The following is a 72,089-nucleotide window of genomic DNA, read 5'->3' as shown; positions in this document are numbered from 1 at the left end:
ATACGCCCTTTTTGGCCAACCAAGCAACCTGGAAAGGCAAATCAGCGCTACAAAGAAGTCTCGCTTCCCATCGGTCAAAAGGGCCATGCTGAATAAAGTGTCAAATCCAGAAATGCAGGACAGGCCACGGAGAAACGGGAGCCTTGCTACGCTGATGGGCGGGATGTAAATTGCCAACAGCCACTCTGGAGAAGTGTACGGTGTGTCCTGAAACATTTACAAAACTCAGCTTAGAGAGCATAGGGCACTTCCACTCATGGGCGTATACATTGGGAAAACTAAAAATCAGCAAGACACAAGCACCCCAAAGTTTAGGGCTGCTCTGTTGACAAGAACCTCCACTTCGTTACACCTTAAATATCCCAGGAAAGAGAAACATGGATAAAGAAGTTGTGGTCCTTATGTACAATGGAATATCACTCAGCCATGAAATCAACATCATAAGGCTAGTAGCAGCATGATGAGTGGATTTAGTTACGACGATTCTAAGTCAAATAAGTCACACAGAAAAAGACACTTATCATAAGATATCACCTATAGAGGGAATGTAAAAACCGCTGCCCTTGAACTGAATTACAAAACAGAACAGAGTCACACGGTTAGAAAACACACTATGGCTGCCTAACGGGAAAGGTGAGGTGGGGTGATGCATAAAACAAGGGTTTCAAATTAGCTCAGATACCGTTCCATAAACCCAATACGTAATAGACAAGACCTATTCCTTGCTCAGGGAACTGGACTCAACACCCCCTATTCACCGCCCAAGAGTATATCTGACTAGTAAGAATCTTAAAACCTATGTATTGATATCTCTCTGTAAGTGAGTCAAGTGGGTGTAAAGCTGCATAAACACAGCAGTGAAAAGCAGCTAAACCCCATTATAAAACTCAATTAATTTTAAAAACCCGTGAAACAAAGACAGTGAAAGGGAGAGAAATTCTTACAAAATTCGTTCAGGCGCTGTGATGCCACCTGGATTGACCATATCTAGACCCGCAGCTGATTGAGACATAAGGGTGGACACTCTTGGGGCTGAGGGGTTTGGTGAGGTTCGGTGAGCAAACGCAGACGCTTTAAAGTAATACTGCGTGGTACCCATCCCATGGGTCCCAAATCTCCAGGTTCAAGGGCATCTTCCTACATCGAAAACATGCATGAGAAACCCAGAAGATGGTCCACCGAGTGATCGGGAAAGGTTTCTAAAACGCACCTCATTTCTCGTCTCCTTGTGCTCGGGTTCGCCATTCCAGCCGCTTTACTAGCAATCTCCCTCCTTGGAGAATCAGCACCTTTAACCTCCTGTTCCATACAGGTGGCAATTTGAACTGAGGGTGAACGGGAAGACGGGGAACCAATGAGAGACTAGCTCTAGGTGTTGGGACAGGCACAGGCCACTCTATTTTCCCATCAGGAAGAAGAATTAACCACAGGCTCAGTCTGCCGCCCGGAAGCAGAATAGGGCCTAAAGCAATCCTGCGCTTTTGCGGCCAGCTCCCAAGAGAGCGAGTTGAAAAATGGAGCTCAGGGGCACTGCAATTCACAAACCTGCAGACTTATAAATGATAACTCTCGTCTACAAATATATTGAGGGAAGGCAACAAAGAGGATTTGAAAGCAAGGCAGAATTGCAGGAAACAGATTTCAGGAGGCAGATTCGAATCGCCTTTAAAGCACAGGAAAAGCGGCAAAACCTCGACAATGATGCCCTTGGCCAAAAAGGGCGTATGCGTTTTTTCCTGAATATATTCAGGAAAAAACGCATACGCCCTTTTTGGCCAACCAAGCAACCTGGAAAGGCAAATCAGCGCTACAAAGAAGTCTCGCTTCCCATCGGTCAAAAGGGCCATGCTGAATAAAGTGTCAAAACCAGAAATGCAGGACAGGCCACGGAGAAACGGGAGCCTTGCTACGCTGATGGGCGGGATGTAAATTGCCAACAGCCACTCTGGAGAAGTGTACGGTGTGTCCTGAAACATTTACAAAACTCAGCTTAGAGAGCATAGGGCACTTCCACTCATGGGCGTATAAATTGGGAAAACTAAAAATCAGCAAGACACAAGCACCCCAAAGTTTAGGGCTGCTCTGTTGACAAGAACCTCCACTTCGTTACACCTTAAATATCCCAGGAAAGAGAAACATGGATAAAGAAGTTGTGGTCCTTATTTACAATGGAATATCACTCAGCCATGAAATCAACGTCATAAGGCTAGTAGCAGCATGATGAGTGGATTTAGGTACGACGATTCTAAGTCAAATAAGTCACACAGAAAAAGACACTTATCATAAGATATCACCTATAGAGGGAATGTAAAAACCGCTGCCCTTGAACTGAATTACAAAACAGAACAGAGTCACACGGTTAGAAAACACACTATGGCTGCCTAACGGGAAAGGTGAGGTGAGGTGATGCATAAAACAAGGGTTTCAAATTAGCTCAGATACCGTTCCATAAACCCAATACGTAATAGACAAGACCTACTCCTTGCTCAGGGAACTGGACTCAACACCCCCTATTCACCGCCCAAGAGTATATCTGACTAGTAAGAATCTTAAAACCTATGTATTGATATCTCTCTGTAAGTGAGTCAAGTGGGTGTAAAGCTGCATAAACACAGCAGTGAAAAGCAGCTAAACCCCATTATAAAACTCAATTAATTTTAAAAACCCGTGAAACAAAGACAGTGAAAGGGAGAGAAATTCTTACAAAATTCGTTCAGGCGCTGTGATGCCACCTGGATTGACCATATCTAGACCCGCAGCTGATTGAGACATAAGGGTGGACACTCTTGGGGCTGAGGGGTTTGGTGAGGTTCGGTGAGCAAACGCAGACGCTTTAAAGTAATACTGCGTGGTACCCATCCCATGGGTCCCAAATCTCCAGGTTCAAGGGCATCTTCCTACATCGAAAACATGCATGAGAAACCCAGAAGATGGTCCACCGAGTGATCGGGAAAGGTTTCTAAAACGCACCTCATTTCTCGTCTCCTTGTGCTCGGGTTCGCCATTCCAGCCGCTTTACTAGCAATCTCCCTCCTTGGAGAATCAGCACCTTTAACCTCCTGTTCCATACAGGTGGCAATTTGAACTGAGGGTGAACGGGAAGACGGGGAACCAATGAGAGACTAGCTCTAGGTGTTGGGACAGGCACAGGCCACTCTATTTTCCCATCAGGAAGAAGAATTAACCACAGGCTCAGTCTGCCGCCCGGAAGCAGAATAGGGCCTAAAGCAATCCTGCGCTTTTGCGGCCAGCTCCCAAGAGAGCGAGTTGAAAAATGGAGCTCAGGGGCACTGCAATTCACAAACCTGCAGACTTATAAATGATAACTCTCGTCTACAAATATATTGAGGGAAGGCAACAAAGAGGATTTGAAAGCAAGGCAGAATTGCATGAAACAGATTTCAGGAGGCAGATTCGAATCGCCTTTAAAGCACAGGAAAAGCGGCAAAACCTCGACAATGATGCCCTTGGCCAAAAAGGGCGTATGCGTTTTTTCCTGAATATATTCAGGAAAAAACGCATACGCCCTTTTTGGCCAACCAAGCAACCTGGAAAGGCAAATCAGCGCTACAAAGAAGTCTCGCTTCCCATCGGTCAAAAGGGCCATGCTGAATAAAGTGTCAAAACCAGAAATGCAGGACAGGCCACGGAGAAACGGGAGCCTTGCTACGCTGATGGGCGGGATGTAAATTGCCAACAGCCACTCTGGAGAAGTGTACGGTGTGTCCTGAAACATTTACAAAACTCAGCTTAGAGAGCATAGGGCACTTCCACTCATGGGCGTATAAATTGGGAAAACTAAAAATCAGCTAGACAAAAGCACCCCAAAGTTTAGGGCTGCTCTGTTGACAAGAACCTCCACTTCGTTACACCTTAAATATCCCAGGAAAGAGAAAAATGGATAAAGAAGTTGTGGTCCTTATGTACAATGGAATATCACTCAGCCATGAAATCAACGTCATAAGGCTAGTAGCAGCATGATGAGTGGATTTAGGTACGACGATTCTAAGTGAAATAAATCACACAGAAAAAGACACTTATCATAAGATATCACTTATAGAGGGAATGTAAAAACCGCTACTCTTGAACTGAATTACAAAACAGAACAGAGTCACACGGTTAGAAAACACACTATGGCTGCCTAACGGGAAAGGTGAGGTGGGGTGATGCATAAAACAAGGGTTTCAAATTAGCTCAGATACCGTTCCATAAACCCAATATGTAATAGACAAGACCTACTCCTTGCTCAGGGAACTGGACTCAACACCCCCTATTCACCGCCCAAGAATATATCTGACTAGTAAGAATCTTAAAACCTATGTATTGATATCTCTCAGTAAGTGAGTCAAGTGGGTGTAAAGCTGCATAAACACAGCAGTGAAAAGCAGCTAAACCCCATTATAAAACCCAATTAATTTTAAAAACCCGTGAAACAAAGACAGTGAAAGGGAGAGAAATTCTTACAAAATTCGTTCAGGGGCTGTGATGCCACCTGGATTGACCATATCTAGACCCGCAGCTGATTGAGACATAAGGGTGGACACTCTTGGGGCTGAGAGGTTTGGTGAGGTTGGGTGAGCAAACGCAGACGCTTTAAAGTAATACTGCCTGGTACCCATCCCATGGGTCCCAAATCTCCAGGTTCAAGGGCATCTTCCTACATCGAAAACATGCATGAGAAACCCAGAAGACGGTCCACCGAGTGAACGGGAAAGGTTTCTAAAACGCACCTCATTTCTCATCTCCTTGTGCTCGGGTTCGCCATTCCAGCCGCTTTACTAGCAATCTCCCTCCTTGGAGAATCAGCACCTTTAACCTCCTGTTCCATACAGGTTGCAATTTGTCCTGAGGGTGAACGGGAAGAGGGGGAACCAATGAGAGACTAGCTCTAGGTGTTGGGACAGGCACAGGTCACTCTATTTTCCCATCAGGAAGAAGAATTAACCACAGGCTCAGTCTGCCGCCCGGAAGCAGAATAGGGCCTAAAGCAATCCTGCGCTTTTGCGGCCAGCTCCCAAGAGAGCGAGTTGAAAAATGGAGCTCAGGGGCACTGCAATTCACAAACCTGCAGACTTATAAATGATAACTCTCGTCTACAAATATATTGAGGGAAGGCAACAAAGAGGATTTGAAAGCAAGGCAGAATTGCAGGAAACAGATTTCAGGAGGCAGATTCGAATCGCCTTTAAAGCACAGGAAAAGCGGCAAAACCTCGACAATGATGCCCTTGGCCAAAAAGGGCGTATGCGTTTTTTCCTGAATATATTCAGGAAAAAACGCATACGCCCTTTTTGGCCAACCAAGCAACCTGGAAAGGCAAATCAGCGCTACAAAGAAGTCTCGCTTCCCATCGGTCAAAAGGGCCATGCTGAATAATGTGTCAAAACCAGAAATACAGGACAGGCCACGGAGAAACGGGAGCCTTGCTACGCTGATGGGCGGGATGTAAATTGCCAACAGCCACTCTGGAGAAGTGTACGGTGTGTCCTGAAACATTTACAAAACTCAGCTTAGAGAGCATAGGGCACTTCCACTCATGGGCGTATAAATTGGGAAAACTAAAAATCAGCAAGACACAAGCACCCCAAAGTTTAGGGCTGCTCTGTTGACAAGAACCTCCACTTCGTTACACCTTAAATATCCCAGGAAAGAGAAAAATGGATAAAGAAGTTGTGGTCCTTATGTACAATGGAATATCACTCAGCCATGAAATCAACGTCATAAGGCTAGTAGCAGCATGATGAGTGGATTTAGGTACGACGATTCTAAGTCAAATAAGTCACACAGAAAAAGACACTTATCATGAGATATCACCTATAGAGGGAATGTAAAAACCGCTGCCCTTGAACTGAATTACAAAACAGAACAGAGTCATACGGTTAGAATACACACTATGGGTGCCTAACGGCAAAGGTGAGGTGGGGTGATGCATAAAACAAGGGTTTCAAATTAGCTCAGATACCGTTCCATAAACCCAATACGTAATAGACAAGACCTACTCCTTGCTCAGGGAACTGGACTCAACACCCCCTATTCACCGCCCAAGAGTATATCTGACTAGTAAGAATCTTAAAACCTATGTATTGATATCTCTCTGTAAGTGAGTCAAGTGGGTGTAAAGCTGCATAAACACAGCAGTGAAAAGCAGCTAAACCCCATTATAAAACTCAATTAATTTTAAAAACCCGTGAAACAAAGACAGTGAAAGGGAGAGAAATTCTTACAAAATTCGTTCAGGCGCTGTGATGCCACCTGGATTGACCATATCTAGACCCGCAGCTGATTGAGACATAAGGGTGGACACTCTTGGGGCTGAGGGGTTTGGTGAGGTTCGGTGAGCAAACGCAGACGCTTTAAAGTAATACTGCGTGGTACCCATCCCATGGGTCCCAAATCTCCAGGTTCAAGGGCATCTTCCTACATCGAAAACATGCATGAGAAACCCAGAAGACGGTCCACCGAGTGATCGGGAAAGGTTTCTAAAACGCACCTCATTTCACGTCTCCTTGTGCTCGGGTTCGCCATTCCAGCCGCTTTACTAGCAATCTCCCTCCTTGGAGAATCAGCACCTTTAACCTCCTTTTCCATACAGGTGGCAATTTGAACTGAGGGTGAACGGGAAGACGGGGAACCAATGAGAGACTAGCTCTAGGTGTTGGGACAGGCACAGGCCACTCTATTTTCCCATCAGGAAGAAGAATTAACCACAGGCTCAGTCTGCCGCCCGGAAGCAGAATAGGGCCTAAAGCAATCCTGCGCTTTTGCGGCCAGCTCCCAAGAGAGCGAGTTGAAAAATGGAGCTCAGGGGCACTGCAATTCACAAACCTGCAGACTTATAAATGATAACTCTCGTCTACAAATATATTGAGGGAAGGCAACAAAGAGGATTTGAAAGCAAGGCAGAATTGCAGGAAACAGATTTCAGGAGGCAGATTCGAATCGCCTTTAAAGCACAGGAAAAGCGGCAAAACCTCGACAATGATGCCCTTGGCCAAAAAGGGCGTATGCGTTTTTTCCTGAATATATTCAGGAAAAAACGCATACGCCCTTTTTGGCCAACCAAGCAACCTGGAAAGGCAAATCAGCGCTACAAAGAAGTCTCGCTTCCCATCGGTCAAAAGGGCCATGCTGAATAAAGTGTCAAAACCAGAAATGCAGGACAGGCCACGGAGAAACGGGAGCCTTGCTACGCTGATGGGCGGGATGTAAATTGCCAACAGCCACTCTGGAGAAGTGTACGGTGTGTCCTGAAACATTTACAAAACTCAGCTTAGAGAGCATAGGGCACTTCCACTCATGGGCGTATAAATTGGGAAAACTAAAATCAGCTAGACAAAAGCACCCCAAAGTTTAGGGCTGCTCTGTTGACAAGAACCTCCACTTCGTTACACCTTAAATATCCCAGGAAAGAGAAAAATGGATAAAGAAGTTGTGGTCCTTATGTACAATGGAATATCACTCAGCCATGAAATCAACGTCATAAGGCTAGTAGCAGCATGATGAGTGGATTTAGGTACGACGATTCTAAGTGAAATAAATCACACAGAAAAAGACACTTATCATAAGATATCACTTATAGAGGGAATGTAAAAACCGCTACTCTTGAACTGAATTACAAAACAGAACAGAGTCACACGGTTAGAAAACACACTATGGCTGCCTAACGGGAAAGGTGAGGTGGGGTGATGCATAAAACAAGGGTTTCAAATTAGCTCAGATACCGTTCCATAAACCCAATACGTAATAGACAAGACCTACTCCTTGCTCAGGGAACTGGACTCAACACCCCCTATTCACCGCCCAAGAATATATCTGACTAGTAAGAATCTTAAAACCTATGTATTGATATCTCTCAGTAAGTGAGTCAAGTGGGTGTAAAGCTGCATAAACACAGCAGTGAAAAGCAGCTAAACCCCATTATAAAACTCAATTAATTTTAAAAACCCGTGAAACAAAGACAGTGAAAGGGAGAGAAATTCTTACAAAATTCGTTCAGGGGCTGTGATGCCACCTGGATTGACCATATCTAGACCCGCAGCTGATTGAGACATAAGGGTGGACACTCTTGGGGCTGAGAGGTTTGGTGAGGTTGGGTGAGCAAACGCAGACGCTTTAAAGTAATACTGCGTGGTACCCATCCCATGGGTCCCAAATCTCCAGGTTCAAGGGCATCTTCCTACATCGAAAACATGCATGAGAAACCCAGAAGACGGTCCACCGAAGTGAACGGGAAAGGTTTCTAAAACGCACCTCATTTCTCATCTCCTTGTGCTCGGGTTCGCCATTCCAGCCGCTTTACTAGCAATCTCCCTCCTTGGAGAATCAGCACCTTTAACCTCCTGTTCCATACAGGTTGCAATTTGTCCTGAGGGTGAACGGGAAGAGGGGGAACCAATGAGAGACTAGCTCTAGGTGTTGGGACAGGCACAGGTCACTCTATTTTCCCATCAGGAAGAAGAATTAACCACAGGCTCAGTCTGCCGCCCGGAAGCAGAATAGGGCCTAAAGCAATCCTGCGCTTTTGCGGCCAGCTCCCAAGAGAGCGAGTTGAAAAATGGAGCTCAGGGGCACTGCAATTCACAAACCTGCAGACTTATAAATGATAACTCTCGTCTACAAATATATTGAGGGAAGGCAACAAAGAGGATTTGAAAGCAAGGCAGAATTGCAGGAAACAGATTTCAGGAGGCAGATTCGAATCGCCTTTAAAGCACAGGAAAAGCGGCAAAACCTCGACAATGATGCCCTTGGCCAAAAAGGGCGTATGCGTTTTTTCCTGAATATATTCAGGAAAAAACGCATACGCCCTTTTTGGCCAACCAAGCAACCTGGAAAGGCAAATCAGCGCTACAAAGAAGTCTCGCTTCCCATCGGTCAAAAGGGCCATGCTGAATAAAGTGTCAAAACCAGAAATGCAGGACAGGCCACGGAGAAATGGGAGCCTTGCTACGCTGATGGGCGGAATGTAAATTGCCAACAGCCACTCTGGAGAAGTGTACGGTGTGTCCTGAAACATTTACAAAACTCAGCTTAGAGAGCATAGGGCACTTCCACTCATGGGCGTATAAATTGGGAAAACTAAAAATCAGCAAGACACAAGCACCCCAAAGTTTAGGGCTGCTCTGTTGACAAGAACCTCCACTTCGTTACACCTTAAATATCCCAGGAAAGAGAAAAATGGATAAAGAAGTTGTGGTCCTTATGTACAATGGAATATCACTCAGCCATGAAATCAACGTCATAAGGCTAGTAGCAGCATGATGAGTGGATTTAGGTACGACGATTCTAAGTCAAATAAGTCACACAGAAAAAGACACTTATCATGAGATATCACCTATAGAGGGAATGTAAAAACCGCTGCCCTTGAACTGAATTACAAAACAGAACAGAGTCATACGGTTAGAAAACACACTATGGCTGCCTAACGGCAAAGGTGAGGTGGGGTGATGCATAAAACAAGGGTTTCAAATTAGCTCAGATACCGTTCCATAAACCCAATACGTAATAGAGAAGACCTACTCCTTGCTCAGGGAACTGGACTCAACACCCCCTATTCACCGCCCAAGAGTATATCTGACTAGTAAGAATCTTAAAACCTATGTATTGATATCTCTCTGTAAGTGAGTCAAGTGGGTGTAAAGCTGCATAAACACAGCAGTGAAAAGCAGCTAAACCCCATTATAAAACTCAATTAATTTTAAAAACCCGTGAAACAAAGACAGTGAAAGGGAGAGAAATTCTTACAAAATTCGTTCAGGCGCTGTGATGCCACCTGGATTGACCATATCTAGACCCGCAGCTGATTGAGACATAAGGGTGGACACTCTTGGGGCTGAGGGGTTTGGTGAGGTTCGGTGAGCAAACGCAGACGCTTTAAAGTAATACTGCGTGGTACCCATCCCATGGGTCCCAAATCTCCAGGTTCAAGGGCATCTTCCTACATCGAAAACATGCATGAGAAACCCAGAAGATGGTCCACCGAGTGATCGGGAAAGGTTTCTAAAACGCACCTCATTTCTCGTCTCCTTGTGCTCGGGTTCGCCATTCCAGCCGCTTTACTAGCAATCTCCCTCCTTGGAGAATCAGCACCTTTAACCTCCTGTTCCATACAGGTGGCAATTTGAACTGAGCCTGAACGGGAAGACGGGGAACAAATGAGAGACTAGCTCTAGGTGTTGGGACAGGCACAGGTCACTCTATTTTCCCATCAGGAAGAAGAATTAACCACAGGCTCAGTCTGCCGCCCGGAAGCAGAATAGGGCCTAAAGCAATCCTGCGCTTTTGCGGCCAGCTCCCAAGAGAGCGAGTTGAAAAATGGAGCTCAGGGGCACTGCAATTCACAAACCTGCAGACTTATAAATGATAACTCTCGTCTACAAATATATTGAGGGAAGGCAACAAAGAGTATTTGAAAGCAAGGCAGAATTGCAGGAAACAGATTTCAGGAGGCAGATTCGAATCGCCTTTAAAGCACAGGAAAAGCGGCAAAACCTCGACAATGATGCCCTTGGCCAAAAAGGGCGTATGCGTTTTTTCCTGAATATATTCAGGAAAAAACGCATACGCCCTGTTTGGCCAACCAAGCAACCTGGAAAGGCAAATCAGCGCTACAAAGAAGTCTCGCTTCCCATCGGTCAAAAGGGCCATGCTGAATAAAGTGTCAAAACCAGAAATGCAGGACAGGCCACGGAGAAACGGGAGCCTTGCTACGCTGATGGGCGGGATGTAAATTGCCAACAGCCACTCTGGAGAAGTGTACGGTGTGTCCTGAAACATTTACAAAACTCAGCTTAGAGAGCATAGGGCACTTCCACTCATGGGCGTATAAATTGGGAAAACTAAAAATCAGCAAGACACAAGCACCCCAAAGTTTAGGGCTGCTCTGTTGACAAGAACCTCCACTTCGTTACACCTTAAATATCCCAGGAAAGAGAAAAATGGATAAAGAAGTTGTGGTCCTTATGTACAATGGAATATCACTCAGCCATGAAATCAACGTCATAAGGCTAGTAGCAGCATGATGAGTGGATTTAGGTACGACGAATCTAAGTCAAATAAGTCACACAGAAAAAGACACTTATCATAAGATATCACCTATAGAGGGAATGTAAAAACCGCTGCCCTTGAACTGAATTACAAAACAGAACAGAGTCACTCGGTTAGAAAACACACTATGGCTGCCTAACGGGAAAGGTGAGGTGGGGTGATGCATAAAACAAGGGTTTCAAATTAGCTCAGATACCGTTCCATGAACCCAATACGTAATAGACAAGACCTACTCCTTGCTCAGGGAACTGGACTCAACACCCCCTATTCACCGCCCAAGAGTATATCTGACTAGTAAGAATCTTAAAACCTATGTATTGATATCTCTCTGTAAGTGAGTCAAGTGGGTGTAAAGCTGCATAAACACAGCAGTGAAAAGCAGCTAAACCCCATTATAAAACTCAATTAATTTTAAAAACCCGTGAAACAAAGACAGTGAAAGGGAGAGAAATTCTTACAAAATTCGTTCAGGGGCTGTGATGCCACCTGGATTGACCATATCTAGACACGCAGCTGATTGAGACATAAGGGTGGACACTCTTGGGGCTGAGAGGTTTGGTGAGGTTGGGTGAGCAAACGCAGACGCTTTAAAGTAATACTGCGTGGTACCCATCCCATGGGTCCCAAATCTCCAGGTTCAAGGGCATCTTCCTACATCGAAAACATGCATGAGAAACCCAGAAGACGGTCCACCGAGTGAACGGGAAAGGTTTCTAAAACGCACCTCATTTCTCATCTCCTTGTGCTCGGGTTCGCCATTCCAGCCGCTTTACTAGCAATCTCCCTCCTTGGAGAATCAGCACCTTTAACCTCCTGTTCCATACAGGTTGCAATTTGTCCTGAGGGTGAACGGGAAGAGGGGGAACCAATGAGAGACTAGCTCTAGGTGTTGGGACAGGCACAGGTCACTCTTTTCCCATCAGGAAGAAGAATTAACCACAGGCTCAGTCTGCCGCCCGGAAGCAGAATAGGGCCTAAAGCAATCCTGCGCTTTTGCGGCCAGCTCCCAAGAGAGCGAGTTGAAAAATGGAGCTCAGGGGCACTGCAATTCACAAACCTGCAGACTTATAAATGATAACTCTCGTCTACAAATATATTGAGGGAAGGCAACAAAGAGGATTTGAAAGCAAGGCAGAATTGCAGGAAACAGATTTCAGGAGGCAGATTCGAATCGCCTTTAAAGCACAGGAAAAGCGGCAAAACCTCGACAATGATGCCCTTGGCCAAAAAGGGCATATGCGTTTTTTCCTGAATATATTCAGGAAAAAACGCATACGCCCTTTTTGGCCAACCAAGCAACCTGGAAAGGCAAATCAGCGCTACAAAGAAGTCTCGCTTCCCATCGGTCAAAAGGGCCATGCTGAATAAAGTGTCAAAACCAGAAATGCAGGACAGGCCACGGAGAAACGGGAGCCTTGCTACGCTGATGGGCGGGATGTAAATTGCCAACAGCCACTCTGGAGAAGTGTACGGTGTGTCCTGAAACATTTACAAAACTCAGCTTAGAGAGCATAGGGCACTTCCACTCATGGGCGTATAAATTGGGAAAACTAAAAATCAGCAAGACACAAGCACCCCAAAGTTTAGGGCTGCTCTGTTGACAAGAACCTCCACTTCGTTACACCTTAAATATCCCAGGAAAGAGAAAAATGGATAAAGAAGTTGTGGTCCTTATGTACAATGGAATATCACTCAGCCATGAAATCAACGTCATAAGGCTAGTAGCAGCATGATGAGTGGATTTAGGTACGACGATTCTAAGTCAAATAAGTCACAGAGAAAAAGACACTTATCATGAGATATCACCTATAGAGGGAATGTAAAAACCGCTGCCCTTGAACTGAATTACAAAACAGAACAGAGTCATACGGTTAGAAAACACACTATGGCTGCCTAACGGCAAAGGTGAGGTGGGGTGATGCATAAAACAAGGGTTTCAAATTAGCTCAGATACCGTTCCATAAACCCAATACGTAATAGACAAGACCTACTCCTTGCTCAGGGAACTGGACTCAACACCCCCTATTCACCGCCCAAGAGTATATCTGACTAGTAAGAATCTTAAAACCTATGTATTGATATCTCTCTGTAAGTGAGTCAAGTGGGTGTAAAGCTGCATAAACACAGCAGTGAAAAGCAGCTAAACCCCATTATAAAACTCAATTAATTTTAAAAACCCGTGAAACAAAGACAGTGAAAGGGAGAGAAATTCTTACAAAATTCGTTCAGGCGCTGTGATGCCACCTGGATTGACCATATCTAGACCCGCAGCTGATTGAGACATAAGGGTGGACACTCTTGGGGCTGAGGGGTTTGGTGAGGTTCGGTGAGCAAACGCAGACGCTTTAAAGTAATACTGCGTGGTACCCATCCCATGGGTCCCAAATCTCCAGGTTCAAGGGCATCTTCCTACATCGAAAACATGCATGAGAAACCCAGAAGATGGTCCACCGAGTGATCGGGAAAGGTTTCTAAAACGCACCTCATTTCTCGTCTCCTTGTGCTCGGGTTCGCCATTCCAGCCGCTTTACTAGCAATCTCCCTCCTTGGAGAATCAGCACCTTTAACCTCCTGTTCCATACAGGTGGCAATTTGAACTGAGGGTGAACGGGAAGACGGGGAACCAATGAGAGACTAGCTCTAGGTGTTGGGACAGGCACAGGTCACTCTATTTTCCCATCAGGAAGAAGAATTAACCACAGGCTCAGTCTGCCGCCCGGAAGCAGAATAGGGCCTAAAGCAATCCTGCGCTTTTGCGGCCAGCTCCCAAGAGAGCGAGTTGAAAAATGGAGCTCAGGGGCACTGCAATTCACAAACCTGCAGACTTATAAATGATAACTCTCGTCTACAAATATATTGAGGGAAGGCAACAAAGAGTATTTGAAAGCAAGGCAGAATTGCAGGAAACAGATTTCAGGAGGCAGATTCGAATCGCCTTTAAAGCACAGGAAAAGCGGCAAAACCTCGACAATGATGCCCTTGGCCAAAAAGGGCGTATGCGTTTTTTCCTGAATATATTCAGGAAAAAACGCATACGCCCTGTTTGGCCAACCAAGCAACCTGGAAAGGCAAATCAGCGCTACAAAGAAGTCTCGCTTCCCATCGGTCAAAAGGGCCATGCTGAATAAAGTGTCAAAACCAGAAATGCAGGACAGGCCACGGAGAAACGGGAGCCTGCTACGCTGATGGGCGGGATGTAAATTGCCAACAGCCACTCTGGAGAAGTGTACGGTGTGTCCTGAAACATTTACAAAACTCAGCTTAGAGAGCATAGGGCACTTCCACTCATGGGCGTATAAATTGGGAAAACTAAAAATCAGCAAGACACAAGCACCCCAAAGTTTAGGGCTGCTCTGTTGACAAGAACCTCCACTTCGTTACACCTTAAATATCCCAGGAAAGAGAAAAATGGATAAAGAAGTTGTGGTCCTTATGTACAATGGAATATCACTCAGCCATGAAATCAACGTCATAAGGCTAGTAGCAGCATGATGAGTGGATTTAGGTACGACGATTCTAAGTGAAATAAATCACACAGAAAAAGACACTTATCATAAGATATCACTTATAGAGGGAATGTAAAAACCGCTACTCTTGAACTGAATTACAAAACAGAACAGAGCCACACGGTTAGAAAACACACTATGGCTGCCTAACGGGAAAGGTGAGGTGGGGTGATGCATAAAACAAGGGTTTCAAATTAGCTCAGATACCGTTCCATAAACCCAATACGTAATAGACAAGACCTACTCCTTGCTCAGGGAACTGGACTCAACACCCCCTATTCACCGCCCAAGAATATATCTGACTAGTAAGAATCTTAAAACCTATGTATTGATATCTCTCAGTAAGTGAGTCAAGTGGGTGTAAAGCTGCATAAACACAGCAGTGAAAAGCAGCTAAACCCCATTATAAAACTCAATTAATTTTAAAAACCCGTGAAACAAAGACAGTGAAAGGGAGAGAAATTCTTACAAAATTCGTTCAGGGGCTGTGATGCCACCTGGATTGACCATATCTAGACCCGCAGCTGATTGAGACATAAGGGTGGACACTCTTGGGGCTGAGAGGTTTGGTGAGGTTGGGTGAGCAAACGCAGACGCTTTAAAGTAATACTGCGTGGTACCCATCCCATGGGTCCCAAATCTCCAGGTTCAAGGGCATCTTCCTACATCGAAAACATGCATGAGAAACCCAGAAGACGGTCCACCGAGTGAACGGGAAAGGTTTCTAAAACGCACCTCATTTCTCATCTCCTTGTGCTCGGGTTCGCCATTCCAGCCGCTTTACTAGCAATCTCCCTCCTTGGAGAATCAGCACCTTTAACCTCCTGTTCCATACAGGTTGCAATTTGTCCTGAGGGTGAACGGGAAGAGGGGGAACCAATGAGAGACTAGCTCTAGGTGTTGGGACAGGCACAGGTCACTCTATTTTCCCATCAGGAAGAAGAATTAACCACAGGCTCAGTCTGCCGCCCGGAAGCAGAATAGGGCCTAAAGCAATCCTGCGCTTTTGCGGCCAGCTCCCAAGAGAGCGAGTTGAAAAATGGAGCTCAGGGGCACTGCAATTCACAAACCTGCAGACTTATAAATGATAACTCTCGTCTACAAATATATTGAGGGAAGGCAACAAAGAGGATTTGAAAGCAAGGCAGAATTGCAGGAAACAGATTTCAGGAGGCAGATTCGAATCGCCTTTAAAGCACAGGAAAAGCGGCAAAACCTCGACAATGATGCCCTTGGCCAAAAAGGGCGTATGCGTTTTTTCCTGAATATATTCAGGAAAAAACGCATACGCCCTTTTTGGCCAACCAAGCAACCTGGAAAGGCAAATCAGCGCTACAAAGAAGTCTCGCTTCCCATCGGTCAAAAGGGCCATGCTGAATAAAGTGTCAAAACCAGAAATGCAGGACAGGCCACGGAGAAATGGGAGCCTTGCTACGCTGATGGGCGGAATGTAAATTGCCAACAGCCACTCTGGAGAAGTGTACGGTGTGTCCTGAAACATTTACAAAACTCAGCTTAGAGAGCATAGGGCACTTCCACTCATGGGCGTATAAATTGGGAAAACTAAAAATCAGCAAGACACAAGCACCCCAAAGTTTAGGGCTGCTCTGTTGACAAGAACCTCCACTTCGTTACACCTTAAATATCCCAGGAAAGAGAAAAATGGATAAAGAAGTTGTGGTCCTTATGTACAATGGAATATCACTCAGCCATGAAATCAACGTCATAAGGCTAGTAGCAGCATGATGAGTGGATTTAGGTACGACGATTCTAAGTCAAATAAGTCACACAGAAAAAGACACTTATCATGAGATATCACCTATAGAGGGAATGTAAAAACCGCTGCCCTTGAACTGAATTACAAAACAGAACAGAGTCATACGGTTAGAAAACACACTATGGCTGCCTAACGGCAAAGGTGAGGTGGGGTGATGCATAAAACAAGGGTTTCAAATTAGCTCAGATACCGTTCCATAAACCCAATACGTAATAGAGAAGACCTACTCCTTGCTCAGGGAACTGGACTCAACACCCCCTATTCACCGCCCAAGAGTATATCTGACTAGTAAGAATCTTAAAACCTATGTATTGATATCTCTCTGTAAGTGAGTCAAGTGGGTGTAAAGCTGCATAAACACAGCAGTGAAAAGCAGCTAAACCCCATTATAAAACTCAATTAATTTTAAAAACCCGTGAAACAAAGACAGTGAAAGGGAGAGAAATTCTTACAAAATTCGTTCAGGCGCTGTGATGCCACCTGGATTGACCATATCTAGACCCGCAGCTGATTGAGACATAAGGGTGGACACTCTTGGGGCTGAGGGGTTTGGTGAGGTTCGGTGAGCAAACGCAGACGCTTTAAAGTAATACTGCGTGGTACCCATCCCATGGGTCCCAAATCTCCAGGTTCAAGGGCATCTTCCTACATCGAAAACATGCATGAGAAACCCAGAAGATGGTCCACCGAGTGATCGGGAAAGGTTTCTAAAACGCACCTCATTTCTCGTCTCCTTGTGCTCGGGTTCGCCATTCCAGCCGCTTTACTAGCAATCTCCCTCCTTGGAGAATCAGCACCTTTAACCTCCTGTTCCATACAGGTGGCAATTTGAACTGAGCCTGAACGGGAAGACGGGGAACCAATGAGAGACTAGCTCTAGGTGTTGGGACAGGCACAGGTCACTCTATTTTCCCATCAGGAAGAAGAATTAACCACAGGCTCAGTCTGCCGCCCGGAAGCAGAATAGGGCCTAAAGCAATCCTGCGCTTTTGCGGCCAGCTCCCAAGAGAGCGAGTTGAAAAATGGAGCTCAGGGGCACTGCAATTCACAAACCTGCAGACTTATAAATGATAACTCTCGTCTACAAATATATTGAGGGAAGGCAACAAAGAGGATTTGAAAGCAAGGCAGAATTGCAGGAAACAGATTTCAGGAGGCAGATTCGAATCGCCTTTAAAGCACAGGAAAAGCGGCAAAACCTCGACAATGATGCCCTTGGCCAAAAAGGGCGTATGCGTTTTTTCCTGAATATATTCAGGAAAAAACGCATACGCCCTGTTTGGCCAACCAAGCAACCTGGAAAGGCAAATCAGCGCTACAAAGAAGTCTCGCTTCCCATCGGTCAAAAGGGCCATGCTGAGTAAAGTGTCAAAACCAGAAATGCAGGACAGGCCACGGAGAAACGGGAGCCTTGCTACGCTGATGGGCGGGATGTAAATTGCCAACAGCCACTCTGGAGAAGTGTACGGTGTGTCCTGAAACATTTACAAAACTCAGCTTAGAGAGCATAGGGCACTTCCACTCATGGGCGTATAAATTGGGAAAACTAAAAATCAGCAAGACACAAGCACCCCAAAGTTTAGGGCTGCTCTGTTGACAAGAACCTCCACTTCGTTACACCTTAAATATCCCAGGAAAGAGAAAAATGGATAAAGAAGTTGTGGTCCTTATGTACAATGGAATATCACTCAGCCATGAAATCAACGTCATAAGGCTAGTAGCAGCATGATGAGTGGATTTAGGTACGACGATTCTAAGTCAAATAAGTCACAGAGAAAAAGACACTTATCATGAGATATCACCTATAGAGGGAATGTAAAAACCGCTGCCCTTGAACTGAATTACAAAACAGAACAGAGTCATACGGTTAGAAAACACACTATGGCTGCCTAACGGCAAAGGTGAGGTGGGGTGATGCATAAAACAAGGGTTTCAAATTAGCTCAGATACCGTTCCATAAACCCAATACGTAATAGACAAGACCTACTCCTTGCTCAGGGAACTGGACTCAACACCCCCTATTCACCGCCCAAGAGTATATCTGACTAGTAAGAATCTTAAAACCTATGTATTGATATCTCTCTGTAAGTGAGTCAAGTGGGTGTAAAGCTGCATAAACACAGCAGTGAAAAGCAGCTAAACCCCATTATAAAACTCAATTAATTTTAAAAACCCGTGAAACAAAGACAGTGAAAGGGAGAGAAATTCTTACAAAATTCGTTCAGGCGCTGTGATGCCACCTGGATTGACCATATCTAGACCCGCAGCTGATTGAGACATAAGGGTGGACACTCTTGGGGCTGAGGGGTTTGGTGAGGTTCGGTGAGCAAACGCAGACGCTTTAAAGTAATACTGCGTGGTACCCATCCCATGGGTCCCAAATCTCCAGGTTCAAGGGCATCTTCCTACATCGAAAACATGCATGAGAAACCCAGAAGATGGTCCACCGAGTGATCGGGAAAGGTTTCTAAAACGCACCTCATTTCTCGTCTCCTTGTGCTCGGGTTCGCCATTCCAGCCGCTTTACTAGCAATCTCCCTCCTTGGAGAATCAGCACCTTTAACCTCCTGTTCCATACAGGTGGCAATTTGAACTGAGGGTGAACGGGAAGACGGGGAACCAATGAGAGACTAGCTCTAGGTGTTGGGACAGGCACAGGTCACTCTATTTTCCCATCAGGAAGAAGAATTAACCACAGGCTCAGTCTGCCGCCCGGAAGCAGAATAGGGCCTAAAGCAATCCTGCGCTTTTGCGGCCAGCTCCCAAGAGAGCGAGTTGAAAAATGGAGCTCAGGGGCACTGCAATTCACAAACCTGCAGACTTATAAATGATAACTCTCGTCTACAAATATATTGAGGGAAGGCAACAAAGAGTATTTGAAAGCAAGGCAGAATTGCAGGAAACAGATTTCAGGAGGCAGATTCGAATCGCCTTTAAAGCACAGGAAAAGCGGCAAAACCTCGACAATGATGCCCTTGGCCAAAAAGGGCGTATGCGTTTTTTCCTGAATATATTCAGGAAAAAACGCATACGCCCTGTTTGGCCAACCAAGCAACCTGGAAAGGCAAATCAGCGCTACAAAGAAGTCTCGCTTCCCATCGGTCAAAAGGGCCATGCTGAATAAAGTGTCAAAACCAGAAATGCAGGACAGGCCACGGAGAAACGGGAGCCTGCTACGCTGATGGGCGGGATGTAAATTGCCAACAGCCACTCTGGAGAAGTGTACGGTGTGTCCTGAAACATTTACAAAACTCAGCTTAGAGAGCATAGGGCACTTCCACTCATGGGCGTATAAATTGGGAAAACTAAAAATCAGCAAGACACAAGCACCCCAAAGTTTAGGGCTGCTCTGTTGACAAGAACCTCCACTTCGTTACACCTTAAATATCCCAGGAAAGAGAAAAATGGATAAAGAAGTTGTGGTCCTTATGTACAATGGAATATCACTCAGCCATGAAATCAACGTCATAAGGCTAGTAGCAGCATGATGAGTGGATTTAGGTACGACGATTCTAAGTCAAATAAGTCACACAGAAAAAGACACTTATCATAAGATATCACCTATAGAGGGAATGTAAAAACCGCTGCCCCTGAACTGAATTACAAAACAGAACAGAGTCACTCGGTTAGAAAACACACTGGCTGCCTAACGGGAAAGGTGAGGTGGGGTGATGCATAAAACAAGGGTTTCAAATTAGCTCAGATACCGTTCCATAAACCCAATACGTAATAGACAAGACCTACTCCTTGCTCAGGGAACTGGACTCAACACCCCCTATTCACCGCCCAAGAGTATATCTGACTAGTAAGAATCTTAAAACCTATGTATTGATATCTCTCTGTAAGTGAGTCAAGTGGGTGTAAAGCTGCATAAACACAGCAGTGAAAAGCAGCTAAACCCCATTATAAAACTCAATTAATTTTAAAAACCCGTGAAACAAAGACAGTGAAAGGGAGAGAAATTCTTACAAAATTCGTTCAGGCGCTGTGATGCCACCTGGATTGACCATATCTAGACCCGCAGCTGATTGAGACATAAGGGTGGACACTCTTGGGGCTGAGGGGTTTGGTGAGGTTCGGTGAGCAAACGCAGACGCTTTAAAGTAATACTGCGTGGTACCCATCCCATGGGTCCCAAATCTCCAGGTTCAAGGGCATCTTCCTACATCGAAAACATGCATGAGAAACCCAGAAGACGGTCCACCGAGTGAACGGGAAAGGTTTCTAAAACGCACCTCATTTCTCATCTCCTTGTGCTCGGGTTCGCCATTCCAGCCGCTTTACTAGCAATCTCCCTCCTTGGAGAATCAGCACCTTTAACCTCCTGTTCCATACAGGTTGCAATTTGTCCTGAGGGTGAACGGGAAGAGGGGGAACCAATGAGAGACTAGCTCTAGGTGTTGGGACAGGCACAGGTCACTCTTTTCCCATCAGGAAGAAGAATTAACCACAGGCTCAGTCTGCCGCCCGGAAGCAGAATAGGGCCTAAAGCAATCCTGCGCTTTTGCGGCCAGCTCCCAAGAGAGCGAGTTGAAAAATGGAGCTCAGGGGCACTGCAATTCACAAACCTGCAGACTTATAAATGATAACTCTCGTCTACAAATATATTGAGGGAAGGCAACAAAGAGGATTTGAAAGCAAGGCAGAATTGCAGGAAACAGATTTCAGGAGGCAGATTCGAATCGCCTTTAAAGCACAGGAAAAGCGGCAAAACCTCGACAATGATGCCCTTGGCCAAAAAGGGCATATGCGTTTTTTCCTGAATATATTCAGGAAAAAACGCATACGCCCTTTTTGGCCAACCAAGCAACCTGGAAAGGCAAATCAGCGCTACAAAGAAGTCTCGCTTCCCATCGGTCAAAAGGGCCATGCTGAATAAAGTGTCAAAACCAGAAATGCAGGACAGGCCACGGAGAAACGGGAGCCTTGCTACGCTGATGGGCGGGATGTAAATTGCCAACAGCCACTCTGGAGAAGTGTACGGTGTGTCCTGAAACATTTACAAAACTCAGCTTAGAGAGCATAGGGCACTTCCACTCATGGGCGTATAAATTGGGAAAACCAAAAATCAGCAAGACACAAGCACCCCAAAGTTTAGGGCTGCTCTGTTGACAAGAACCTCCACTTCGTTACACCTTAAATATCCCAGGAAAGAGAAAAATGGATAAAGAAGTTGTGGTCCTTATGTACAATGGAATATCACTCAGCCATGAAATCAACGTCATAAGGCTAGTAGCAGCATGATGAGTGGATTTAGGTACGACGATTCTAAGTCAAATAAGTCACAGAGAAAAAGACACTTATCATGAGATATCACCTATAGAGGGAATGTAAAAACCGCTGCCCTTGAACTGAATTACAAAACAGAACAGAGTCATACGGTTAGAAAACACACTATGGCTGCCTAACGGCAAAGGTGAGGTGGGGTGATGCATAAAACAAGGGTTTCAAATTAGCTCAGATACCGTTCCATAAACCCAATACGTAATAGACAAGACCTACTCCTTGCTCAGGGAACTGGACTCAACACCCCCTATTCACCGCCCAAGAGTATATCTGACTAGTAAGAATCTTAAAACCTATGTATTGATATCTCTCTGTAAGTGAGTCAAGTGGGTGTAAAGCTGCATAAACACAGCAGTGAAAAGCAGCTAAACCCCATTATAAAACTCAATTAATTTTAAAAACCCGTGAAACAAAGACAGTGAAAGGGAGAGAAATTCTTACAAAATTCGTTCAGGCGCTGTGATGCCACCTGGATTGACCATATCTAGACCCGCAGCTGATTGAGACATAAGGGTGGACACTCTTGGGGCTGAGGGGTTTGGTGAGGTTCGGTGAGCAAACGCAGACGCTTTAAAGTAATACTGCGTGGTACCCATCCCATGGGTCCCAAATCTCCAGGTTCAAGGGCATCTTCCTACATCGAAAACATGCATGAGAAACCCAGAAGATGGTCCACCGAGTGATCGGGAAAGGTTTCTAAAACGCACCTCATTTCTCGTCTCCTTGTGCTCGGGTTCGCCATTCCAGCCGCTTTACTAGCAATCTCCCTCCTTGGAGAATCAGCACCTTTAACCTCCTGTTCCATACAGGTGGCAATTTGAACTGAGGGTGAACGGGAAGACGGGGAACCAATGAGAGACTAGCTCTAGGTGTTGGGACAGGCACAGGTCACTCTATTTTCCCATCAGGAAGAAGAATTAACCACAGGCTCAGTCTGCCGCCCGGAAGCAGAATAGGGCCTAAAGCAATCCTGCGCTTTTGCGGCCAGCTCCCAAGAGAGCGAGTTGAAAAATGGAGCTCAGGGGCACTGCAATTCACAAACCTGCAGACTTATAAATGATAACTCTCGGCTACAAATATATTGAGGGAAGGCAACAAAGAGGATTTGAAAGCAAGGCAGAATTGCAGGAAACAGATTTCAGGAGGCAGATTCGAATCGCCTTTAAAGCACAGGAAAAGCGGCAAAACCTCGACAATGATGCCCTTGGCCAAAAAGGGCGTATGCGTTTTTTCCTGAATATATTCAGGAAAAAACGCATACGCCCTTTTTGGCCAACCAAGCAACCTGGAAAGGCAAATCAGCGCTACAAAGAAGTCTCGCTTCCCATCGGTCAAAAGGGCCATGCTGAATAAAGTGTCAAAACCAGAAATGCAGGACAGGCCACGGAGAAATGGGAGCCTTGCTACGCTGATGGGCGGAATGTAAATTGCCAACAGCCACTCTGGAGAAGTGTACGGTGTGTCCTGAAACATTTACAAAACTCAGCTTAGAGAGCATAGGGCACTTCCACTCATGGGCGTATAAATTGGGAAAACTAAAAATCAGCAAGACACAAGCACCCCAAAGTTTAGGGCTGCTCTGTTGACAAGAACCTCCACTTCGTTACACCTTAAATATCCCAGGAAAGAGAAAAATGGATAAAGAAGTTGTGGTCCTTATGTACAATGGAATATCACTCAGCCATGAAATCAACGTCATAAGGCTAGTAGCAGCATGATGAGTGGATTTAGGTACGACGATTCTAAGTCAAATAAGTCACACAGAAAAAGACACTTATCATGAGATATCACCTATAGAGGGAATGTAAAAACCGCTGCCCTTGAACTGAATTACAAAACAGAACAGAGTCATACGGTTAGAAAACACACTATGGCTGCCTAACGGCAAAGGTGAGGTGGGGTGATGCATAAAACAAGGGTTTCAAATTAGCTCAGATACCGTTCCATAAACCCAATACGTAATAGAGAAGACCTACTCCTTGCTCAGGGAACTGGACTCAACACCCCCTATTCACCGCCCAAGAGTATATCTGACTAGTAAGAATCTTAAAACCTATGTATTGATATCTCTCTGTAAGTGAGTCAAGTGGGTGTAAAGCTGCATAAACACAGCAGTGAAAAGCAGCTAAACCCCATTATAAAACTCAATTAATTTTAAAAACCCGTGAAACAAAGACAGTGAAAGGGAGAGAAATTCTTACAAAATTCTTTCAGGCGCTGTGATGCCACCTGGATTGACCATATCTAGACCCGCAGCTGATTGAGACATAAGGGTGGACACTCTTGGGGCTGAGGGGTTTGGTGAGGTTCGGTGAGCAAACGCAGACGCTTTAAAGTAATACTGCGTGGTACCCATCCCATGGGTCCCAAATCTCCAGGTTCAAGGGCATCTTCCTACATCGAAAACATGCATGAGAAACCCAGAAGATGGTCCACCGAGTGATCGGGAAAGGTTTCTAAAACGCACCTCATTTCTCGTCTCCTTGTGCTCGGGTTCGCCATTCCAGCCGCTTTACTAGCAATCTCCCTCCTTGGAGAATCAGCACCTTTAACCTCCTGTTCCATACAGGTGGCAATTTGTCCTGAGGGTGAACGGGAAGACGGGGAACCAATGAGAGACTAGCTCTAGGTGTTGGGACAGGCACAGGTCACTCTATTTTCCCATCAGGAAGAAGAATTAACCACAGGCTCAGTCTGCCGCCCGGAAGCAGAATAGGGCCTAAAGCAATCCTGCGCTTTTGCGGCCAGCTCCCAAGAGAGCGAGTTGAAAAATGGAGCTCAGGGGCACTGCAATTCACAAACCTGCAGACTTATAAATGATAACTCTCGTCTACAAATATATTGAGGGAAGGCAACAAAGAGGATTTGAAAGCAAGGCAGAATTGCAGGAAACAGATTTCAGGAGGCAGATTCGAATCGCCTTTAAAGCACAGGAAAAGCGGCAAAACCTCGACAATGATGCCCTTGGCCAAAAAGGGCGTATGCGTTTTTTCCTGAATATATTCAGGAAAAAACGCATACGCCCTGTTTGGCCAACCAAGCAACCTGGAAAGGCAAATCAGCGCTACAAAGAAGTCTCGCTTCCCATCGGTCAAAAGGGCCATGCTGAGTAAAGTGTCAAAACCAGAAATGCAGGACAGGCCACGGAGAAACGGGAGCCTTGCTACGCTGATGGGCGGGATGTAAATTGCCAACAGCCACTCTGGAGAAGTGTACGGTGTGTCCTGAAACATTTACAAAACTCAGCTTAGAGAGCATAGGGCACTTCCACTCATGGGCGTATAAATTGGGAAAACTAAAAATCAGCAAGACACAAGCACCCCAAAGTTTAGGGCTGCTCTGTTGACAAGAACCTCCACTTCGTTACACCTTAAATATCCCAGGAAAGAGAAAAATGGATAAAGAAGTTGTGGTCCTTATGTACAATGGAATATCACTCAGCCATGAAATCAACGTCATAAGGCTAGTAGCAGCATGATGAGTGGATTTAGGTACGACGATTCTAAGTCAAATAAGTCACACAGAAAAAGACACTTATCATAAGATATCACCTATAGAGGGAATGTAAAAACCGCTGCCCTTGAACTGAATTACAAAACAGAACAGAGTCACTCGGTTAGAAAACACACTATGGCTGCCTAACGGGAAAGGTGAGGTGGGGTGATGCATAAAACAAGGGTTTCAAATTAGCTCAGATACCGTTCCATGAACCCAATACGTAATAGACAAGACCTACTCCTTGCTCAGGGAACTGGACTCAACACCCCCTATTCACCGCCCAAGAGTATATCTGACTAGTAAGAATCTTAAAACCTATGTATTGATATCTCTCTGTAAGTGAGTCAAGTGGGTGTAAAGCTGCATAAACACAGCAGTGAAAAGCAGCTAAACCCCATTATAAAACTCAATTAATTTTAAAAACCCGTGAAACAAAGACAGTGAAAGGGAGAGAAATTCTTACAAAATTCGTTCAGGGGCTGTGATGCCACCTGGATTGACCATATCTAGACACGCAGCTGATTGAGACATAAGGGTGGACACTCTTGGGGCTGAGAGGTTTGGTGAGGTTGGGTGAGCAAACACAGACGCTTTAAAGTAATACTGCGTGGTACCCATCCCATGGGTCCCAAATCTCCAGGTTCAAGGGCATCTTCCTACATCGAAAACATGCATGAGAAACCCAGAAGACGGTCCACCGAGTGAACGGGAAAGGTTTCTAAAACGCACCTCATTTCTCATCTCCTTGTGCTCGGGTTCGCCATTCCAGCCGCTTTACTAGCAATCTCCCTCCTTGGAGAATCAGCACCTTTAACCTCCTGTTCCATACAGGTTGCAATTTGTCCTGAGGGTGAACGGGAAGAGGGGGAACCAATGAGAGACTAGCTCTAGGTGTTGGGACAGGCACAGGTCACTCTTTTCCCATCAGGAAGAAGAATTAACCACAGGCTCAGTCTGCCGCCCGGAAGCAGAATAGGGCCTAAAGCAATCCTGCGCTTTTGCGGCCAGCTCCCAAGAGAGCGAGTTGAAAAATGGAGCTCAGGGGCACTGCAATTCACAAACCTGCAGACTTATAAATGATAACTCTCGTCTACAAATATATTGAGGGAAGGCAACAAAGAGGATTTGAAAGCAAGGCAGAATTGCAGGAAACAGATTTCAGGAGGCAGATTCGAATCGCCTTTAAAGCACAGGAAAAGCGGCAAAACCTCGACAATGATGCCCTTGGCCAAAAAGGGCGTATGCGTTTTTTCCTGAATATATTCAGGAAAAAACGCATACGCCCTTTTTGGCCAACCAAGCAACCTGGAAAGGCAAATCAGCGCTACAAAGAAGTCTCGCTTCCCATCGGTCAAAAGGGCCATGCTGAATAAAGTGTCAAAACCAGAAATGCAGGACAGGCCACGGAGAAACGGGAGCCTTGCTACGCTGATGGGCGGGATGTAAATTGCCAACAGCCACTCTGGAGAAGTGTACGGTGTGTCCTGAAACATTTACAAAACTCAGCTTAGAGAGCATAGGGCACTTCCACTCATGGGCGTATAAATTGGGAAAACTAAAAATCAGCAAGACACAAGCACCCCAAAGTTTAGGGCTGCTCTGTTGACAAGAACCTCCACTTCGTTACACCTTAAATATCCCAGGAAAGAGAAAAATGGATAAAGAAGTTGTGGTCCTTATGTACAATGGAATATCACTCAGCCATGAAATCAACGTCATAAGGCTAGTAGCAGCATGATGAGTGGATTTAGGTACGACGATTCTAAGTCAAATAAGTCACACAGAAAAAGACACTTATCATGAGATATCACCTATAGAGGGAATGTAAAAACCGCTGCCCTTGAACTGAATTACAAAACAGAAAAGAGTCATACGGTTAGAAAACACACTATGGCTGCCTAACGGCAAAGGTGAGGTGGGGTGATGCATAAAACAAGGGTTTCAAATTAGCTCAGATACCGTTCCATAAACCCAATACGTAATAGACAAGACCTACTCCTTGCTCAGGGAACTGGACTCAACACCCCCTATTCACCGCCCAAGAGTATATCTGACTAGTAAGAATCTTAAAACCTATGTATTGATATCTCTCTGTAAGTGAGTCAAGTGGGTGTAAAGCTGCATAAACACAGCAGTGAAAAGCAGCTAAACCCCATTATAAAACTCAATTAATTTTAAAAACCCGTGAAACAAAGACAGTGAAAGGGAGAGAAATTCTTACAAAATTCGTTCAGGCGCTGTGATGCCACCTGGATTGACCATATCTAGACCCGCAGCTGATTGAGACATAAGGGTGGACACTCTTGGGGCTGAGGGGTTTGGTGAGGTTCGGTGAGCAAACGCAGACGCTTTAAAGTAATACTGCGTGGTACCCATCCCATGGGTCCCAAATCTCCAGGTTCAAGGGCATCTTCCTACATCGAAAACATGCATGAGAAACCCAGAAGATGGTCCACCGAGTGATCGGGAAAGGTTTCTAAAACGCACCTCATTTCTCGTCTCCTTGTGCTAGGGTTCGCCATTCCAGCCGCTTTACTAGCAATCTCCCTCCTTGGAGAATCAGCACCTTTAACCTCCTGTTCCATACAGGTGGCAATTTGAACTGAGGGTGAACGGGAAGACGGGGAACCAATGAGAGACTAGCTCTAGGTGTTGGGACAGGCACAGGTCACTCTATTTTCCCATCAGGAAGAAGAATTAACCACAGGCTCAGTCTGCCGCCCGGAAGCAGAATAGGGCCTAAAGCAATCCTGCGCTTTTGCGGCCAGCTCCCAAGAGCGAGTTGAAAAATGGAGCTCAGGGGCACTGCAATTCACAAACCTGCAGACTTATAAATGATAACTCTCGTCTACAAATATATTGAGGGAAGGCAACAAAGAGGATTTGAAAGCAAGGCAGAATTGCAGGAAACAGATTTCAGGAGGCAGATTCGAATCGCCTTTAAAGCACAGGAAAAGCGGCAAAACCTCGACAATGATGCCCTTGGCCAAAAAGGGCGTATGCGTTTTTTCCTGAATATATTCAGGAAAAAACGCATACGCCCTGTTTGGCCAACCAAGCAACCTGGAAAGGCAAATCAGCGCTACAAAGAAGTCTCGCTTCCCATCGGTCAAAAGGGCCATGCTGAATAAAGTGTCAAAACCAGAAATGCAGGACAGGCCACGGAGAAACGGGAGCCTGCTACGCTGATGGGCGGGATGTAAATTGCCAACAGCCACTCTGGAGAAGTGTACGGTGTGTCCTGAAACATTTACAAAACTCAGCTTAGAGAGCATAGGGCACTTCCACTCATGGGCGTATAAATTGGGAAAACTAAAAATCAGCAAGACACAAGCACCCCAAAGTTTAGGGCTGCTCTGTTGACAAGAACCTCCACTTCGTTACACCTTAAATATCCCAGGAAAGAGAAAAATGGATAAAGAAGTTGTGGTCCTTATGTACAATGGAATATCACTCAGCCATGAAATCAACGTCATAAGGCTAGTAGCAGCATGATGAGTGGATTTAGGTACGACGATTCTAAGTCAAATAAGTCACACAGAAAAAGACACTTATCATAAGATATCACCTATAGAGGGAATGTAAAAACCGCTGCCCCTGAACTGAATTACAAAACAGAACAGAGTCACTCGGTTAGAAAACAAACTATGGCTGCCTAACGGGAAAGGTGAGGTGGGGTGATGCATAAAACAAGGGTTTCAAATTAGCTCAGATACCGTTCCATGAACCCAATACGTAATAGACAAGACCTACTCCTTGCTCAGGGAACTGGACTCAACACCCCCTATTCACCGCCCAAGAGTATATCTGACTAGTAAGAATCTTAAAACCTATGTATTGATATCACTCTGTAAGTGAGTCAAGTGGGTGTAAAGCTGCATAAACACAGCAGTGAAAAGCAGCTAAACCCCATTATAAAACTCAATTAATTTTAAAAACCCGTGAAACAAAGACAGTGAAAGGGAGAGAAATTCTTACAAAATTCGTTCAGGGGCTGTGATGCCACCTGGATTGACCGTATCTAGACCCGCAGCTGATTGAGACATAAGGGTGGACACTCTTGGGGCTGAGAGGTTTGGTGAGGTTGGGTGAGCAAACGCAGACGCTTTAAAGTAATAATGCCTGGTACCCATCCCATGGGTCCCAAATCTCAAGGTTCAAGGGCATCTTCCTACATCGAAAACATGCATGAGAAACCCAGAAGACAGTCCACCGAGTGAACGGGAAAGGTTTCTAAAACGCACCTCATTTCTCATCTCCTTGTGCTCGGGTTCGCAATTCCAGCCGCTTTACTAGCAATCTCCCTCCTTGGAGAATCAGCACCTTTAACCTCCTGTTCCATACAGGTTGCAATTTGTCCTGAGGGTGAACGGGAAGAGGGGGAACCAATGAGAGACTAGCTCTAGGTGTTGGGACAGGCACAGGTCACTCTATTTTCCCATCAGGAAGAAGAATTAACCACAGGCTCAGTCTGCCGCCCGGAAGCAGAATAGGGCCTAAAGCAATCCTGCGCTTTTGCGGCCAGCTCCCAAGAGAGCGAGTTGAAAAATGGAGCTCAGGGGCACTGCAATTCACAAACCTGCAGACTTATAAATGATAACTCTCGTCTACAAATATATTGAGGGAAGGCAACAAAGAGGATTTGAAAGCAAGGCAGAATTGCAGGAAACAGATTTCAGGAGGCAGATTCGAATCGCCTTTAAAGCACAGGAAAAGCGGCAAAACCTCGACAATGATGCCCTTGGCCAAAAAGGGCGTATGCGTTTTTTCCTGAATATATTCAGGAAAAAACGCATACGCCCTTTTTGGCCAACCAAGCAACCTGGAAAGGCAAATCAGCGCTACAAAGAAGTCTCGCTTCCCATCGGTCAAAAGGGCCATGCTGAATAAAGGGTCAAAACCAGAAATGCAGGACAGGCCACGGAGAAACGGGAGCCTTGCTACGCTGATGGGCGGGATGTAAATTGCCAACAGCCACTCTGGAGAAGTGTACGGTGTGTCCTGAAATATTTACAAAACTCAGCTTAGAGAGCATAGGGCACTTCCACTCATGGGCGTATAAATTGGGAAAACTAAAAATCAGCAAGACACAAGCACCCCAAAGTTTAGGGCTGCTCTGTTGACAAGAACCTCCACTTCGTTACACCTTAAATATCCCAGGAAAGAGAAAAATGGATAAAGAAGTTGTGGTCCTTATGTACAATGGAATATCACTCAGCCATGAAATCAACGTCATAAGGCTAGTAGCAGCATGATGAGTGGATTTAGGTACGACGATTCTAAGTCAAATAAGTCACACAGAAAAAGACACTTATCATAAGATATCACCTATAGAGGGAATGTAAAAACCGCTGCCCTTGAACTGAATTACAAAACAGAACAGAGTCACACGGTTAGAAAACACACTATGGCTGCCTAACGGCAAAGGTGAGGTGGGGTGATGCATAAAACAAGGGTTTCAAATTAGCTCAGATACCGTTCCATAAACCCAATACGTAATAGACAAGACCTACTCCTTGCTCAGGGAACTGGACTCAACACCCCCTATTCACCGCCCAAGAGTATATCTGACTAGTAAGAATCTTAAAACCTATGTATTGATATCTCTCTGTAAGTGAGTCAAGTGGGTGTAAAGCTGCATAAACACAGCAGTGAAAAGCAGCTAAACCCCATTATAAAACTCAATTAATTTTAAAAACCCGTGAAACAAAGACAGTGAAAGGGAGGGAAATTCTTACAAAATTCGTTCAGGCGCTGTGATGCCACCTGGATTGACCATATCTAGACCCGCAGCTGATTGAGACATAAGGGTGGACACTCTTGGGGCTGAGGGGTTTGGTGAGGTTCGGTGAGCAAACGCAGACGCTTTAAAGTAATACTGCGTGGTACCCATCCCATGGGTCCCAAATCTCCAGGTTCAAGGGCATCTTCCTACATCGAAAACATGCATGAGAAACCCAGAAGATGGTCCACCGAGTGATCGGGAAAGGTTTCTAAAACGCACCTCATTTCTCGTCTCCTTGTGCTCGGGTTCGCCATTCCAGCCGCTTTACTAGCAATCTCCCTCCTTGGAGAATCAGCACCTTTAACCTCCTGTTCCATACAGGTGGCAATTTGTCCTGAGCGTGAACGGGAAGACAGGGAACCAATGAGAGACTAGCTCTAGGTGTTGGGACAGGCACAGGTCACTCTATTTTCCCATCAGGAAGAAGAATTAACCACAGGCTCAGTCTGCCGCCCGGAAGCAGAATAGGGCCTAAAGCAATCCTGCGCTTTTGCGGCCAGCTCCCAAGAGAGCGAGTTGAAAAATGGAGCTCAGGGGCACTGCAATTCACAAACCTGCAGACTTATAAATGATAACTCTCGTCTACAAATATATTGAGGGAAGGCAACAAAGAGGATTTGAAAGCAAGGCAGAATTGCAGGAAACAGATTTCAGGAGGCAGATTCGAATCGCCTTTAAAGCACAGGAAAAGCGGCAAAACCTCGACAATGATGCCCTTGGCCAAAAAGGGCGTATGCGTTTTTTCCTGAATATATTCAGGAAAAAACGCAAACGCCCTTTTTGGCCAACCAAGCAACCTGGAAAGGCAAATCAGCGCTACAAAGAAGTCTCGCTTCCCATCGGTCAAAAGGGCCATGCTGAATAAAGTGTCAAAACCAGAAATGCAGGACAGGCCACGGAGAAACGGGAGCCTTGCTACGCTGATGGGCGGGATGTAAATTGCCAACAGCCACTCTGGAGAAGTGTACGGTGTGTCCTGAAACATTTACAAAACTCAGCTTAGAGAGCATAGGGCACTTCCACTCATGGGCGTATAAATTGGGAAAACTAAAAATCAGCAAGACACAAGCACCCCAAAGTTTAGGGCTGCTCTGTTGACAAGAACCTCCACTTCGTTACACCTTAAATATCCCAGGAAAGAGAAAAATGGATAAAGAAGTTGTGGTCCTTATGTACAATGGAATATCACTCAGCCATGAAATCAACGTCATAAGGCTAGTAGCAGCATGATGAGTGGATTTAGGTACGACGATTCTAAGTCAAATAAGTCACACAGAAAAAGACACTTATCATAAGATATCACCAATAGAGGGAATGTAAAAACCGCTGCCCTTGAACTGAATTACAAAACAGAACAGAGTCATACGGTTAGAAAACACACTATGGCTGCCTAACGGCAAAGGTGAGGTGGGGTGATGCATAAAACAAGGGTTTCAAATTAGCTCAGATACCGTTCCATAAACCCAATACGTAATAGACAAGACCTACTCCTTGCTCAGGGAACTGGACTCAACACCCCCTATTCACCGCCCAAGAGTATATCTGACTAGTAAGAATCTTAAAACCTATGTATTGATATCTCTCTGTAAGTGAGTCAAGTGGGTGTAAAGCTGCATAAACACAGCAGTGAAAAGCAGCTAAACCCCATTATAAAACTCAATTAATTTTAAAAACCCGTGAAACAAAGACAGTGAAAGGGAGAGAAATTCTTACAAAATTCGTTCAGGCGCTGTGATGCCACCTGGATTGACCATATCTAGACCCGCAGCTGATTGAGACATAAGGGTGGACACTCTTGGGGCTGAGGGGTTTGGTGAGGTTCGGTGAGCAAACGCAGACGCTTTAAAGTAATACTGCGTGGTACCCATCCCATGGGTCCCAAATCTCCAGGTTCAAGGGCATCTTCCTACATCGAAAACATGCATGAGAAACCCAGAAGATGGTCCACCGAGTGATCGGGAAAGGTTTCTAAAACGCACCTCATTTCTCGTCTCCTTGTGCTCGGGTTCGCCATTCCAGCCGCTTTACTAGCAATCTCCCTCCTTGGAGAATCAGCACCTTTAACCTCCTGTTCCATACAGGTGGCAATTTGTCCTGAGCGTGAACGGGAAGACAGGGAACCAATGAGAGACTAGCTCTAGGTGTTGGGACAGGCACAGGTCACTCTATTTTCCCATCAGGAAGAAGAATTAACCACAGGCTCAGTCTGCCGCCCGGAAGCAGAATAGGGCCTAAAGCAATCCTGCGCTTTTGCGGCCAGCTCCCAAGAGAGCGAGTTGAAAAATGGAGCTCAGGGGCACTGCAATTCACAAACCTGCAGACTTATAAATGATAACTCTCGTCTACAAATATATTGAGGGAAGGCAACAAAGAGGATTTGAAAGCAAGGCAGAATTGCAGGAAACAGATTTCAGGAGGCAGATTCGAATCGCCTTTAAAGCACAGGAAAAGCGGCAAAACCTCGACAATGATGCCCTTGGCCAAAAAGGGCGTATGCGTTTTTTCCTGAATATATTCAGGAAAAAACGCAAACGCCCTTTTTGGCCAACCAAGCAACCTGGAAAGGCAAATCAGCGCTACAAAGAAGTCTCGCTTCCCATCGGTCAAAAGGGCCATGCTGAATAAAGTGTCAAAACCAGAAATGCAGGACAGGCCACGGAGAAACGGGAGCCTTGCTACGCTGATGGGCGGGATGTAAATTGCCAACAGCCACTCTGGAGAAGTGTACGGTGTGTCCTGAAACATTTACAAAACTCAGCTTAGAGAGCATAGGGCACTTCCACTCATGGGCGTATAAATTGGGAAAACTAAAAATCAGCAAGACACAAGCACCCCAAAGTTTAGGGCTGCTCTGTTGACAAGAACCTCCACTTCGTTACACCTTAAATATCCCAGGAAAGAGAAAAATGGATAAAGAAGTTGTGGTCCTTATGTACAATGGAATATCACTCAGCCATGAAATCAACGTCATAAGGCTAGTAGCAGCATGATGAGTGGATTTAGGTACGACGATTCTAAGTCAAATAAGTCACACAGAAAAAGACACTTATCATAAGATATCACCAATAGAGGGAATGTAAAAACCGCTGCCCTTGAACTGAATTACAAAACAGAACAGAGTCATACGGTTAGAAAACACACTATGGCTGCCTAACGGCAAAGGTGAGGTGGGGTGATGCATAAAACAAGGGTTTCAAATTAGCTCAGATACCGTTCCATAAACCCAATACGTAATAGACAAGACCTACTCCTTGCTCAGGGAACTGGACTCAACACCCCCTATTCACCGCCCAAGAGTATATCTGACTAGTAAGAATCTTAAAACCTATGTATTGATATCTCTCTGTAAGTGAGTCAAGTGGGTGTAAAGCTGCATAAACACAGCAGTGAAAAGCAGCTAAACCCCATTATAAAACTCAATTAATTTTAAAAACCCGTGAAACAAAGACAGTGAAAGGGAGAGAAATTCTTACAAAATTCGTTCAGGCGCTGTGATGCCACCTGGATTGACCATATCTAGACCCGCAGCTGATTGAGACATAAGGGTGGACACTCTTGGGGCTGAGGGGTTTGGTGAGGTTCGGTGAGCAAACGCAGACGCTTTAAAGTAATACTGCGTGGTACCCATCCCATGGGTCCCAAATCTCCAGGTTCAAGGGCATCTTCCTACATCGAAAACATGCATGAGAAACCCAGAGGATGGTCCACCGAGTGATCGGGAAAGGTTTCTAAAACGCACCTCATTTCTCGTCTCCTTGTGCTCGGGTTCGCCATTCCAGTCGCTTTACTAGCAATCTCCCTCCTTGGAGAATCAGCACCTTTAACCTCCTGTTCCATACAGGTGGCAATTTGAACTGAGGGTGAACGGGAAGAGGGGGAACCAATGAGAGACTAGCTCTAGGTGTTGGGACAGGCACAGGTCACTCTATTTTCCCATCAGGAAGAAGAATTAACCACAGGCTCAGTCTGCCGCCCGGAAGCAGAATAGGGCCTAAAGCAATCCTGCGCTTTTGCGGCCAGCTCCCAAGAGAGCGAGTTGAAAAATGGAGCTCAGGGGCACTGCAATTCACAAACCTGCAGACTTATAAATGATAACTCTCGTATACAAATATATTGAGGGAAGGCAACAAAGAGGATTTGAAAGCAAGGCAGAATTGCAGGAAACAGATTTCAGGAGGCAGATTCGAATCGCCTTTAAAGCACAGGAAAAGCGGCAAAACCTCGACAATGATGCCCTTGGCCAAAAAGGGCGTATGCGTTTTTTCCTGAATATATTCAGGAAAAAACGCATACGCCCTGTTTGGCCAACCAAGCAACCTGGAAAGGCAAATCAGCGCTACAAAGAAGTCTCGCTTCCCATCGGTCAAAAGGGCCATGCTGAATAAAGTGTCAAAACCAGAAATGCAGGACAGGCCACGGAGAAACGGGAGCCTTGCTACGCTGATGGGCGGGATGTAAATTGCCAACAGCCACTCTGGAGAAGTGTACGGTGTGTCCTGAAACATTTACAAAACTCAGCTTAGAGAGCATAGGGCACTTCCACTCATGGGCGTATAAATTGGGAAAACTAAAAATCAGCAAGACACAAGCACCCCAAAGTTTAGGGCTGCTCTGTTGACAAGAACCTCCACTTCGTTACACCTTAAATATCCCAGGAAAGAGAAAAATGGATAAAGAAGTTGTGGTCCTTATGTACAATGGAATATCACTCAGCCATGAAATCAACGTCATAAGGCTAGTAGCAGCATGATGAGTGGATTTAGGTACGACGATTCTAAGTCAAATAAGTCACACAGAAAAAGACACTTATCATAAGATATCACCTATAGAGGGAATGTAAAAACCGCTGCCCTTGAACTGAATTACAAAACAGAACAGAGTCACACGGTTAGAAAACACACTATGGCTGCCTAACGGCAAAGGTGAGGTGGGGTGATGCATAAAACAAGGGTTTCAAATTAGCTCAGATACCGTTCCATAAACCCAATACGTAATAGAGAAGACCTACTCCTTGCTCAGGGAACTGGACTCAACACCCCCTATTCACCGCCCAAGAGTATATCTGACTAGTAAGAATCTTAAAACCTATGTATTGATATCTCTCTGTAAGTGAGTCAAGTGTGTGTAAAGCTGCATAAACACAGCAGTGAAAAGCAGCTAAACCCCATTATAAAACTCAATTAATTTTAAAAACCCGTGAAACAAAGACAGTGAAAGGGAGAGAAATTCTTACAAAATTCGTTCAGGCGCTGTGATGCCACCTGGATTGACCATATCTAGACCCGCAGCTGATTGAGACATAAGGGTGGACACTCTTGGGGCTGAGGGGTTTGGTGAGGTTCGGTGAGCAAACGCAGACGCTTTAAAGTAATACTGCGTGGTACCCATCCCATGGGTCCCAAATCTCCAGGTTCAAGGGCATCTTCCTACATCGAAAACATGCATGAGAAACCCAGAAGATGGTCCACCGAGTGATCGGGAAAGGTTTCTAAAACGCACCTCATTTCTCGTCTCCTTGTGCTCGGGTTCGCCATTCCAGCCGCTTTACTAGCAATCTCCCTCCTTGGAGAATCAGCACCTTTAACCTCCTGTTCCATACAGGTGGCAATTTGTCCTGAGGGTGAACGGGAAGACGGGGAACCAATGAGAGACTAGCTCTAGGTGTTGGGACAGGCACAGGTCACTCTATTTTCCCATCAGGAAGAAGAATTAACCACAGGCTCAGTCTGCCGCCCGGAAGCAGAATAGGGCCTAAAGCAATCCTGCGCTTTTGCGGCCAGCTCCCAAGAGAGCGAGTTGAAAAATGGAGCTCAGGGGCACTGCAATTCACAAACCTGCAGACTTATAAATGATAACTCTCGTCTACAAATATATTGAGGGAAGGCAACAAAGAGGATTTGAAAGCAAGGCAGAATTGCAGGAAACAGATTTCAGGAGGCAGATTCGAATCGCCTTTAAAGCACAGGAAAAGCGGCAAAACCTCGACAATGATGCCCTTGGCCAAAAAGGGCGTATGCGTTTTTTCCTGAATATATTCAGGAAAAAACGCATACGCCCTTTTTGGCCAACCAAGCAACCTGGAAAGGCAAATCAGCGCTAGAAAGAAGTCTCGCTTCCCATCGGTCAAAAGGGCCATGCTGAATAAAGTGTCAAATCCAGAAATGCAGGACAGGCCATGGAGAAACGGGAGCCTTGCTACGCTGATGGGCGGGATGTAAATTGCCAACAGCCACTCTGGAGAAGTGTACGGTGTGTCCTGAAACATTTACAAAACTCAGCTTAGAGAGCATAGGGCACTTCCACTCATGGGCGTATAAATTGGGAAAACTAAAAATCAGCAAGACACAAGCACCCCAAAGTTTAGGGCTGCTCTGTTGACAAGAACCTCCACTTCGTTACACCTTAAATATCCCAGGAAAGATAAAAATGGATAAAGAAGTTGTGGTCCTTATGTACAATGGAATATCACTCAGCCATGAAATCAACGTCATAAGGCTAGTAGCAGCATGATGAGTGGATTTAGTTACGAAGATTCTAAGTCAAATAAGTCACACAGAAAAAGACACTTATCATAAGATATCACCTATAGAGGGAATGTAAAAACCGCTGCCCTTGAACTGAATTACAAAACAGAACAGAGTCACACGGTTAGAAAACACACTATGGCTGCCTAACGGGAAAGGTGAGGTGGGGTGATGCATAAAACAAGGGTTTCAAATTAGCTCAGATACCGTTCCATAAACCCAATACGTAATAGACAAGACCTATTCCTTGCTCAGGGAACTGGACTCAACACCCCCTATTCACCGTCCAAGAGTATATCTGACTAGTAAGAATCTTAAAACCTATGTATTGATATCTCTCTGTAAGTGAGTCAAGTGGGTGTAAAGCTGCATAAACACAGCAGTGAAAAGCAGCTAAACCCCATTATAAAACTCAATTAATTTTAAAAACCCGTGAAACAAAGACAGTGAAAGGGAGAGAAATTCTTACAAAATTCGTTCAGGGGCTGTGATGCCACCTGGATTGACCATATCTAGACCCGCAGCTGATTGAGACTTAAGGGTGGACACTCTTGGGGCTGAGAGGTTTGGTGAGGTTGGGTGAGCAAACGCAGACGCTTTAAAGTAATACTGCGTGGTACCCATCCCATGGGTCCCAAATCTCCAGGTTCAAGGGCATCTTCCTACATCGAAAACATGCATGAGAAACCCAGAAGACGGTCCACCGAGTGAACGGGAAAGGTTTCTAAAACGCACCTCATTTCTCATCTCCTTGTGCTCGGTTTCGCCATTCCAGCCGCTTTACTAGCAATCTCCCTCCTTGGAGAATCAGCACCTTTAACCTCCTGTTCCATACAGGTTGCAATTTGTCCTGAGGCTGAACGGGAAGAGGGGGAACCAATGAGAGACTAGCTCTAGGTGTTGGGACAGGCACAGGTCACTCTATTTTCCCATCAGGAAGAAGAATTAACCACAGGCTCAGTCTGCCGCCCGGAAGCAGAATAGGGCCTAAAGCAATCCTGCGCTTTTGCGGCCAGCTCCCAAGAGAGCGAGTTGAAAAATGGAGCTCAGGGGCACTGCAATTCACAAACCTGCAGACTTATAAATGATAACTCTCGTCTACAAATATATTGAGGGAAGGCAACAAAGAGGATTTGAAAGCAAGGCAGAATTGCAGGAAACAGATTTCAGGAGGCAGATTCGAATCGCCTTTAAAGCACAGGAAAAGCGGCAAAACCTCGACAATGATGCCCTTGGCCAAAAAGGGCGTATGCGTTTTTTCCTGAATATATTCAGGAAAAAACGCATACGCCCTTTTTGGCCAACCAAGCAACCTGGAAAGGCAAATCAGCGCTACAAAGAAGTCTCGCTTCCCATCGGTCAAAAGGGCCATGCTGAATAAAGTGTCAAAACCAGAAATGCAGGACAGGCCACGGAGAAACGGGAGCCTTGCTACGCTGATGGGCGGGATGTAAATTGCCAACAGCCACTCTGGAGAAGTGTACGGTGTGTCCTGAAACATTTACAAAACTCAGCTTAGAGAGCATAGGGCACTTCCACTCATGGGCGTATAAATTGGGAAAACTAAAAATCAGCAAGACACAAGCACCCCAAAGTTTAGGGCTGCTCTGTTGACAAGAACCTCCACTTCGTTACACCTTAAATATCCCAGGAAAGAGAAAAATGGATAAAGAAGTTGTGGTCCTTATGTACAATGGAATATCACTCAGCCATGAAATCAACGTCATAAGGCTAGTAGCAGCATGATGAGTGGATTTAGGTACGACGATTCTAAGTCAAATAAGTCACACAGAAAAAGACACTTATCATAAGATATCACCAATAGAGGGAATGTAAAAACCGCTGCCCTTGAACTGAATTACAAAACAGAACAGAGTCATACGGTTAGAAAACACACTATGGCTGCCTAACGGCAAAGGTGAGGTGGGGTGATGCATAAAACAAGGGTTTCAAATTAGCTCAGATACCGTTCCATAAACCCAATACGTAATAGACAAGACCTACTCCTTGCTCAGGGAACTGGACTCAACACCCCCTATTCACCGCCCAAGAGTATATCTGACTAGTAAGAATCTTAAAACCTATGTATTGATATCTCTCTGTAAGTGAGTCAAGTGGTTGTAAAGCTGCATAAACACAGCAGTGAAAAGCAGCTAAACCCCATTATAAAACTCAATTAATTTTAAAAACCCGTGAAACAAAGACAGTGAAAGGGAGAGAAATTCTTACAAAATTCGTTCAGGCGCTGTGATGCCACCTGGATTGACCATATCTAGACCCGCAGCTGATTGAGACATAAGGGTGGACACTCTTGGGGCTGAGGGGTTTGGTGAGGTTCGGTGAGCAAACGCAGACGCTTTAAAGTAATACTGCGTGGTACCCATCCCATGGGTCCCAAATCTCCAGGTTCAAGGGCATCTTCCTACATCGAAAACATGCATGAGAAACCCAGAGGATGGTCCACCGAGTGATCGGGAAAGGTTTCTAAAACGCACCTCATTTCTCGTCTCCTTGTGCTCGGGTTCGCCATTCCAGCCGCTTTACTAGCAATCTCCCTCCTTGGAGAATCAGCACCTTTAACCTCCTGTTCCATACAGGTGGCAATTTGAACTGAGGGTGAACGGGAAGACGGGGAACCATTGAGAGACTAGCTCTAGGTGTTGGGACAGGCACAGGTCACTCTATTTTCCCATCAGGAAGAAGAATTAACCACAGGCTCAGTCTGCCGCCCGGAAGCAGAATAGGGCCTAAAGCAATCCTGCGCTTTTGCGGCCAGCTCCCAAGAGAGCGAGTTGAAAAATGGAGCTCAGGGGCACTGCAATTCACAAACCTGCAGACTTATAAATGATAACTCTCGTCTACAAATATATTGAGGGAAGGCAACAAAGAGGATTTGAAAGCAAGGCAGAATTGCAGGAAACAGATTTCAGGAGGCAGATTCGAATCGCCTTTAAAGCACAGGAAAAGCGGCAAAACCTCGACAATGATGCCCTTGGCCAAAAAGGGCGTATGCGTTTTTTCCTGAATATATTCAGGAAAAAACGCATACGCCCTTTTTGGCCAACCAAGCAACCTGGAAAGGCAAATCAGCGCTACAAAGAAGTCTCGCTTCCCATCGGTCAAAAGGGCCATGCTGAATAAAGTGTCAAAACCAGAAATGCAGGACAGGCCACGGAGAAACGGGAGCCTTGCTACGCTGATGGGCGGGATGTAAATTGCCAACAGCCACTCTGGAGAAGTGTACGGTGTGTCCTGAAACATTTACAAAACTCAGCTTAGAGAGCATAGGGCACTTCCACTCATGGGCGTATAAATTGGGAAAACTAAAAATCAGCAAGACACAAGCACCCCAAAGTTTAGGGCTGCTCTGTTGACAAGAACCTCCACTTCGTTACACCTTAAATATCCCAGGAAAGAGAAAAATGGATAAAGAAGTTGTGGTCCTTATGTACAATGGAATATCACTCAGCCATGAAATCAACGTCATAAGGCTAGTAGCAGCATGATGAGTGGATTTAGGTACGACGATTCTAAGTCAAATAAGTCACACAGAAAAAGACACTTATCATAAGATATCACCAATAGAGGGAATGTAAAAACCGCTGCCCTTGAACTGAATTACAAAACAGAACAGAGTCATACGGTTAGAAAACACACTATGGCTGCCTAACGGCAAAGGTGAGGTGGGGTGATGCATAAAACAAGGGTTTCAAATTAGCTCAGATACCGTTCCATAAACCCAATACGTAATAGACAAGACCTACTCCTTGCTCAGGGAACTGGACTCAACACCCCCTATTCACCGCCCAAGAGTATATCTGACTAGTAAGAATCTTAAAACCTATGTATTGATATCTCTCTGTAAGTGAGTCAAGTGGGTGTAAAGCTGCATAAACACAGCAGTGAAAAGCAGCTAAACCCCATTATAAAACTCAATTAATTTTAAAAACCCGTGAAACAAAGACAGTGAAAGGGAGAGAAATTCTTACAAAATTCGTTCAGGCGCTGTGATGCCACCTGGATTGACCATATCTAGACCCGCAGCTGATTGAGACATAAGGGTGGACACTCTTGGGGCTGAGGGGTTTGGTGAGGTTCGGTGAGCAAACGCAGACGCTTTAAAGTAATACTGCGTGGTACCCATCCCATGGGTCCCAAATCTCCAGGTTCAAGGGCATCTTCCTACATCGAAAACATGCATGAGAAACCCAGAGGATGGTCCACCGAGTGATCGGGAAAGGTTTCTAAAACGCACCTCATTTCTCGTCTCCTTGTGCTCGGGTTCGCCATTCCAGCCGCTTTACTAGCAATCTCCCTCCTTGGAGAATCAGCACCTTTAACCTCCTGTTCCATACAGGTGGCAATTTGAACTGAGGGTGAACGGGAAGAGGGGGAACCAATGAGAGACTAGCTCTAGGTGTTGGGACAGGCACAGGTCACTCTATTTTCCCATCAGGAAGAAGAATTAACCACAGGCTCAGTCTGCCGCCCGGAAGCAGAATAGGGCCTAAAGCAATCCTGCGCTTTTGCGGCCAGCTCCCAAGAGAGCGAGTTGAAAAATGGAGCTCAGGGGCACTGCAATTCACAAACCTGCAGACTTATAAATGATAACTCTCGTCTACAAATATATTGAGGGAAGGCAACAAAGAGGATTTGAAAGCAAGGCAGAATTGCAGGAAACAGATTTCAGGAGGCAGATTCGAATCGCCTTTAAAGCACAGGAAAAGCGGCAAAACCTCGACAATGATGCCCTTGGCCAAAAAGGGCGTATGCGTTTTTTCCTGAATATATTCAGGAAAAAACGCATACGCCCTGTTTGGCCAACCAAGCAACCTGGAAAGGCAAATCAGCGCTACAAAGAAGTCTCGCTTCCCATCGGTCAAAAGGGCCATGCTGAATAAAGTGTCAAAACCAGAAATGCAGGACAGGCCACGGAGAAACGGGAGCCTTGCTACGCTGATGGGCGGGATGTAAATTGCCAACAGCCACTCTGGAGAAGTGTACGGTGTGTCCTGAAACATTTACAAAACTCAGCTTAGAGAGCATAGGGCACTTCCACTCATGGGCGTATAAATTGGGAAAACTAAAAATCAGCAAGACACAAGCACCCCAAAGTTTAGGGCTGCTCTGTTGACAAGAACCTCCACTTCGTTACACCTTAAATATCCCAGGAAAGAGAAAAATGGATAAAGAAGTTGTGGTCCTTATGTACAATGGAATATCACTCAGCCATGAAATCAACGTCATAAGGCTAGTAGCAGCATGATGAGTGGATTTAGGTACGACGATTCTAAGTCAAATAAGTCACACAGAAAAAGACACTTATCATAAGATATCACCTATAGAGGGAATGTAAAAACCGCTGCCCTTGAACTGAATTACAAAACAGAACAGAGTCACACGGTTAGAAAACACACTATGGCTGCCTAACGGCAAAGGTGAGGTGGGGTGATGCATAAAACAAGGGTTTCAAATTAGCTCAGATACCGTTCCATAAACCCAATACGTAATAGACAAGACCTACTCCTTGATCAGGGAACTGGACTCAACACCCCCTATTCACCGCCCAAGAGTATATCTGACTAGTAAGAATCTTAAAACCTATGTATTGATATCTCTCTGTAAGTGAGTCAAGTGGGTGTAAAGCTGCATAAACACAGCAGTGAAAAGCAGCTAAACCCCATTATAAAACTCAATTAATTTTAAAAACCCGTGAAACAAAGACAGTGAAAGGGAGAGAAATTCTTACAAAATTCGTTCAGGCGCTGTGATGCCACCTGGATTGACCATATCTAGACCCGCAGCTGATTGAGACATAAGGGTGGACACTCTTGGGGCTGAGGGGTTTGGTGAGGTTGGGTGAGCAAACGCAGACGCTTTAAAGTAATACTGCGTGGTACCCATCCCATGGGTCCCAAATCTCCAGGTTCAAGGGCATCTTCCTACATCGAAAACATGCATGAGAAACCCAGAAGATGGTCCACCGAGTGATCGGGAAAGGTTTCTAAAACGCACCTCATTTCTCGTCTCCTTGTGCTCGGGTTCGCCATTCCAGCCGCTTTACTAGCAATCTCCCTCCTTGGAGAATCAGCACCTTTAACCTCCTGTTCCATACAGGTGGCAATTTGTCCTGAGGGTGAACGGGAAGACGGGGAACCAATGAGAGACTAGCTCTAGGTGTTGGGACAGGCACAGGTCACTCTATTTTCCCATCAGGAAGAAGAATTAACCACAGGCTCAGTCTGCCGCCCGGAAGCAGAATAGGGCCTAAAGCAATCCTGCGCTTTTGCGGCCAGCTCCCAAGAGAGCGAGTTGAAAAATGGAGCTCAGGGGCACTGCAATTCACAAACCTGCAGACTTATAAATGATAACTCTCGTCTACAAATATATTGAGGGAAGGCAACAAAGAGGATTTGAAAGCAAGGCAGAATTGCAGGAAACAGATTTCAGGAGGCAGATTCGAATCGCCTTTAAAGCACAGGAAAAGCGGCAAAACCTCGACAATGATGCCCTTGGCCAAAAAGGGCGTATGCGTTTTTTCCTGAATATATTCAGGAAAAAACGCATACGCCCTGTTTGGCCAACCAAGCAACCTGGAAAGGCAAATCAGCGCTACAAAGAAGTCTCGCTTCCCATCGGTCAAAAGGGCCATGCTGAATAAAGGGTCAAAACCAGAAATGCAGGACAGGCCACGGAGAAACGGGAGCCTTGCTACGCTGATGGGCGGGATGTAAATTGCCAACAGCCACTCTGGAGAAGTGTACGGTGTGTCCTGAAACATTTACAAAACTCAGCTTAGAGAGCATAGGGCACTTCCACTCATGGGCGTATAAATTGGGAAAACTAAAAATCAGCAAGACACCAGCACCCCAAAGTTTAGGGCTGCTCTGTTGACAAGAACCTCCACTTCGTTACACCTTAAATATCCCAGGAAAGATAAAAATGGATAAAGAAGTTGTGGTCCTTATGTACAATGGAATATCACTCAGCCATGAAATCAACGTCATAAGGCTAGTAGCAGCATGATGAGTGGATTTAGGTACGACGATTCTAAGTCAAATAAGTCACACAGAAAAAGACACTTATCATAAGATATCACCTATAGAGGGAATGTAAAAACCGCTGCCCTTGAACTGAATTACAAAACAGAACAGAGTCACACGGTTAGAAAACACACTATGGCTGCCTAACGGCAAAGGTGAGGTGGGGTGATGCATAAAACAAGGGTTTCAAATTAGCTCAGATACCGTTCCATAAACCCAATACGTAATAGACAAGACCTACTCCTTGCTCAGGGAACTGGACTCAACACCCCCTATTCACCGCCCAAGAGTATATCTGACTAGTAAGAATCTTAAAACCTATGTATTGATATCTCTCTGTAAGTGAGTCAAGTGGGTGTAAAGCTGCATAAACACAGCAGTGAAAAGCAGCTAAACCCCATTATAAAACTCAATTAATTTTAAAAACCCGTGAAACAAAGACAGTGAAAGGGAGAGAAATTCTTACAAAATTCGTTCAGGCGCTGTGATGCCACCTGGATTGACCATATCTAGACCCGCAGCTGATTGAGACATAAGGGTGGACACTCTTGGGGCTGAGGGGTTTGGTGAGGTTCGGTGAGCAAACGCAGACGCTTTAAAGTAATACTGCGTGGTACCCATCCCATGGGTCCCAAATCTCCAGGTTCAAGGGCATCTTCCTACATCGAAAACATGCATGAGAAACCCAGAGGATGGTCCACCGAGTGATCGGGAAAGGTTTCTAAAACGCACCTCATTTCTCGTCTCCTTGTGCTCGGGTTCGCCATTCCAGCCGCTTTACTAGCAATCTCCCTCCTTGGAGAATCAGCACCTTTAACCTCCTGTTCCATACAGGTGGCAATTTGTCCTGAGGGTGAACGGGAAGACAGGGAACCAATGAGAGACTAGCTCTAGGTGTTGGGACAGGCACAGGTCACTCTATTTTCCCATCAGGAAGAAGAATTAACCACAGGCTCAGTCTGCCGCCCGGAAGCAGAATAGGGCCTAAAGCAATCCTGCGCTTTTGCGGCCAGCTCCCAAGAGAGCGAGTTGAAAAATGGAGCTCAGGGGCACTGCAATTCACAAACCTGCAGACTTATAAATGATAACTCTCGTCTACAAATATATTGAGGGAAGGCAACAAAGAGGATTTGAAAGCAAGGCAGAATTGCAGGAAACAGATTTCAGGAGGCAGATTCGAATCGCCTTTAAAGCACAGGAAAAGCGGCAAAACCTCGACAATGATGCCCTTGGCCAAAAAGGGCGTATGCGTTTTTTCCTGAATATATTCAGGAAAAAACGCATACGCCCTTTTTGGCCAACCAAGCAACCTGGAAAGGCAAATCAGCGCTACAAAGAAGTCTCGCTTCCCATCGGTCAAAAGGGCCATGCTGAATAAAGTGTCAAATCCAGAAATGCAGGACAGGCCACGGAGAAACGGGAGCCTTGCTACGCTGATGGGCGGGATGTAAATTGCCAACAGCCACTCTGGAGAAGTGTACGGTGTGTCCTGAAACATTTACAAAACTCAGCTTAGAGAGCATAGGGCACTTCCACTCATGGGCGTATAAATTGGGAAAACTAAAAATCAGCAAGACACAAGCACCCCAAAGTTTAGGGCTGCTCTGTTGACAAGAACCTCCACTTCGTTACACCTTAAATATCCCAGGAAAGAGAAAAATGGATAAAGAAGTTGTGGTCCTTATGTACAATGGAATATCACTCAGCCATGAAATCAACGTCATAAGGCTAGTAGCAGCATGATGAGTGGATTTAGGTACGACGATTCTAAGTCAAATAAGTCACACAGAAAAAGACACTTATCATAAGATATCACCTATAGAGGGAATGTAAAAACCGCTGCCCTTGAACTGAATTACAAAACAGAACAGAGTCACACGGTTAGAAAACACACTATGGCTGCCTAACGGCAAAGGTGAGGTGGGGTGATGCATAAAACAAGGGTTTCAAATTAGCTCAGATACCGTTCCATAAACCCAATACGTAATAGACAAGACCTACTCCTTGCTCAGGGAACTGGACTCAACACCCCCTATTCACCGCCCAAGAGTATATCTGACTAGTAAGAATCTTAAAACCTATGTATTGATATCTCTCTGTAAGTGAGTCAAGTGGGTGTAAAGCTGCATAAACACAGCAGTGAAAAGCAGCTAAACCCCATTATAAAACTCAATTAATTTTAAAAACCCGTGAAACAAAGACAGTGAAAGGGAGAGAAATTCTTACAAAATTCGTTCAGGGGCTGTGATGCCACCTGGATTGACCATATCTAGACCCGCAGCTGATTGAGACATAAGGGTGGACACTCTTGGGGCTGAGAGGTTTGGTGAGGTTGGGTGAGCAAACGCAGACGCTTTAAAGTAATACTGCGTGGTACCCATCCCATGGGTCCCAAATCTCCAGGTTCAAGGGCATCTTCCTACATCGAAAACATGCATGAGAAACCCAGAAGACGGTCCACCGAGTGAACGGGAAAGGTTTCTAAAACGCACCTCATTTCTCATCTCCTTGTGCTCGGGTTCGCCATTACAGCCGCTTTACTAGCAATCTTCCTCCTTGGAGAATCAGCACCTTTAACCTCCTGTTCCATACAGGTTGCAATTTGTCCTGAGGCTGAACGGGAAGAGGGGGAACCAATGAGAGACTAGCTCTAGGTGTTGGGACAGGCACAGGTCACTCTATTTTCCCATCAGGAAGAAGAATTAACCACAGGCTCAGTCTGCCGCCCGGAAGCAGAATAGGGCCTAAAGCAATCCTGCGCTTTTGCGGCCAGCTCCCAAGAGAGCGAGTTGAAAAATGGAGCTCAGGGGCACTGCAATTCACAAACCTGCAGACTTATAAATGATAACTCTCGTCTACAAATATATTGAGGGAAGGCAACAAAGAGGATTTGAAAGCAAGGCAGAATTGCAGGAAACAGATTTCAGGAGGCAGATTCGAATCGCCTTTAAAGCACAGGAAAAGCGGCAAAACCTTGACAATGATGCCCTTGGCCAAAAAGGGCGTATGCGTTTTTTCCTGAATATATTCAGGAAAAAACGCAAACGCCCTTTTTGGCCAACCAAGCAACCTGGAAAGGCAAATCAGCGCTACAAAGAAGTCTCGCTTCCCATCGGTCAAAAGGGCCATGCTGAATAAAGTGTCAAAACCAGAAATGCAGGACAGGCCACGGAGAAACGGGAGCCTTGCTACGCTGATGGGCGGAATGTAAATTGCCAACAGCCACTCTGGAGAAGTGTACGGTGTGTCCTGAAACATTTACAAAACTCAGCTTAGAGAGCATAGGGCACTTCCACTCATGGGCGTATAAATTGGGAAAACTAAAAATCAGCAAGACACAAGCACCCCAAAGTTTAGGGCTGCTCTGTTGACAAGAACCTCCACTTCGTTACACCTTAAATATCCCAGGAAAGAGAAAAATGGATAAAGAAGTTGTGGTCCTTATGTACAATGGAATATCACTCAGCCATGAAATCAACGTCATAAGGCTAGTAGCAGCATGATGAGTGGATTTAGGTACGACGATTCTAAGTCAAATAAGTCACACAGAAAAAGACACTTATCATAGGATATCACCAATAGAGGGAATGTAAAAACCGCTGCCCTTGAACTGAATTACAAAACAGAACAGAGTCATACGGTTAGAAAACACACTATGGCTGCCTAACGGCAAAGGTGAGGTGGGGTGATGCATAAAACAAGGGTTTCAAATTAGCTCAGATACCGTTCCATGAACCCAATACGTAATAGACAAGACCTACTCCTTGCTCAGGGAACTGGACTCAACACCCCCTATTCACCGCCCAAGAGTATATCTGACTAGTAAGAATCTTAAAACCTATGTATTGATATCTCTCTGTAAGTGAGTCAAGTGGGTGTAAAGCTGCATAAACACAGCAGTGAAAAGCAGCTAAACCCCATTATAAAACTCAATTAATTTTAAAAACCCGTGAAACAAAGACAGTGAAAGGGAGAGAAATTCTTACAAAATTCGTTCAGGCGCTGTGATGCCACCTGGATTGACCATATCTAGACCCGCAGCTGATTGAGACATAAGGGTGGACACTCTTGGGGCTGAGGGGTTTGGTGAGGTTCGGTGAGCAAACGCAGACGCTTTAAAGTAATACTGCGTGGTACCCATCCCATGGGTCCCAAATCTCCAGGTTCAAGGGCATCTTCCTACATCGAAAACATGCATGAGAAACCCAGAGGATGGTCCACCGAGTGATCGGGAAAGGTTTCTAAAACGCACCTCATTTCTCGTCTCCTTGTGCTCGGGTTCGCCATTCCAGCCGCTTTACTAGCAATCTCCCTCCTTGGAGAATCAGCACCTTTAACCTCCTGTTCCATACAGGTGGCAATTTGAACTGAGGGTGAACGGGAAGACGGGGAACCATTGAGAGACTAGCTCTAGGTGTTGGGACAGGCACAGGTCACTCTATTTTCCCATCAGGAAGAAGAATTAACCACAGGCTCAGTCTGCCGCCCGGAAGCAGAATAGGGCCTAAAGCAATCCTGCGCTTTTGCGGCCAGCTCCCAAGAGAGCGAGTTGAAAAATGGAGCTCAGGGGCACTGCAATTCACAAACCTGCAGACTTATAAATGATAACTCTCGTCTACAAATATATTGAGGGAAGGCAACAAAGAGGATTTGAAAGCAAGGCAGAATTGCAGGAAACAGATTTCAGGAGGCAGATTCGAATCGCCTTTAAAGCACAGGAAAAGCGGCAAAACCTCGACAATGATGCCCTTGGCCAAAAAGGGCGTATGCGTTTTTTCCTGAATATATTCAGGAAAAAACGCATACGCCCTGTTTGGCCAACCAAGCAACCTGGAAAGGCAAATCAGCGCTACAAAGAAGTCTCGCTTCCCATCGGTCAAAAGGGCCATGCTGAATAAAGTGTCAAAACCAGAAATGCAGGACAGGCCACGGAGAAACGGGAGCCTTGCTACGCTGATGGGCGGAATGTAAATTGCCAACAGCCACTCTGGAGAAGTGTACGGTGTGTCCTGAAACATTTACAAAACTCAGCTTAGAGAGCATAGGGCACTTCCACTCATGGGCGTATAAATTGGGAAAACTAAAAATCAGCAAGACACAAGCACCCCAAAGTTTAGGGCTGCTCTGTTGACAAGAACCTCCACTTCGTTACACCTTAAATATCCCAGGAAAGAGAAAAATGGATAAAGAAGTTGTGGTCCTTATGTACAATGGAATATCACTCAGCCATGAAATCAACGTCATAAGGCTAGTAGCAGCATGATGAGTGGATTTAGGTACGACGATTCTAAGTCAAATAAGTCACACAGAAAAAGACACTTATCATAAGATATCACCTATAGAGGGAATGTAAAAACCGCTGCCCTTGAACTGAATTACAAAACAGAACAGAGTCACTCGGTTAGAAAACACACTATGGCTGCCTAACGGGAAAGGTGAGGTGGGGTGATGCATAAAACAAGGGTTTCAAATTAGCTCAGATACCGTTCCATGAACCCAATACGTAATAGACAAGACCTACTCCTTGCTCAGGGAACTGGACTCAACACCCCCTATTCACCGCCCAAGAGTATATCTGACTAGTAAGAATCTTAAAACCTATGTATTGATATCTCTCTGTAAGTGAGTCAAGTGGGTGTAAAGCTGCATAAACACAGCAGTGAAAAGCAGCTAAACCCCATTATAAAACTCAATTAATTTTAAAAACCCGTGAAACAAAGACAGTGAAAGGGAGAGAAATTCTTACAAAATTCGTTCAGGCGCTGTGATGCCACCTGGATTGACCATATCTAGACCCGCAGCTGATTGAGACATAAGGGTGGACACTCTTGGGGCTGAGGGGTTTGGTGAGGTTCGGTGAGCAAACGCAGACGCTTTAAAGTAATACTGCGTGGTACCCATCCCATGGGTCCCAAATCTCCAGGTTCAAGGGCATCTTCCTACATCGAAAACATGCATGAGAAACCCAGAGGATGGTCCACCGAATGATCGGGAAAGGTTTCTAAAACGCACCTCATTTCTCGTCTCCTTGTGCTCGGGTTCGCCATTCCAGCCGCTTTACTAGCAATCTCCCTCCTTGGAGAATCAGCACCTTTAACCTCCTGTTCCATACAGGTTGCAATTTGAACTGAGGGTGAACGGGAAGAGGGGGAACCAATGAGAGACTAGCTCTAGGTGTTGGGACAGGCACAGGTCACTCTATTTTCCCATCAGGAAGAAGAATTAACCACAGGCTCAGTCTGCCGCCCGGAAGCAGAATAGGGCCTAAAGCAATCCTGCGCTTTTGCGGCCAGCTCCCAAGAGAGCGAGTTGAAAAATGGAGCTCAGGGGCACTGCAATTCACAAACCTGCAGACTTATAAATGATAACTCTCGTCTACAAATATATTGAGGGAAGGCAACAAAGAGGATTTGAAAGCAAGGCAGAATTGCAGGAAACAGATTTCAGGAGGCAGATTCGAATCGCCTTTAAAGCACAGGAAAAGCGGCAAAACCTCGACAATGATGCCCTTGGCCAAAAAGGGCGTATGCGTTTTTTCCTGAATATATTCAGGAAAAAACGCATACGCCCTGTTTGGCCAACCAAGCAACCTGGAAAGGCAAATCAGCGCTACAAAGAAGTCTCGCTTCCCATCGGTCAAAAGGGCCATGCTGAATAAAGGGTCAAAACCAGAAATGCAGGACAGGCCACGGAGAAACGGGAGCCTTGCTACGCTGATGGGCGGGATGTAAATTGCCAACAGCCACTCTGGAGAAGTGTACGGTGTGTCCTGAAACATTTACAAAACTCAGCTTAGAGAGCATAGGGCACTTCCACTCATGGGCGTATAAATTGGGAAAACTAAAAATCAGCAAGACACAAGCACCCCAAAGTTTAGGGCTGCTCTGTTGACAAGAACCTCCACTTCGTTACACCTTAAATATCCCAGGAAAGAGAAAAATGGATAAAGAAGTTGTGGTCCTTATGTACAATGGAATATCACTCAGCCATGAAATCAACGTCATAAGGCTAGTAGCAGCATGATGAGTGGATTTAGGTACGACGATTCTAAGTCAAATAAGTCACACAGAAAAAGACACTTATCATAAGATATCACCTATAGAGGGAATGTAAAAACCGCTGCCCTTGAACTGAATTACAAAACAGAACAGAGTCACACGGTTAGAAAACACACTATGGCTGCCTAACGGCAAAGGTGAGGTGGGGTGATGCATAAAACAAGGGTTTCAAATTAGCTCAGATACCGTTCCATGAACCCAATACGTAATAGACAAGACCTACTCCTTGCTCAGGGAACTGGACTCAACACCCCCTATTCACCGCCCAAGAGTATATCTGACTAGTAAGAATCTTAAAACCTATGTATTGATATCTCTCTGTAAGTGAGTCAAGTGGGTGTAAAGCTGCATAAACACAGCAGTGAAAAGCAGCTAAACCCCATTATAAAACTCAATTAATTTTAAAAACCCGTGAAACAAAGACAGTGAAAGGGAGAGAAATTCTTACAAAATTCGTTCAGGCGCTGTGATGCCACCTGGATTGACCATATCTAGACCCGCAGCTGATTGAGACATAAGGGTGGACACTCTTGGGGCTGAGGGGTTTGGTGAGGTTCGGTGAGCAAACGCAGACGCTTTAAAGTAATACTGCGTGGTACCCATCCCATGGGTCCCAAATCTCCAGGTTCAAGGGCATCTTCCTACATCGAAAACATGCATGAGAAACCCAGAGGATGGTCCACCGAGTGATCGGGAAAGGTTTCTAAAACGCACCTCATTTCTCGTCTCCTTGTGCTCGGGTTCGCCATTCCAGCCGCTTTACTAGCAATCTCCCTCCTTGGAGAATCAGCACCTTTAACCTCCTGTTCCATACAGGTGGCAATTTGAACTGAGGGTGAACGGGAAGAGGGGGAACCAATGAGAGACTAGCTCTAGGTGTTGGGACAGGCACAGGTCACTCTATTTTCCCATCAGGAAGAAGAATTAACCACAGGCTCAGTCTGCCGCTCGGAAGCAGAATAGGGCCTAAAGCAATCCTGCGCTTTTGCGGCCAGCTCCTAAGAGAGCGAGTTGAAAAATGGAGCTCAGGGGCACTGCAATTCACAAACCTGCAGACTTATAAATGATAACTCTCGTCTACAAATATATTGAGGGAAGGCAACAAAGAGGATTTGAAAGCAAGGCAGAATTGCAGGAAACAGATTTCAGGAGGCAGATTCGAATCGCCTTTAAAGCACAGGAAAAGCGGCAAAACCTCGACAATGATGCCCTTGGCCAAAAAGGGCGTATGCGTTTTTTCCTGAATATATTCAGGAAAAAACGCATACGCCCTGTTTGGCCAACCAAGCAACCTGGAAAGGCAAATCAGCGCTACAAAGAAGTCTCGCTTCCCATCGGTCAAAAGGGCCATGCTGAATAAAGGGTCAAAACCAGAAATGCAGGACAGGCCACGGAGAAACGGGAGCCTTGCTACGCTGATGGGCGGGATGTAAATTGCCAACAGCCACTCTGGAGAAGTGTACGGTGTGTCCTGAAACATTTACAAAACTCAGCTTAGAGAGCATAGGGCACTTCCACTCATGGGCGTATAAATTGGGAAAACTAAAAATCAGCAAGACACAAGCACCCCAAAGTTTAGGGCTGCTCTGTTGACAAGAACCTCCACTTCGTTACACCTTAAATATCCCAGGAAAGAGAAAAATGGATAAAGAAGTTGTGGTCCTTATGTACAATGGAATATCACTCAGCCATGAAATCAACGTCATAAGGCTAGTAGCAGCATGATGAGTGGATTTAGGTACGACGATTCTAAGTCAAATAAGTCACACAGAAAAAGACACTTATCATAAGATATCACCTATAGAGGGAATGTAAAAACCGCTGCCCTTGAACTGAATTACAAAACAGAACAGAGTCACTCGGTTAGAAAACACACTATGGCTGCCTAACGGGAAAGGTGAGGTGGGGTGATGCATAAAACAAGGGTTTCAAATTAGCTCAGATACCGTTCCATGAACCCAATACGTAATAGACAAGACCTACTCCTTGCTCAGGGAACTGGACTCAACACCCCCTATTCACCGCCCAAGAGTATATCTGACTAGTAAGAATCTTAAAACCTATGTATTGATATCTCTCTGTAAGTGAGTCAAGTGGGTGTAAAGCTGCATAAACACAGCAGTGAAAAGCAGCTAAACCCCATTATAAAACTCAATTAATTTTAAAAACCCGTGAAACAAAGACAGTGAAAGGGAGAGAAATTCTTACAAAATTCGTTCAGGCGCTGTGATGCCACCTGGATTGACCATATCTAGACCCGCAGCTGATTGAGACATAAGGGTGGACACTCTTGGGGCTGAGGGGTTTGGTGAGGTTCGGTGAGCAAACGCAGACGCTTTAAAGTAATACTGCGTGGTACCCATCCCATGGGTCCCAAATCTCCAGGTTCAAGGGCATCTTCCTACATCGAAAACATGCATGAGAAACCCAGAGGATGGTCCACCGAATGATCGGGAAAGGTTTCTAAAACGCACCTCATTTCTCATCTCCTTGTGCTCGGGTTCGCCATTCCAGCCGCTTTACTAGCAATCTCCCTCCTTGGAGAATCAGCACCTTTAACCTCCTGTTCCATACAGGTTGCAATTTGAACTGAGGGTGAACGGGAAGAGGGGGAACCAATGAGAGACTAGCTCTAGGTGTTGGGACAGGCACAGGTCACTCTATTTTCCCATCAGGAAGAAGAATTAACCACAGGCTCAGTCTGCCGCCCGGAAGCAGAATAGGGCCTAAAGCAATCCTGCGGTTTTGCGGCCAGCTCCCAAGAGAGCGAGTTGAAAAATGGAGCTCAGGGGCACTGCAATTCACAAACCTGCAGACTTATAAATGATAACTCTCGTCTACAAATATATTGAGGGAAGGCAACAAAGAGGATTTGAAAGCAAGGCAGAATTGCAGGAAACAGATTTCAGGAGGCAGATTCGAATCGCCTTTAAAGCACAGGAAAAGCGGCAAAACCTCGACAATGATGCCCTTGGCCAAAAAGGGCGTATGCGTTTTTTCCTGAATATATTCAGGAAAAAACGCATACGCCCTGTTTGGCCAACCAAGCAACCTGGAAAGGCAAATCAGCGCTACAAAGAAGTCTCGCTTCCCATCGGTCAAAAGGGCCATGCTGAATAAAGGGTCAAAACCAGAAATGCAGGACAGGCCACGGAGAAACGGGAGCCTTGCTACGCTGATGGGCGGGATGTAAATTGCCAACAGCCACTCTGGAGAAGTGTACGGTGTGTCCTGAAACATTTACAAAACTCAGCTTAGAGAGCATAGGGCACTTCCACTCATGGGCGTATAAATTGGGAAAACTAAAAATCAGCAAGACACAAGCACCCCAAAGTTTAGGGCTGCTCTGTTGACAAGAACCTCCACTTCGTTACACCTTAAATATCCCAGGAAAGAGAAAAATGGATAAAGAAGTTGTGGTCCTTATGTACAATGGAATATCACTCAGCCATGAAATCAACGTCATAAGGCTAGTAGCAGCATGATGAGTGGATTTAGGTACGACGATTCTAAGTCAAATAAGTCACACAGAAAAAGACACTTATCATAAGATATCACCTATAGAGGGAATGTAAAAACCGCTGCCCTTGAACTGAATTACAAAACAGAACAGAGTCACACGGTTAGAAAACACACTATGGCTGCCTAACGGCAAAGGTGAGGTGGGGTGATGCATAAAACAAGGGTTTCAAATTAGCTCAGATACCGTTCCATAAACCCAATACGTAATAGACAAGACCTACTCCTTGCTCAGGGAACTGGACTCAACACCCCCTATTCACCGCCCAAGAGTATATCTGACTAGTAAGAATCTTAAAACCTATGTATTGATATCTCTCTGTAAGTGAGTCAAGTGGGTGTAAAGCTGCATAAACACAGCAGTGAAAAGCAGCTAAACCCCATTATAAAACTCAATTAATTTTAAAAACCCGTGAAACAAAGACAGTGAAAGGGAGAGAAATTCTTACAAAATTCGTTCAGGCGCTGTGATGCCACCTGGATTGACCATATCTAGACCCGCAGCTGATTGAGACATAAGGGTGGACACTCTTGGGGCTGAGGGGTTTGGTGAGGTTCGGTGAGCAAACGCAGACGCTTTAAAGTAATACTGCGTGGTACCCATCCCATGGGTCCCAAATCTCCAGGTTCAAGGGCATCTTCCTACATCGAAAACATGCATGAGAAACCCAGAGGATGGTCCACCGAGTGATCGGGAAAGGTTTCTAAAACGCACCTCATTTCTCGTCTCCTTGTGCTCGGGTTCGCCATTCCAGCCGCTTTACTAGCAATCTCCCTCCTTGGAGAATCAGCACCTTTAACCTCCTGTTCCATACAGGTGGCAATTTGAACTGAGGGTGAACGGGAAGAGGGGGAACCAATGAGAGACTAGCTCTAGGTGTTGGGACAGGCACAGGTCACTCTATTTTCCCATCAGGAAGAAGAATTAACCACAGGCTCAGTCTGCCGCTCGGAAGCAGAATAGGGCCTAAAGCAATCCTGCGCTTTTGCGGCCAGCTCCTAAGAGAGCGAGTTGAAAAATGGAGCTCAGGGGCACTGCAATTCACAAACCTGCAGACTTATAAATGATAACTCTCGTCTACAAATATATTGAGGGAAGGCAACAAAGAGGATTTGAAAGCAAGGCAGAATTGCAGGAAACAGATTTCAGGAGGCAGATTCGAATCGCCTTTAAAGCACAGGAAAAGCGGCAAAACCTCGACAATGATGCCCTTGGCCAAAAAGGGCGTATGCGTTTTTTCCTGAATATATTCAGGAAAAAACGCATACGCCCTGTTTGGCCAACCAAGCAACCTGGAAAGGCAAATCAGCGCTACAAAGAAGTCTCGCTTCCCATCGGTCAAAAGGGCCATGCTGAATAAAGTGTCAAAACCAGAAATGCAGGACAGGCCACGGAGAAACGGGAGCCTTGCTACGCTGATGGGCGGGATGTAAATTGCCAACAGCCACTCTGGAGAAGTGTACGGTGTGTCCTGAAACATTTACAAAACTCAGCTTAGAGAGCATAGGGCACTTCCACTCATGGGCGTATAAATTGGGAAAACTAAAAATCAGCAAGACACAAGCACCCCAAAGTTTAGGGCTGCTCTGTTGACAAGAACCTCCACTTCGTTACACCTTAAATATCCCAGGAAAGAGAAAAATGGATAAAGAAGTTGTGGTCCTTATGTACAATGGAATATCACTCAGCCATGAAATCAACGTCATAAGGCTAGTAGCAGCATGATGAGTGGATTTAGGTACGACGATTCTAAGTCAAATAAGTCACACAGAAAAAGACACTTATCATAAGATATCACCTATAGAGGGAATGTAAAAACCGCTGCCCTTGAACTGAATTACAAAACAGAACAGAGTCACACGGTTAGAAAACACACTATGGCTGCCTAACGGCAAAGGTGAGGTGGGGTGATGCATAAAACAAGGGTTTCAAATTAGCTCAGATACCGTTCCATAAACCCAATACGTAATAGACAAGACCTACTCCTTGCTCAGGGAACTGGACTCAACACCCCCTATTCACCGCCCAAGAGTATATCTGACTAGTAAGAATCTTAAAACCTATGTATTGATATCTCTCTGTAAGTGAGTCAAGTGGGTGTAAAGCTGCATAAACACAGCAGTGAAAAGCAGCTAAACCCCATTATAAAACTCAATTAATTTTAAAAACCCGTGAAACAAAGACAGTGAAAGGGAGAGAAATTCTTACAAAATTCGTTCAGGGGCTGTGATGCCACCTGGATTGACCATATCTAGACCCGCAGCTGATTGAGACATAAGGGTGGACACTCTTGGGGCTGAGGGGTTTGGTGAGGTTGGGTGAGCAAACGCAGACGCTTTAAAGTAATACTGCGTGGTACCCATCCCATGGGTCCCAAATCTCCAGGTTCAAGGGCATCTTCCTACATCGAAAACATGCATGAGAAACCCAGAGGATGGTCCACCGAGTGAACGGGAAAGGTTTCTAAAACGCACCTCATTTCTCATCTCCTTGTGCTCGGGTTCGCCATTACAGCCGCTTTACTAGCAATCTTCCTCCTTGGAGAATCAGCACCTTTAACCTCCTGTTCCATACAGGTTGCAATTTGTCCTGAGGCTGAACGGGAAGAGGGGGAACCAATGAGAGACTAGCTCTAGGTGTTGGGACAGGCACAGGTCACTCTATTTTCCCATCAGGAAGAAGAATTAACCACAGGCTCAGTCTGCCGCCCGGAAGCAGAATAGGGCCTAAAGCAATCCTGCGCTTTTGCGGCCAGCTCCCAAGAGAGCGAGTTGAAAAATGGAGCTCAGGGGCACTGCAATTCACAAACCTGCAGACTTATAAATGATAACTCTCGTCTACAAATATATTGAGGGAAGGCAACAAAGAGGATTTGAAAGCAAGGCAGAATTGCAGGAAACAGATTTCAGGAGGCAGATTCGAATCGCCTTTAAAGCACAGGAAAAGCGGCAAAACCTTGACAATGATGCCCTTGGCCAAAAAGGGCGTATGCGTTTTTTCCTGAATATATTCAGGAAAAAACGCAAACGCCCTTTTTGGCCAACCAAGCAACCTGGAAAGGCAAATCAGCGCTACAAAGAAGTCTCGCTTCCCATCGGTCAAAAGGGCCATGCTGAATAAAGTGTCAAAACCAGAAATGCAGGACAGGCCACGGAGAAACGGGAGCCTTGCTACGCTGATGGGCGGGATGTAAATTGCCAACAGCCACTCTGGAGAAGTGTACAGTGTGTCCTGAAACATTTACAAAACTCAGCTTAGAGAGCATAGGGCACTTCCACTCATGGGCGTATAAATTGGGAAAACTAAAAATCAGCAAGACACAAGCACCCCAAAGTTTAGGGCTGCTCTGTTGACAAGAACCTCCACTTCGTTACACCTTAAATATCCCAGGAAAGAGAAAAATGGATAAAGAAGTTGTGGTCCTTATGTACAATGGAATATCACTCAGCCATGAAATCAACGTCATAAGGCTAGTAGCAGCATGATGAGTGGATTTAGGTACGACGATTCTAAGTCAAATAAGTCACACAGAAAAAGACACTTATCATAAGATATCACCTATAGAGGGAATGTAAAAACCGCTGCCCTTGAACTGAATTACAAAACAGAACAGAGTCACACGGTTAGAAAACACACTATGGCTGCCTAACGGCAAAGGTGAGGTGGGGTGATGCATAAAACAAGGGTTTCAAATTAGCTCAGATACCGTTCCATAAACCCAATACGTAATAGACAAGACCTACTCCTTGCTCAGGGAACTGGACTCAACACCCCCTATTCACCGCCCAAGAGTATATCTGACTAGTAAGAATCTTAAAACCTATGTATTGATATCTCTCTGTAAGTGAGTCAAGTGGGTGTAAAGCTGCATAAACACAGCAGTGAAAAGCAGCTAAACCCCATTATAAAACTCAATTAATTTTAAAAACCCGTGAAACAAAGACAGTGAAAGGGAGAGAAATTCTTACAAAATTCGTTCAGGCGCTGTGATGCCACCTGGATTGACCATATCTAGACCCGCAGCTGATTGAGACATAAGGGTGGACACTCTTGGGGCTGAGGGGTTTGGTGAGGTTCGGTGAGCAAACGCAGACGCTTTAAAGTAATACTGCGTGGTACCCATCCCATGGGTCCCAAATCTCCAGGTTCAAGGGCATCTTCCTACATCGAAAACATGCATGAGAAACCCAGAGGATGGTCCACCGAGTGATCGGGAAAGGTTTCTAAAACGCACCTCATTTCTCGTCTCCTTGTGCTCGGGTTCGCCATTCCAGCCGCTTTACTAGCAATCTCCCTCCTTGGAGAATCAGCACCTTTAACCTCCTGTTCCATACAGGTGGCAATTTGAACTGAGGGTGAACGGGAAGAGGGGGAACCAATGAGAGACTAGCTCTAGGTGTTGGGACAGGCACAGGTCACTCTATTTTCCCATCAGGAAGAAGAATTAACCACAGGCTCAGTCTGCCGCCCGGAAGCAGAATAGGGCCTAAAGCAATCCTGCGCTTTTGCGGCCAGCTCCCAAGAGAGCGAGTTGAAAAATGGAGCTCAGGGGCACTGCAATTCACAAACCTGCAGACTTATAAATGATAACTCTCGTCTACAAATATATTGAGGGAAGGCAACAAAGAGGATTTGAAAGCAAGGCAGAATTGCAGGAAACAGATTTCAGGAGGCAGATTCGAATCGCCTTTAAAGCACAGGAAAAGCGGCAAAACCTCGACAATGATGCCCTTGGCCAAAAAGGGCGTATGCGTTTTTTCCTGAATATATTCAGGAAAAAACGCATACGCCCTGTTTGGCCAACCAAGCAACCTGGAAAGGCAAATCAGCGCTACAAAGAAGTCTCGCTTCCCATCGGTCAAAAGGGCCATGCTGAATAAAGTGTCAAAACCAGAAATGCAGGACAGGCCACGGAGAAACGGGAGCCTTGCTACGCTGATGGGCGGGATGTAAATTGCCAACAGCCACTCTGGAGAAGTGTACGGTGTGTCCTGAAACATTTACAAAACTCAGCTTAGAGAGCATAGGGCACTTCCACTCATGGGCGTATAAATTGGGAAAACTAAAAATCAGCAAGACACAAGCACCCCAAAGTTTAGGGCTGCTCTGTTGACAAGAACCTCCACTTCGTTACACCTTAAATATCCCAGGAAAGAGAAAAATGGATAAAGAAGTTGTGGTCCTTATGTACAATGGAATATCACTCAGCCATGAAATCAACGTCATAAGGCTAGTAGCAGCATGATGAGTGGATTTAGGTACGACGATTCTAAGTCAAATAAGTCACACAGAAAAAGACACTTATCATAAGATATCACCTATAGAGGGAATGTAAAAACCGCTGCCCTTGAACTGAATTACAAAACAGAACAGAGTCACACGGTTAGAAAACACACTATGGCTGCCTAACGGCAAAGGTGAGGTGGGGTGATGCATAAAACAAGGGTTTCAAATTAGCTCAGATACCGTTCCATAAACCCAATACGTAATAGACAAGACCTACTCCTTGCTCAGGGAACTGGACTCAACACCCCCTATTCACCGCCCAAGAGTATATCTGACTAGTAAGAATCTTAAAACCTATGTATTGATATCTCTCTGTAAGTGAGTCAAGTGGGTGTAAAGCTGCATAAACACAGCAGTGAAAAGCAGCTAAACCCCATTATAAAACTCAATTAATTTTAAAAACCCGTGAAACAAAGACAGTGAAAGGGAGAGAAATTCTTACAAAATTCGTTCAGGCGCTGTGATGCCACCTGGATTGACCATATCTAGACCCGCAGCTGATTGAGACATAAGGGTGGACACTCTTGGGGCTGAGGGGTTTGGTGAGGTTCGGTGAGCAAACGCAGACGCTTTAAAGTAATACTGCGTGGTACCCATCCCATGGGTCCCAAATCTCCAGGTTCAAGGGCATCTTCCTACATCGAAAACATGCATGAGAAACCCAGAGGATGGTCCACCGAGTGATCGGGAAAGGTTTCTAAAACGCACCTCATTTCTCGTCTCCTTGTGCTCGGGTTCGCCATTCCAGCCGCTTTACTAGCAATCTCCCTCCTTGGAGAATCAGCACCTTTAACCTCCTGTTCCATACAGGTGGCAATTTGAACTGAGGGTGAACGGGAAGAGGGGGAACCAATGAGAGACTAGCTCTAGGTGTTGGGACAGGCACAGGTCACTCTATTTTCCCATCAGGAAGAAGAATTAACCACAGGCTCAGTCTGCCGCCCGGAAGCAGAATAGGGCCTAAAGCAATCCTGCGCTTTTGCGGCCAGCTCCCAAGAGAGCGAGTTGAAAAATGGAGCTCAGGGGCACTGCAATTCACAAACCTGCAGACTTATAAATGATAACTCTCGTCTACAAATATATTGAGGGAAGGCAACAAAGAGGATTTGAAAGCAAGGCAGAATTGCAGGAAACAGATTTCAGGAGGCAGATTCGAATCGCCTTTAAAGCACAGGAAAAGCGGCAAAACCTCGACAATGATGCCCTTGGCCAAAAAGGGCGTATGCGTTTTTTCCTGAATATATTCAGGAAAAAACGCATACGCCCTGTTTGGCCAACCAAGCAACCTGGAAAGGCAAATCAGCGCTACAAAGAAGTCTCGCTTCCCATCGGTCAAAAGGGCCATGCTGAATAAAGTGTCAAAACCAGAAATGCAGGACAGGCCACGGAGAAACGGGAGCCTTGCTACGCTGATGGGCGGGATGTAAATTGCCAACAGCCACTCTGGAGAAGTGTACGGTGTGTCCTGAAACATTTACAAAACTCAGCTTAGAGAGCATAGGGCACTTCCACTCATGGGCGTATAAATTGGGAAAACTAAAAATCAGCAAGACACAAGCACCCCAAAGTTTAGGGCTGCTCTGTTGACAAGAACCTCCACTTCGTTACACCTTAAATATCCCAGGAAAGAGAAAAATGGATAAAGAAGTTGTGGTCCTTATGTACAATGGAATATCACTCAGCCATGAAATCAACGTCATAAGGCTAGTAGCAGCATGATGAGTGGATTTAGGTACGACGATTCTAAGTCAAATAAGTCACACAGAAAAAGACACTTATCATAAGATATCACCTATAGAGGGAATGTAAAAACCGCTGCCCTTGAACTGAATTACAAAACAGAACAGAGTCACACGGTTAGAAAACACACTATGGCTGCCTAACGGCAAAGGTGAGGTGGGGTGATGCATAAAACAAGGGTTTCAAATTAGCTCAGATACCGTTCCATAAACCCAATACGTAATAGACAAGACCTACTCCTTGCTCAGGGAACTGGACTCAACACCCCCTATTCACCGCCCAAGAGTATATCTGACTAGTAAGAATCTTAAAACCTATGTATTGATATCTCTCTGTAAGTGAGTCAAGTGGGTGTAAAGCTGCATAAACACAGCAGTGAAAAGCAGCTAAACCCCATTATAAAACTCAATTAATTTTAAAAACCCGTGAAACAAAGACAGTGAAAGGGAGAGAAATTCTTACAAAATTCGTTCAGGGGCTGTGATGCCACCTGGATTGACCATATCTAGACCCGCAGCTGATTGAGACATAAGGGTGGACACTCTTGGGGCTGAGAGGTTTGGTGAGGTTGGGTGAGCAAACGCAGACGCTTTAAAGTAATACTGCGTGGTACCCATCCCATGGGTCCCAAATCTCCAGGTTCAAGGGCATCTTCCTACATCGAAAACATGCATGAGAAACCCAGAAGACGGTCCACCGAGTGAACGGGAAAGGTTTCTAAAACGCACCTCATTTCTCATCTCCTTGTGCTCGGTTTCGCCATTCCAGCCGCTTTACTAGCAATCTCCCTCCTTGGAGAATCAGCACCTTTAACCTCCTGTTCCATACAGGTTGCAATTTGTCCTGAGGCTGAACGGGAAGAGGGGGAACCAATGAGAGACTAGCTCTAGGTGTTGGGACAGGCACAGGTCACTCTATTTTCCCATCAGGAAGAAGAATTAACCACAGGCTCAGTCTGCCGCCCGGAAGCAGAATAGGGCCTAAAGCAATCCTGCGCTTTTGCGGCCAGCTCCCAAGAGAGCGAGTTGAAAAATTGAGCTCAGGGGCACTGCAATTAACAAACCTGCAGACTTATAAATGATAACTCTCGTCTACAAATATATTGAGGGAAGGCAACAAAGAGGATTTGAAAGCAAGGCAGAATTGCAGGAAACAGATTTCAGGAGGCAGATTCGAATCGCCTTTAAAGCACAGGAAAAGCGGCAAAACCTCGACAATGATGCCCTTGGCCAAAAAGGGCGTATGCGTTTTTTCCTGAATATATTCAGGAAAAAACGCATACGCCCTTTTTGGCCAACCAAGCAACCTGGAAAGGCAAATCAGCGCTACAAAGAAGTCTCGCTTCCCATCGGTCAAAAGGGCCATGCTGAATAAAGGGTCAAAACCAGAAATGCAGGACAGGCCACGGAGAAACGGGAGCCTTGCTACGCTGATGGGCGGGATGTAAATTGCCAACAGCCACTCTGGAGAAGTGTACGGTGTGTCCTGAAACATTTACAAAACTCAGCTTAGAGAGCATAGGGCACTTCCACTCATGGGCGTATAAATTGGGAAAACTAAAAATCAGCAAGACACAAGCACCCCAAAGTTTAGGGCTGCTCTGTTGACAAGAACCTCCACTTCGTTACACCTTAAATATCCCAGGAAAGAGAAAAATGGATAAAGAAGTTGTGGTCCTTATGTACAATGGAATATCACTCAGCCATGAAATCAACGTCATAAGGCTAGTAGCAGCATGATGAGTGGATTTAGGTACGACGATTCTAAGTCAAATAAGTCACACAGAAAAAGACACTTATCATAAGATATCACCAATAGAGGGAATGTAAAAACCGCTGCCCTTGAACTGAATTACAAAACAGAACAGAGTCATACGGTTAGAAAACACACTATGGCTGCCTAACGGCAAAGGTGAGGTGGGGTGATGCATAAAACAAGGGTTTCAAATTAGCTCAGATACCGTTCCATAAACCCAATACGTAATAGACAAGACCTACTCCTTGCTCAGGGAACTGGACTCAACACCCCCTATTCACCGCCCAAGAGTATATCTGACTAGTAAGAATCTTAAAACCTATGTATTGATATCTCTCTGTAAGTGAGTCAAGTGGGTGTAAAGCTGCATAAACACAGCAGTGAAAAGCAGCTAAACCCCATTATAAAACTCAATTAATTTTAAAAACCCGTGAAACAAAGACAGTGAAAGGGAGAGAAATTCTTACAAAATTCGTTCAGGCGCTGTGATGCCACCTGGATTGACCATATCTAGACCCGCAGCTGATTGAGACATAAGGGTGGACACTCTTGGGGCTGAGGGGTTTGGTGAGGTTCGGTGAGCAAACGCAGACGCTTTAAAGTAATACTGCGTGGTACCCATCCCATGGGTCCCAAATCTCCAGGTTCAAGGGCATCTTCCTACATCGAAAACATGCATGAGAAACCCAGAGGATGGTCCACCGAGTGATCGGGAAAGGTTTCTAAAACGCACCTCATTTCTCGTCTCCTTGTGCTCGGGTTCGCCATTCCAGCCGCTTTACTAGCAATCTCCCTCCTTGGAGAATCAGCACCTTTAACCTCCTGTTCCATACAGGTGGCAATTTGAACTGAGGGTGAACGGGAAGAGGGGGAACCAATGAGAGACTAGCTCTAGGTGTTGGGACAGGCACAGGTCACTCTATTTTCCCATCAGGAAGAAGAATTAACCACAGGCTCAGTCTGCCGCCCGGAAGCAGAATAGGGCCTAAAGCAATCCTGCGCTTTTGCGGCCAGCTCCCAAGAGAGCGAGTTGAAAAATGGAGCTCAGGGGCACTGCAATTCACAAACCTGCAGACTTATAAATGATAACTCTCGTCTACAAATATATTGAGGGAAGGCAACAAAGAGGATTTGAAAGCAAGGCAGAATTGCAGGAAACAGATTTCAGGAGGCAGATTCGAATCGCCTTTAAAGCACAGGAAAAGCGGCAAAACCTCGACAATGATGCCCTTGGCCAAAAAGGGCGTATGCGTTTTTTCCTGAATATATTCAGGAAAAAACGCATACGCCCTGTTTGGCCAACCAAGCAACCTGGAAAGGCAAATCAGCGCTACAAAGAAGTCTCGCTTCCCATCGGTCAAAAGGGCCATGCTGAATAAAGTGTCAAAACCAGAAATGCAGGACAGGCCACGGAGAAACGGGAGCCTTGCTACGCTGATGGGCGGGATGTAAATTGCCAACAGCCACTCTGGAGAAGTGTACGGTGTGTCCTGAAACATTTACAAAACTCAGCTTAGAGAGCATAGGGCACTTCCACTCATGGGCGTATAAATTGGGAAAACTAAAAATCAGCAAGACACAAGCACCCCAAAGTTTAGGGCTGCTCTGTTGACAAGAACCTCCACTTCGTTACACCTTAAATATCCCAGGAAAGATAAAAATGGATAAAGAAGTTGTGGTCCTTATGTACAATGGAATATCACTCAGCCATGAAATCAACGTCATAAGGCTAGTAGCAGCATGATGAGTGGATTTAGGTACGACGATTCTAAGTCAAATAAGTCACACAGAAAAAGACACTTATCATAAGATATCACCTATAGAGGGAATGTAAAAACCGCTGCCCTTGAACTGAATTACAAAACAGAACAGAGTCACTCGGTTAGAAAACACACTATGGCTGCCTAACGGGAAAGGTGAGGTGGGGTGATGCATAAAACAAGGGTTTCAAATTAGCTCAGATACCGTTCCATGAACCCAATACGTAATAGACAAGACCTACTCCTTGCTCAGGGAACTGGACTCAACACCCCCTATTCACCGCCCAAGAGTATATCTGACTAGTAAGAATCTTAAAACCTATGTATTGATATCTCTCTGTAAGTGAGTCAAGTGGGTGTAAAGCTGCATAAACACAGCAGTGAAAAGCAGCTAAACCCCATTATAAAACTCAATTAATTTTAAAAACCCGTGAAACAAAGACAGTGAAAGGGAGAGAAATTCTTACAAAATTCGTTCAGGCGCTGTGATGCCACCTGGATTGACCATATCTAGACCCGCAGCTGATTGAGACATAAGGGTGGACACTCTTGGGGCTGAGGGGTTTGGTGAGGTTCGGTGAGCAAACGCAGACGCTTTAAAGTAATACTGCGTGGTACCCATCCCATGGGTCCCAAATCTCCAGGTTCAAGGGCATCTTCCTACATCGAAAACATGCATGAGAAACCCAGAGGATGGTCCACCGAGTGATCGGGAAAGGTTTCTAAAACGCACCTCATTTCTCGTCTCCTTGTGCTCGGGTTCGCCATTCCAGCCGCTTTACTAGCAATCTCCCTCCTTGGAGAATCAGCACCTTTAACCTCCTGTTCCATACAGGTGGCAATTTGAACTGAGGGTGAACGGGAAGAGGGGGAACCAATGAGAGACTAGCTCTAGGTGTTGGGACAGGCACAGGTCACTCTATTTTCCCATCAGGAAGAAGAATTAACCACAGGCTCAGTCTGCCGCCCGGAAGCAGAATAGGGCCTAAAGCAATCCTGCGCTTTTGCGGCCAGCTCCCAAGAGAGCGAGTTGAAAAATGGAGCTCAGGGGCACTGCAATTCACAAACCTGCAGACTTATAAATGATAACTCTCGTCTACAAATATATTGAGGGAAGGCAACAAAGAGGATTTGAAAGCAAGGCAGAATTGCAGGAAACAGATTTCAGGAGGCAGATTCGAATCGCCTTTAAAGCACAGGAAAAGCGGCAAAACCTCGACAATGATGCCCTTGGCCAAAAAGGGCGTATGCGTTTTTTCCTGAATATATTCAGGAAAAAACGCATACGCCCTGTTTGGCCAACCAAGCAACCTGGAAAGGCAAATCAGCGCTACAAAGAAGTCTCGCTTCCCATCGGTCAAAAGGGCCATGCTGAATAAAGTGTCAAAACCAGAAATGCAGGACAGGCCACGGAGAAACGGGAGCCTTGCTACGCTGATGGGCGGGATGTAAATTGCCAACAGCCACTCTGGAGAAGTGTACGGTGTGTCCTGAAACATTTACAAAACTCAGCTTAGAGAGCATAGGGCACTTCCACTCATGGGCGTATAAATTGGGAAAACTAAAAATCAGCAAGACACAAGCACCCCAAAGTTTAGGGCTGCTCTGTTGACAAGAACCTCCACTTCGTTACACCTTAAATATCCCAGGAAAGAGAAAAATGGATAAAGAAGTTGTGGTCCTTATGTACAATGGAATATCACTCAGCCATGAAATCAACGTCATAAGGCTAGTAGCAGCATGATGAGTGGATTTAGGTACGACGATTCTAAGTCAAATAAGTCACACAGAAAAAGACACTTATCATAAGATATCACCTATAGAGGGAATGTAAAAACCGCTGCCCTTGAACTGAATTACAAAACAGAACAGAGTCACACGGTTAGAAAACACACTATGGCTGCCTAACGGCAAAGGTGAGGTGGGGTGATGCATAAAACAAGGGTTTCAAATTAGCTCAGATACCGTTCCATAAACCCAATACGTAATAGACAAGACCTACTCCTTGCTCAGGGAACTGGACTCAACACCCCCTATTCACCGCCCAAGAGTATATCTGACTAGTAAGAATCTTAAAACCTATGTATTGATATCTCTCTGTAAGTGAGTCAAGTGGGTGTAAAGCTGCATAAACACAGCAGTGAAAAGCAGCTAAACCCCATTATAAAACTCAATTAATTTTAAAAACCCGTGAAACAAAGACAGTGAAAGGGAGAGAAATTCTTACAAAATTCGTTCAGGCGCTGTGATGCCACCTGGATTGACCATATCTAGACCCGCAGCTGATTGAGACATAAGGGTGGACACTCTTGGGGCTGAGGGGTTTGGTGAGGTTCGGTGAGCAAACGCAGACGCTTTAAAGTAATACTGCGTGGTACCCATCCCATGGGTCCCAAATCTCCAGGTTCAAGGGCATCTTCCTACATCGAAAACATGCATGAGAAACCCAGAAGATGGTCCACCGAGTGATCGGGAAAGGTTTCTAAAACGCACCTCATTTCTCGTCTCCTTGTGCTCGGGTTCGCCATTCCAGCCGCTTTACTAGCAATCTCCCTCCTTGGAGAATCAGCACCTTTAACCTCCTGTTCCATACAGGTGGCAATTTGTCCTGAGGGTGAACCGGAAGACGGGGAACCAATGAGAGACTAGCTCTAGGTGTTGGGACAGGCACAGGTCACTCTATTTTCCCATCAGGAAGAAGAATTAACCACAGGCTCAGTCTGCCGCCCGGAAGCAGAATAGGGCCTAAAGCAATCCTGCGCTTTTGCGGCCAGCTCCCAAGAGAGCGAGTTGAAAAATGGAGCTCAGGGGCACTGCAATTCACAAACCTGCAGACTTATAAATGATAACTCTCGTCTACAAATATATTGAGGGAAGGCAACAAAGAGGATTTGAAAGCAAGGCAGAATTGCAGGAAACAGATTTCAGGAGGCAGATTCGAATCGCCTTTAAAGCACAGGAAAAGCGGCAAAACCTCGACAATGATGCCTTTGGCCAAAAAGGGCGTATGCGTTTTTTCCTGAATATATTCAGGAAAAAACGCATACGCCCTTTTTGGCCAACCAAGCAACCTGGAAAGGCAAATCAGCGCTACAAAGAAGTCTCGCTTCCCATCGGTCAAAAGGGCCATGCTGAATAAAGGGTCAAAACCAGAAATGCAGGACAGGCCACGGAGAAACGGGAGCCTTGCTACGCTGATGGGCGGGATGTAAATTGCCAACAGCCACTCTGGAGAAGTGTACGGTGTGTCCTGAAACATTTACAAAACTCAGCTTAGAGAGCATAGGGCACTTCCACTCATGGGCGTATAAATTGGGAAAACTAAAAATCAGCAAGACACAAGCACCCCAAAGTTTAGGGCTGCTCTGTTGACAAGAACCTCCACTTCGTTACACCTTAAATATCCCAGGAAAGAGAAAAATGGATAAAGAAGTTGTGGTCCTTATGTACAATGGAATATCACTCAGCCATGAAATCAACGTCATAAGGCTAGTAGCAGCATGATGAGTGGATTTAGTTACGAAGATTCTAAGTCAAATAAGTCACACAGAAAAAGACACTTATCATAAGATATCACCTATAGAGGGAATGTAAAAACCGCTGCCCTTGAACTGAATTACAAAACAGAACAGAGTCACACGGTTAGAAAACACACTATGGCTGCCTAACGGGAAAGGTGAGGTGGGGTGATGCATAAAACAAGGGTTTCAAATTAGCTCAGATACCGTTCCATAAACCCAATACGTAATAGACAAGACCTATTCCTTGCTCAGGGAACTGGACTCAACACCCCCTATTCACCGTCCAAGAGTATATCTGACTAGTAAGAATCTTAAAACCTATGTATTGATATCTCTCTGTAAGTGAGTCAAGTGGGTGTAAAGCTGCATAAACACAGCAGTGAAAAGCAGCTAAACCCCATTATAAAACTCAATTAATTTTAAAAACCCGTGAAACAAAGACAGTGAAAGGGAGAGAAATTCTTACAAAATTCGTTCAGGGGCTGTGATGCCACCTGGATTGACCATATCTAGACCCGCAGCTGATTGAGACTTAAGGGTGGACACTCTTGGGGCTGAGAGGTTTGGTGAGGTTGGGTGAGCAAACGCAGACGCTTTAAAGTAATACTGCGTGGTACCCATCCCATGGGTCCCAAATCTCCAGGTTCAAGGGCATCTTCCTACATCGAAAACATGCATGAGAAACCCAGAAGACGGTCCACCGAGTGAACGGGAAAGGTTTCTAAAACGCACCTCATTTCTCATCTCCTTGTGCTCGGTTTCGCCATTCCAGCCGCTTTACTAGCAATCTCCCTCCTTGGAGAATCAGCACCTTTAACCTCCTGTTCCATACAGGTTGCAATTTGTCCTGAGGCTGAACGGGAAGAGGGGGAACCAATGAGAGACTAGCTCTAGGTGTTGGGACAGGCACAGGTCACTCTATTTTCCCATCAGGAAGAAGAATTAACCACAGGCTCAGTCTGCCGCCCGGAAGCAGAATAGGGCCTAAAGCAATCCTGCGCTTTTGCGGCCAGCTCCCAAGAGAGCGAGTTGAAAAATGGAGCTCAGGGGCACTGCAATTCACAAACCTGCAGACTTATAAATGATAACTCTCGTCTACAAATATATTGAGGGAAGGCAACAAAGAGGATTTGAAAGCAAGGCAGAATTGCAGGAAACAGATTTCAGGAGGCAGATTCGAATCGCCTTTAAAGCACAGGAAAAGCGGCAAAACCTCGACAATGATGCCCTTGGCCAAAAAGGGCGTATGCGTTTTTTCCTGAATATATTCAGGAAAAAACGCATACGCCCTTTTTGGCCAACCAAGCAACCTGGAAAGGCAAATCAGCGCTACAAAGAAGTCTCGCTTCCCATCGGTCAAAAGGGCCATGCTGAATAAAGTGTCAAAACCAGAAATGCAGGACAGGCCACGGAGAAACGGGAGCCTTGCTACGCTGATGGGCGGGATGTAAATTGCCAACAGCCACTCTGGAGAAGTGTACGGTGTGTCCTGAAACATTTACAAAACTCAGCTTAGAGAGCATAGGGCACTTCCACTCATGGGCGTATAAATTGGGAAAACTAAAAATCAGCAAGACACAAGCACCCCAAAGTTTAGGGCTGCTCTGTTGACAAGAACCTCCACTTCGTTACACCTTAAATATCCCAGGAAAGAGAAAAATGGATAAAGAAGTTGTGGTCCTTATGTACAATGGAATATCACTCAGCCATGAAATCAACGTCATAAGGCTAGTAGCAGCATGATGAGTGGATTTAGGTACGACGATTCTAAGTCAAATAAGTCACACAGAAAAAGACACTTATCATAAGATATCACCAATAGAGGGAATGTAAAAACCGCTGCCCTTGAACTGAATTACAAAACAGAACAGAGTCATACGGTTAGAAAACACACTATGGCTGCCTAACGGCAAAGGTGAGGTGGGGTGATGCATAAAACAAGGGTTTCAAATTAGCTCAGATACCGTTCCATAAACCCAATACGTAATAGACAAGACCTACTCCTTGCTCAGGGAACTGGACTCAACACCCCCTATTCACCGCCCAAGAGTATATCTGACTAGTAAGAATCTTAAAACCTATGTATTGATATCTCTCTGTAAGTGAGTCAAGTGGGTGTAAAGCTGCATAAACACAGCAGTGAAAAGCAGCTAAACCCCATTATAAAACTCAATTAATTTTAAAAACCCGTGAAACAAAGACAGTGAAAGGGAGAGAAATTCTTACAAAATTCGTTCAGGCGCTGTGATGCCACCTGGATTGACCATATCTAGACCCGCAGCTGATTGAGACATAAGGGTGGACACTCTTGGGGCTGAGGGGTTTGGTGAGGTTCGGTGAGCAAACGCAGACGCTTTAAAGTAATACTGCGTGGTACCCATCCCATGGGTCCCAAATCTCCAGGTTCAAGGGCATCTTCCTACATCGAAAACATGCATGAGAAACCCAGAGGATGGTCCACCGAGTGATCGGGAAAGGTTTCTAAAACGCACCTCATTTCTCGTCTCCTTGTGCTCGGGTTCGCCATTCCAGCCGCTTTACTAGCAATCTCCCTCCTTGGAGAATCAGCACCTTTAACCTCCTGTTCCATACAGGTGGCAATTTGAACTGAGGGTGAACGGGAAGACGGGGAACCATTGAGAGACTAGCTCTAGGTGTTGGGACAGGCACAGGTCACTCTATTTTCCCATCAGGAAGAAGAATTAACCACAGGCTCAGTCTGCCGCCCGGAAGCAGAATAGGGCCTAAAGCAATCCTGCGCTTTTGCGGCCAGCTCCCAAGAGAGCGAGTTGAAAAATGGAGCTCAGGGGCACTGCAATTCACAAACCTGCAGACTTATAAATGATAACTCTCGTCTACAAATATATTGAGGGAAGGCAACAAAGAGGATTTGAAAGCAAGGCAGAATTGCAGGAAACAGATTTCAGGAGGCAGATTCGAATCGCCTTTAAAGCACAGGAAAAGCGGCAAAACCTCGACAATGA

This window comes from Eschrichtius robustus, chromosome 7 (assembly GCF_028021215.1).
Source record: "Eschrichtius robustus isolate mEscRob2 chromosome 7, mEscRob2.pri, whole genome shotgun sequence".
Taxonomy (NCBI): Eukaryota; Metazoa; Chordata; class Mammalia; order Artiodactyla; family Eschrichtiidae; genus Eschrichtius; species Eschrichtius robustus.
Note: the sequence above shows the minus strand (reverse complement) of the source record.